Here is a 72089-nt window from a genome sequence, read left to right on the forward strand (position 1 = left end):
TCCAGGAACCCAAGGAGCTATGGAAAAATGAATTAACCACTTGATCTCCAGAAGATTTACCCTTCCTTCATGACCATGCCACTTTTTGCAATATGGCATTGCGTTACTTTAACTGACAATTGCGCGGTCATGCGACAATTACCCAAAAAAAATTAATGTAATTTTTTTACCCACAAATAGAGCTTTCTTTTGGTCCTATTTAATCACCACTGTGTTTTTTATTTTTTGCGCTATAAACAAAAAAACCCGACAATTTTGGGGAAAAAAATCTTCATAATTACACGTTTTTGGTAAACTAAAAATCCCAATAAGCTTATATTGATTAGTTTACGCGAACGTTTTAGCGTCTACAAGCTATGGGATATTTTTATGCAATTTGTATTTATTTCTTTACCAGTAATGGTGGCGATCAGTGACTTATAGCAGGACTGCGATATTGCTGCGGTCTATCCGACACTAATTGACACTTTGCAGGAACCAGTGACCATAATACAGTGATCAGTGCTAAAAATATGCACTGTCACTGTACTAATGACACTGGCTGGGAAGGGGTTAAACATCTAGGGCAATCTAAGGGTTAACTGTGTTACCAGCCAGTGTTTTTGTGTACACTGTGTGTTGATTTTACTAGTGGAAGAAACCGATTCTAATCTCTACTTTGCAGTGAAACAGGATCACCCCTTCCCCCCTGTCAGAACTGAGATTTGCCTTGTTTGCATATTTCAGTTCCCTGTGTTTTACTAACAATCGGCGAGTGACAGAGGACATCCCGGGGACTCGCAGCTCAGCTTCTGCTGTGAATTATCACAGCAGATCTTTTTCTGTTGTGTATTTGCACATAACACACAAGAGCTGCTTTTGTCAGGTATTTTAACCTACCCACCAGTACCACACCTCTGGCGCTTTTCCACTGCATGAAACCGTAACGGTTCGGCACGCTTTTGTGCTTTTCCACTGCTGGTACCGCATGGTATAGGGTCGGAACGGTTCGGTACGGTACAGTATAGGTTTGCTTTTCCACTGCATGGAACCGAACGGTACGGTACGGTACGGCTCTGAAAAAACAGTACCTACTCGATTGTGGTTCCAACAGGTACCAAACTGGTACCATATCCCACAATCCTTTGCATGCAGTCACTACTAGCCACTGATTGGTCAGAGAATCCCACCCACCCCGTTGTTATCCCACCCACTTAACTTTAGTACTACTTTAGTGGAAAAGCAAACCTATACCGTACCGTACCGAACCGTTCCGACACTATACCATGCGGTACGAGCAGTGGAAAAGCAAACCGGCCAAGCAGGGCCGAGTAGAGCCGAGCCAGTACTAGCCGGTACTTGCAGTGGAAAAGTGCCAGGGCAATAAGGTCCTGGACCTCCTGGAGCATAGAGCAAGACCAAAATCAGTTACAGAAAATTCTGAATGGAAATAGGAATATTCTCCATAGGCCTTATTTAGGTTGCAAACAAAACATTTGGATTCTAGCAATGTCCCTGAGCTTCATGTCTAATATGACTAAGAGCTAGGGTTGCCACCTTTTCTTCAAGTCAAACGCGAGCACTTTAGTGGTGCACAACTATTTTATTTATTTTTTATAGTATAAACTATCCATATATTTTGCAATTAAATAACATTTCTAATCATATGAAGTTAATCACAAGAGTCCCCCTTTACATCAGATTCCACAGAGTTCCCCTTTTTTTTTTTTTTTTTTTTCTGGTTCAAACATTTTATTGGAGAACAAAGTAAACAGGTAACAACAATTGGTAAACAGAGTGACAAGATAAATACAAGCCAGATGCGCTTAACAAAATAACGGCTACAATAACCATGGGTCAAACTTAGGAGTAGGTGGAGAAGAGGCAACCAGGGGGGGCGTGGCCAGGACTCTGCGACCAGCGTAGCCAACCCATAGGCACCCCATAAAGGGAAAACTCTGTGCCCAGGTGGGAAGGCGCGGTCAAGCAGCAGACAAAGCAAGGGTGAACAAAGCCCAGTAGCTCAGTAGCATGTGAGAAGAAATAAATGGGTGCGATAATCCACATGGTAATGCAACAGAGTTCCCCTTTTACATCTGAACCCGCAGAGTTCCCTTTTTACATCTGAAATCAGAGTTCCCTTACATTGTAGGGGGGACTCTGAAGACTCTGATGTAAGGGAGAACTCTGGGGACTATAACATAAGAGATGCTCTGGGAACCCTGATTTAAGGGGAACACTGAGAACTCTGATGTACAGAGAGGACACTGATGTAAGGGGGAACACTGTGGCCTCTGGTGTAAAGGGGAACTCTGATGTAAGGGGTGCTCTGAGAACTCTAATTAACCTTAGTGTACTCATTCAGAGGCAGGAGAGAGAAGGGGGGAGACTTCAGTCACAGAAAGGGATGGATGGTTAGCCCACTCACCCCTTGGCAGTCAGCACCTCTCATCCAGATGTATCTGAGACTGCTGGACTTCTAATGTTCCCGGTCCCCACTTTCCTTTTCTGAGGCACAGCGCCGGGGATTAGAGTGTGAGCAGACACAGAGGGGTAGGGGCGGGAGGAATAGGAGTATATCTCCTCTCCCATCTGTGTGTGTGTGTGTGTGTGGGGGGGGGGGGGGTTGTTAGTGCTGGCTTTGGGCAGTGTGGTGGAAGAGAGTGTAACAGACACTCTCAGCTTACACAACTGCAGCCAGCAACCCTTCTGGAAAGCCATAGTCTGGTCTGAATCATGTGTCTGAGTTTCAGGTGGTCTGAAACCCGGACACATGATTCCAAACCCAAACAGGGAATCCCAGACAGGTGGCAACCCTACAGGGAACCTCTATCTAATTTACGATCCTCCAAAGTGAATGGAATCACTATTCTATTTATCTAGTGTTCTCTTCTCTCCAATATTCTTGCTTTATCCAGAACCGATATGTATGAAAAATGCAAAGTAGCCCTCCCCTCGTTCTGGCACTTTTTGTTTACAAGTTTAAATCAGTATTTTTTGCTAGAAACATTATAAATGTTTTTTTAGCAGAGACACTAGAGAATAAAATGGTGATTGTTGCAATTTGTTTTTGTCACACAATATTTGCGCATCGGTTTTGCAAACACAATTTTTTTGCAAAAAATACATTTTAATGAATAAAAAAAACACAATCACCCCAATTTATTTGTATTATGTGAAAGATGGCGTTACGCCAAGTAAATAGATACCTAACATGTCATGCTTTAAAATTGCCACATGCTCGTGTGATGCCGACAAATTTCGGTAGCTAAAAATCTCCATAGGCAACGCTTTAAACACCTTTACAGGTTACCGGTTTAGAGTTACAGAGGAGGTCTAGTGCTAGAATTATTGCTCTCAGTCTAACGTTTGTGGGCGATAACTCACATGCGTGGTTTGAATGCTGTTTACATATACGTGTGCGACATACGTATGCGTTCCCTTCTGTGTACGAGCTCGGAGGGATAGGTTGCTTTACTTTTTTTTTTCTTCTTTATTTTACTTTTTTTTTCACACTGTCCATTAAATTTTTTTTTTCTATCACTTTTATTCCTATTACAAGGAATGTAAACATTCTTTATAATAGAAATAATGATGACAGGTCCTCTTTATGAAGAGATCTGGGGTCAAAAAGACCCCAAATCTCTTCTTTACCTTTTTTTTCAACAAAATAATAAACAAGTCATACTTACTTGCTCTGTGAAGGGGTTTTGCACAGAGTGGCCTGGATCCTCCTCTTTTTGGGTCCCACGCCGGCGCTCCTGGCTATTCCCTCCTGTCGGGTGCCCCCACAGCAAGCAGCTTGCTATAGGGTCCCCTGAGCCGAGCCACTGCTCTGTGTGTCCATTCACACACGGAGCCCCGCCCCCTCTGTCTCCTAAATTGGCTCCCTGGCTGTGATTGAACGCAGTGGGAGCCAATGGCTCCCGCTGCTACCAATAAAATCAGGAGTGCGAGTCCTCAGAGAAGCAAGGCTCTCGTGGACATCGCTGGATCGTGAGGGGGCTCATGTAAGTATTAGGGGGGCTGCTGCACACAGAAGGTTTTTTTTACTTTTCTGCATAGAATGCATGAATGTAAAACACCTTGTGCCTTTATAGCCACTTTAAGAGAAAAAGGCCATAGAGTCCATCAAAGAGTGTTAACTCTTTGATCGCCTATGGGAGCAGACGGCTTTCCCATCAGATCATTGTGAACCGGCGGTAACAGTAAGCCCGAGAAGCACCGGCGAGCGGCTCAGACCGGTTTCATGAGAACGCCGACAGCCTGCAGAAAAAAAACAATACCAGTTATGTTCAGCCATAATCCCAGTAAACCACTTACAAACCACAAAGTATATATACATATTGCAATTGGCAAGTAGTTAAAATTACATCCTAGCCTGCTATTTGAATGGATTCCCAGACAAATTAAATAGGTTTCATTACAATTTGTATCATTTTTTCATAAACGAATGTGATTTATTCAAGAAGAAATTCAAACAAAATTCTACTGGCATGGCCAGCTTAGCTCTCGGCAGATGTTACTATGCCTGAATGCACAACACATAGGAATTGATTTACTAAAGGCAAATAGACTGTACTCTTTGCAAAGTGCAGTTACATTCTGCAAGTACACTTGCTCCAGAGCTTAGTAAATGAGGTATAGCTTCACTTCAAAGAATACCCAATCCCATGCACGGAAGATGGATAAAAAATACAGCATTTTTGCTTGCACATGATTGGATGATGGCAGTCAGCAGAGCTTTTACTCATTTACTAAGTCCCTGGAGTGACTGCTCTTGCAGAGTGCAACTGCATTTCGCAAAGTGCAGAGTCTATTTGCCTTTAGTAAATCAACCCCATAGTATCACCTCTCACATTTTGGAAGTGCTCCTGGGCATTTTTCTTCTTGGCCAAGTGCACTACTGAATTTCCTTTGTCTGCTAAACTCCTAAAAGTCATAGAATTCAATCTACCATACACAAAAAGTAGGATTTTTGGTATATTTAGTCAGAACTGAAAACCAGAGATCTTTATTTCATTTTTAAAAACCAGATCCTGCCTGAGAATTAGGTTATTCTAATTAGTATGCGCTACATTGAGCACTGTGGTTTCCCAGCACGCCTCTGTGACCTTATACTCCGTCTCTCTGCAATGACTGCTCTGTGCTATCATCACTCTTGTTGCTGTTTGTCAGCATGACTAAGCTATTTCATACTTCTATCTCGAAAAACGATCTTCCCCATTTTCTCCGCTTCCTTTCACAGTGAACATAATGACTACTGTTGGTAAACAATAAAGCGTCAGTAATTCTAAGCATACTGAATGTCAAAAATGTGACCGTAGGAAGGGGTTTGTTTGTATAACGCCAATATGACATCTGAGATGTATTTGCAAATATTTTAAAATAAAGTCCAAGGTCACCTGCTACTGAGCAGCACAACCTGAGTATGCAAGCTTGTAACATATGATATACATACCCAAAATGTGTTTAACCACTTCAATACCGGGCACTTTCACCCCCTTCCTACCCAGGCCAATTTTCAGCTTTCAGCGCTCTCACACTTTGAATGACAAAAGTGTAAGGTACTACACCTGGGGACTAAAAACAAAAACACACAATACACTTTAGGGGGTGAACCTCTGGGGGAATCATAAATGGAGAAAGACCTGGGAGTTTTGGTACAAGATAGACTTCGCAGTAGCATGCAATGTCAGGCTGCAGCTCCCAAAGCCGGCAGAATATTTGCATGCATAAGGAAGGGGATGTATTCCAGAGATAAAACTATAATCCTTCCACTTTATAAAACTCTGGTCCGACCACATCTAGAGTATTCTGTCCAGTTCTGGTCACGAGTCCTCAGAAGGGATCTGTTGGAGCTGGAGAAAGTCCAGAGAAGTGCAACTAAGCTAATTTGAGGATTGGAGAACCTTACTTATGATTATAAAGAGCGCTTACAAGCGATTGATTTATTTTCCCTGGAAAGAAGACGCCTGAAAGGGGACATGATAGCGATATACAAATACCCAGGGCCGGTGCTACTATTAGGCGAACTAGGCAGCCGCCTAGGGCGCACTGCTGCCTGGGGCGCAGCCACAGCCAGGGGGACTCTGGATACCCTAAAGTAAGTGGGGCTATGGGGACCCTGATGTAAGGGAAGATTTTAGGGATCCTAATCAAAGTGGGGTCTCTTTTGTAAGGGTAAACTCTGGGAACTCTGATGTAAGGGGGAGGGGATTTTGGGTACCCTAATGTAAGGAGTAAATGGGGTTTAGACCTAAAGCTGTGTAAGATGCCCCGAAATTTCAGCAAGTAGCTGGTCTTGCCTAGGGCGCAAAATAGTCTAGCACCGGCCCTGCAAATACCTCAACGTGATCTCAGCATAGAAAAAAAACTATTCAGTCGCAACGAATGCATGAGGACAAGAGGCCATACAATGCGATTAGAGGAGAAGAGATTTAACCTCAGGCTACGCAGGGGGTTTTTTACTGTAAGGGCTACAAGATTGTGGAACTCTCTACCACAAATGGTAGTAATTGCGGGGAGTATGGCTACTTTTAAAAGACTCTTGGACGTACATCTTAAAGATCAAAACATTAAGGGGTATGAGAGATGATTCAGCCTCAACTACTATGTAACTATGTAACTATGAATGACAATTGTGCAGTCATGCAATGCTGTACCCAAGCTAGATTTTTATCATTTTTTGAGACCGATAGAGCTTTCTTTTGGTGGTATTTAATCACCACTGGGTTTTTTTATTTTATGCTAAACAAATTAAAAAAGACCGAATATTAAAAAAAAGAAAAAGTTTTTCTTTGTTTCTGATATAAAATATTGTAAATGAGTAATATTTCTCCTTCACTGATGTGCCCTGATGAGGCTGCACTAACGGGCACTGATAAGGAGGCACTAATATGCAGCCCTGATGGGCACTGAAAGGCGGCACTGATGGGCAGCCTTTATGGGCACTGATAGGAGGCAATGATGTGCACTGATAGGTAACACTGATAGGCGGCACTGATAGCCACTGATAGGTAGCACTGATGAGGAGGCACTGACAGGCATCACTCATGGGCACTGAAAGGCAGCACTGATGGGCACTGGTGGACATCACTGGTGGGCTATTGTGGGCATTGCTACTGGGGCTGCACTGATAATTAGTGCAGATTTCCCCTGTTGGGAGAGCCCCTTATCGACTCTCCTCTACTCACGCGCTGCCAGCGTGAGTAGAAGAATGTTGATAACTGGCACTTCCTAGTTATACTGTAATCAGCTGTGATTGGACACAGCTGAACACGTGGTAAAGAGCCTACGTCATAGGCTCTTTACTGTAATTGGAGATGCGGTGTGTCCCTACAACACACCTCACCACCGATCACGGTGCTGCCCACCCCTGTTCTTGGGCGCATGTTCTGGAGGATTTCCTTTATTTTCACCTGGTAACCCCCATTATCTCTGAACATGGTATATAAGCCAATCTAGATTGAGGATGCTTAAAGTGGTTGTAAAGGAATTTTTTTTTTTTTTTTTTACAACAAACATGTCTATACTTACCTGCTCTGTGCAAGAGAATAGCATAGGGCGGCCCTGATCCTCCTCTTCTTGGGTCCCCTGCCATCACTCCTGGCTCCTCCTCTCTTGCTGGTGCCCCCAATACAAAACCAATTTCCATGGGGACACTCGGCCCGCCCCCTGCTCCCTCATCACTGGAGTTGATTGGTTCCCGCTGCTATTGCCCATCGGGAGGGACAAAACCAGAAGAGCCACAGCTCTCATGCACAGCGCTGAATCGCGATGGGGCTCAGGTAAGTATGGGGGAGGGGGTGAGGGGGGAGTCTGTGACACAGAAGAGTTTTTACGTTAATGTATAGAATGCATTAAGGTAAAAAAAAAACGTGAGGCTCTAATGGTTTGATACTGAACGATCCACAGAATATTAAAAGGAGATGTATGGATTACACCAACAATTTATTTAAAAAAAAAAAAAAAAACAGTTTGGATAACATTGTAGAAAGTGAGCCAGAAAGTGACACAGAAGACAAACCAGATACTGTATTCTAAAGGAAGAAGTCATAACAGCAATTAAAGCTTTAACGAAGAATAAGTCACCAGGTATCAATGGTATTCCAACTGAGTTAATCAGAGACTCCGAAGATGCTGTCATGGTGGTTACTCAGCTGTGTCAACGGATCTGGAAGAAAAAACTTGGCCAACTGATTGAAGAAGATAACTGTTAACTCCTATATTAAAGAAGGGAGATGCCAATGATTGTAACAACTACATGTATAGAACAATTGTATTAATTCCACATGCCAGCATGCATTGTATTACGGAAAATAGTACAAAAAAGAATACAATCATATTTTGAGCGAGAACTACCTGAAGCTCAGGCTGGGATCAGAGAAGGCAGAGGAACAAAAGACATTATTGTCAATGTTAGTTGGATATTAGAAAACAGCAAAGAATATTAAAAGACCTTGTACTTTTGCTTCATTGACTACAGCAAAGCATTTGATTGTGGGGATCATGATAAATTATGGAGGACTTTGTTGCAAATGGGAATTCTTGAATAGGTAACACAGTTGATAAAGAGGAAAGCAAGATCGAAGGAACCAGCCAAAAAGAGGGAGACTGACTACTAGGTGGTTGAATAGATTGACTACAGCTGTGGGGATGGCTATTGTCACATAGATGGGAAGTCTAGAACTTTATGTGTTACCAAAGCAAGGAGTGAAGGTAATGACTGTCGTCAGAGAAGAATTGCCTTCTCTGTGTAGAGATTTCCTTTCACTATCTGCTACAGTACTGTGACAGAAAGTAAAGGAAATCCTCCCCAAAGGGACACAAACAACATAAAATGACATCCCACAAAACATTTTGCTATTGTAGCACCCACCTAGGTAGGTGCTAGAGAGAGAGTATAGTTTGAATCCTTTCTGCTTAGCAAAGGGATTGCAGGTAGATCTATATTGTTCTCTGCCTACCAGAGAGCAGGATCTGCTAGTGAGGTCTGCTCAATGTTCTCAGGTGCAACTCAGTCTGTCTGCAGAGTGTTTCACACTGGTCACTTGGGAGGCATATTGGACTGTAGGAGGAAACCTGACAAAAGAGTACACAGGCATTTAGTACAGCCCTGGTGATTTGACAGAGAAAAATGCACCGGTGCATGCTGGGATACTGTATCATTGCCAGAAGCACATGTGCTTGGGGTCTTTCGTCTGGATAGCGGAGTCTGGGAGGGAGCGGGCGGCTGCCTCCTCCTCTGTAGAGGTGCCATGCGGCCTCAGGTAGTCAACCTGAGGGCCTAGAGGGCTAGAGAGGAACTGAACCCAGAGTGTCCAGAAAAGCTGACTGGAAGGGGAGACACTGAAGGATCTGATTCTGCAGTACAGTGAGTACAGATTTGTGTCAAGAGGCCTGACACGAGGGAGGGCCACATCTGCAGCTAGAAGATTTAAGGGACGGGCAGCAAGCATCCTGAAGAGAATGTAGATTACCAAGTCTATTGCTGGAGAAAGAGCAAGGAGACTTAACCCTTTCCATACACGTGGCAGTATGGTTTAAGCAGTGTGACTTCTTCCACAAGCAACCAGGTGAGACCAAGTGAGAGTTGTTCTTATCCAATGTACATAGTTACAGTCAGTGGCGGCTGGTGCTCAAAATGTTTGGGGGGGGGGGGTGCAAAAAGAAAAATTTGCGGCAAAAAACGCGGTAAATAATTGCGTGACTTTGACGTCACACAAGTGTTAAAGGGGCCTTCAGTAATCAAGGAACATTGCCTTGAAAAAGTATTCATAGTTACCCCTTGAAATAATCCACATTTTGTCATGTTATTTACCACCAAAAATGTAAATGTATTTCATCTTATACCAGGCGGCTGTGTGCCACTTACTATTAATAAATATATAGTGCCAGGCTGGCAGCCTGCTTAGCAGTGAGTGTACACAATATAAGACAGTGCAGGCCAGGCCAATTACATTGTACACTGGTAAAGTGCTATGCTAAGTTAGCATAGCACTTTACCTGATGTACAATGTAATTGGCCTGGCCTGCACTGTCTTATATTGTGTACACTCACTGCTAAGCAGGCTGCTGGCCTGGCACTATATATTTATTAATAGTAAATGGCACACAGTAGCCTGGTATAAGATGGTATAAAACTCAGTAAAATTATTAAAACAGAAAGTTAATATTCTGAAGAGGAGTAATTGTCCTATGAAAAGCAATGCCATTTAAAAAGTAAAATAATTTAGAGCCTGCACACTGAATTCTCATAAATTAGTAAAGGTCTGCACATGAAGTAACTCTAACGCAGATATATACTGTACACAGGCTGTTAATATTTATAGGCCACAGATACCCTGTGTATGTAGGCCTTAGACATGACCAGCTTGCCGTGCCCCCATCATCAATGCAGTGACCAGCTTGCCGTGCCCCCATCATCAATGCAGTGACCAGCTTGCCGTGCCCCCATCATCAATGCAGTGACCAGCTTGCCGTGCCCCCATCATCAATGCAGTGACCAGCTTGCCGTGCCCCCATCATCAGTGACCAGCTTGCCGTGCCCCCATGCCCCATGAATGCAGTGACCAGCTTGTCTGCCGTGCCCCCATCAATGCAGTGACCAGCTTGCCGTGCCCCCATCATCAATGCAGTGACCAGCTTGCCTTGCTGTGCCCCCATCATCAATGCAGTGACCAGCTTGCCGTGCCCCCATCATCTATGCAGTGCCAGTGACCAGCTTGCCGTGCCCCCATCATCAATGCAGTGACCGTCAGCTTGCCGTGCCCCCATCATCAATGCAGTGCCAGTGACCAGCTTGCCATGCGTGCCTCCATCATCAATGCAGTGACCACCAGCTTGCCGTGCCCCCATCATCAATGGCAATGCAGTGACCAGCTTGTCTGCCGTGCCCCCCCCCCCTCATCAATGCAGACTTGAGCTGCCACCCTCACATGCCTCTAAATCCCCAGAAGTAAAACAGATAAAAATGGCAGCCTGCTTTAAATCACTTCTGGACCACAATACAGTGATTTCAATGATCAGGGATAATGCCTTGTTTCGGAAAAATTTTACTATTTTCAACAGCAACTAGTAGAGACCAGCGTGCGTGCGTGCCCCCTTCAAAGCAGTCAGTGACACTGTGTGGGCCGGGCCCCCCCCTGAGGCATCACTTGAACTTACCTCACTCACGGTCGGACACGGTGACCTGTGTGCTGCTGCTGAGTCAGCCGGGGTGCCGGGACTACTCACACACTACGACGAGACGAACTCTTCTTCTTCCTTAAGCGCCGGCTCTCCTCTCTGGTCTGATGGCGCCGGCAGGCGGGAAGGTGATGACGTGACGCCGGGATGGTGAGTGACTGATGCACGCACCGCCCCCACGCGTCACGTTACCCGGGATGTCCTCCTGTGTGATTGTTATGTGCCAATGGGGCAAAATCAAATGTTGGAAGATTATTTCTTCTACAGCTTGAATGTTAGTAATTCATAAAAACGTGGTTTGGATAAATCCTGCCTTATGTCCACTATGTCATCCAGTGGCTATAATAAGGTATTTCTCTGAACCCCCGTAAAGAAAATAGCCCGAGAACATCTGATTTTGCCCCATTTGCCCAACAATAAAATTCACAATACTAACAACAACTTACAAAACCATCCACAACTCTGGCCCCAACTACAAGAGATGGGCCAAACGACCCCCTGTTCGGTTCACTGCAGAACTTTATAACATCGTAAAAATTCGGAACCGAATAATGAACCCCATTAAAGTCTATGGGACCCAAACTGGAAAAATCAAAAGTGACTATTTTGAGGCTTATATACAAGTAATTGGGCATACAATGGTTAAGAGGGTTCAGGTACTGCCCTGAGGGACATGTATCAATGAAAAAAAGTTTGTAAAAAACATAATTTTTAAATGAGCAGTGATTTACTGATGCTTAAAGTGAAACCATTAAAATGAGAAGTAACAATAAAATTGAAAAATTAATTTAAATATAGTGCCTGGGGGGGGGTTCCCTTAGTCTGCATGTAATGTGGCACATCTGTACCATGTATAGAGCCTGCTGCAGCCATAATGACATTTATAAAGCCAAAAAAATTACATTTTCCATTCAAGCTTCCTCTATTTTTATAAACAACGGCTTGGGTAACCAGTCTCTATGATAATGTGTAAACTTATATAGTGATATATAATATACTGCGCTCAACCAGCTGAACGCATAATTTTGGTGCAATGAAACTAGTGACTAAATTAAACTTAACTAGTGACAATAATGAATTTCAGATATTGCAAATCAGCTTAACACATGCCTTATGGTGCAATGTGGGCTAGTAACAAACAAATTGAAAAATATAAATAATGAACAATTTTTAGAGGATTGATTTGTGATAAGCAAAGTCTCTTAGAGCCACACACGATGTTTAAGCTCCAGAACCAGTTGTTAAAAATCTTCACACCTTCACCAAGCTGCAGACACTCAGTGTGCACAAACTGCTTACTGGAACTAACAGACCCCTTAATTACATGGGGACAGTTACAGCCGTATTCTCAGAGGGTTGTCGACAGATTGCAAACCGATAACAGGCAAACCAAGGCAATGTATGTGTTCTAGTAAACCGGCACCATCCACCTTCTATATCCTCATGCCCATATACATATCCGTCCTCTCATGATCCAACATTTAGCAGGAATAGGTGGGGAGATAAAGGAAGGCTCTCATGGTGAATTATGAAGTAGTAAGGTTTATTAAGACAATACAATATGCACTTACATAAAATCTTCTTGCTTAATTCAGTTAGCAACAATCGCGGTTCCTGAGTGACAAAAACGCGGCTTCCACGTTCCAGCTGCATTCCACGAGAAACCCGAAGCAGCGTAATTACGATCCCACGTCCCAACGCGTTTCGTCAGCCCATAGCCAACGTCATCAGGGGTCATGTCTCTATGATAAGGCCATAATTGAGTGCACTTGGAACAAGATTAGAGATTTTTTGGATAAATTCTGGTGTCTCTTTCACAGACTTTAGATATGTAGAAGTAACAGGTGTGGAAAAATTTGGGTGTTGGTGGTGCCTTCACACCCTAACCCTTTAGAGGTACTCTTGATGAAAGCAAGAATTTTCCCCGTTGTCAAAAATTGCAATGATATGAACCTGTCAAACAGGTACGGAAAAATTGGTCTTTGGGTGTCGGTGGTGCCTTCACACCATAATCCTATTGAGGTACTCTTGATGAAAGCAAGATTTGGCTCTGCTGTCCAAAAATTTTAATTTCATGCCCCGCTCAAACAGTTGCGGAAAAATTGGTCTTGGACATCGATCGTGCCTTCACACTGTATCCCTATAGAGGTACTCTTAATGAAAGCAAGAATTGGCCTTGCTGTCAAAAATAACAATGATATGCACCCGTCAAACAGGTGCATAAAAATTGGTCCTTGGGTGTTAATTGTGCCCATGAAACCTGCACCAAAATATTCCTTCCAGATGAAATCAACACCTACAAAGCTAGGCAGTCTAGACAGTCTTTCAGAGATTCAATATCCAGAAAGCACTTAATCAGCGACATCGGCATCAGGGGCTTGATAGCTGCTGGTAATCCAGGACTGATTAATTTTGATAAATGTCAGCCAGTCCACGGAGTCTGTAGACAGACGCGCTCTCTTATCTGTCACAAAACCTCCGGCAGCACTAAATGCCAGTTCGGAAAGCACACTGGATGCAGGGCAGCCCAGCAGCTCTATTGCATTCTGGGCAAGTCCTCACCAGTGGCCTATTCTCATAACCCAGCAACCCAGTGAATCATCCACTGGAAAGCTCTCCATATCTTTTTTCGCCCTTAGATAACGTCCCACCATATGATGAAGATGCTGCCATGGGGATGTGGAAGCTGACAGCCCTGGGTGCCAAGGACTAAAAAAATTTTGAAAGGCATCACTGAGGCAGCCCCTTCTCCACCGCTTATCTCTTGACCAACTGAAGCTTTAAAACAATGTTTTCCACCAGACTGTAACCTACCAAAGTTGGGAAAGGCATTATATAAACTCCTCTTTAAGGTGTCTTCAAGAGACTTCATCTTCTACTCCCTCTTCTACTCCCTCTTACGAGATTTTCCACTTGTAACAGTGGTCAAGGAGGGTTGCGAACCAATAGTGATCCTTCTCCTTAATGCCACGTATTCTCTGGTCTTTTGGCAGGCTTTGAAGAATAAGGGAGACCATGCACCCCAAGTTTGTGGAGGCATGAGAAGCAGACTCCTTGGGGTCACTGAGGATTACAATATCTGGAACTGCCTCCTCCCAGCCATGTAATACTCCCAAGAGTTTGGGGATGGAAAACCATCTGTTAAGGGTTGATGTATGTATTGCTCTGCTTCAATGCCTCCAAAGCTGTCAGAATCCTCCTCCTCCCTCTCCTCTTGTGTGTTCTGTGGCATAGGAAGAATGGTGTCTGCATTAAGTGGGCCTTGAGATGAAAGGAAGTCCTCCTCTTCCTCCCGCTGCTCTGCCTCGAGTGCCCTATCCATAATGCCACGCAGAGCCTGCTCCAGCAGGAACACAACAGGGATTGTGTCATGGATGCATGCATTGTCACGGCTCACCATCCTTGTGGCCTCCTTAAATGGTGACAGTACAGTGCATGCATTCTTTATCAGCAGCCATTGGCGTGGGGAAAAAAAGCCGAGCTGGTCTGAGCCTGTCGTTGTGCCATACTTAAACAGGTACTCGTTGATGGCCATCTGCTGCATGTGCAGCCGCTGCAGCATTGCCAAAGTTCAAGTTCAAATCAGGTGGTTTACAGGCAGGTGGAATTCCCGCTGAATTTCAGCCAACAGAGCACTGGCTGTGTATGATTGTCTGACATGGCCACAGACTCTTCTAGGCTGCTTCAGAAGTTCTTCCAACCCTGGGTTACTATTTAAATAACGCTGCACCAACGAATTGAGGACATGTGCCAGGCATGCCACTTGTGTCAACTTTCCCTGTCTAAGGGCGGACAGGAGGATTGTGGCATTATCGCACACCACCATTCCTGGCTCCAGCTGGCATGAACCACCTCTGAAGCACTGCATGGCACCTTTTAGCCTGACTCATAAAATAGCCCTTTGAACGCTTAGGGCAGGGGTTGGCAACCTACGGCCCGCACCTGGCCTGCCGCCACTAAATGTCCGGCCAATTGGTGCACATGATGAATTCACATGCACCTGGCCTGTGGACATTTTAAGTAAGAGCAGAGCAGAGCAGAGAGCAGGGAGCTGAATGAGAACACGGGAGAGACACAGCAGCGCTGATAGGACAGCGGGAGCTTCCGGAGTTAACTTTCCAGGTGATTGGTTGCTAGGTGGTCTTAGCAACCAATCACCAGCTTGTTAATATGGAAAATTAACTCGGGAAGCTCCTGCTGTCTTATCAGCGCTGCTGTGTGTCTCTCCTGTGTTCTCATTCAACTTCCTGCTCCCTGCTGCGCTCTGTCTCCCTATCTGCATGGGGCCAGGTAGGAAAGGGCAGAGCTGCGGGGGGGCTATGTACTGTAATATGCAGGGTGTGTGTGTAGAGGAGGGCTGTGTAATATGCAGGGGGGCTGGGTAGGGGGCTGTGTGATGTACAAGGTGGGCTGTGTAATATGCAGGGGGGGCTGTGTAATGTTGGGAGACTTTCTAGTAGCAAACAGCATCAAGTCTCACACCAATTCCTTTGTCTAAAATTTAAAAAGCAAACATTTTCCAAAGTTTCTTGTGTTTGTTTTCATTATAACTGTTATAATTACTGTTCTGGTAATAATGTTTAAAAGTAAGTTCCGGTTCATGCTGGTGTAATGCGGGAAACCCTGTGAATCAGTGTCGGTTCCCCCATCGCACCAAAATCGCACGGTGGTTCACACTGATATCTGCAAATCGCTGGGGGTGTCAGTGTAAAGTTAATGACACCCCCAGATTGATTCGCAGATCTGTGCGAACTGTTAAATGGTGCAGGAATCAGATCGCATAGGTGTGAGCATCCATGCGATCCGATTCCAGTGCGGACCAAAAAAGGGTCCTGCACCATTTCGGTGCAAATACGATTTCAGCCATACATTATGTATGGTTGAAATTGCATCGCACAGACATCGCATGTGATCTGCACAGCAAAGCGGTGCGAATCACATGCAATGTCAGGCTTCACACTAGTGTGAACCACCACTAACTGTTATTCAAAGTTTCTTGTATTTTGTTGATTAATATTATCATACAGTGGAATAGGGATCAGGGCACTACTATAAAGTATATAAAGTAAAAACCATCCTAATGTGCAGCAAGGCAGTTTTCACTTTATAATGCCGGCTCAACAAGCTGCAGCACTGAGCCCTGTCCTGCATCCTTCCGAGCTGCAGAGTTGCTCAGTGTGCTGTAAACTAAATGAATTGTCCCTGACCATGCTTGCTGGACCACATGTCAGCAGTAAAAAAAAACAACAATGTAGGAGCGCTAACAAAACCTCCAGCCCATGAAGGGTAAATGGGTTAGAACGGGTGGGGGAGGGGAAGGAAAGAGAACATGGGGAATAGAAACTGCTGAGTCCAATTATCCTTTATTGTGCACCATATATACCCTGGAATAAACACGGCTCCACAGCACCTGAAGAAAGAGCGTGCAGGGCCGTACGTGACCCGGCGCATGCTCAGAAACACGTCGTGCATACCGTGCATATTCCACATACCTAACATTCCCTGGTGACGTGGCCGCGCTCCAGCTTCCACCGCACATCGCAGCCGCTGCCTTAGACGCTGACCGCCGACTGCTGGAGGAGGTAGCCGGCTTCCTTCTCTCCTCTGATCAGCGATCAAGCTTCTGAACTGCTGCACACGAGTGGATGGCACCTCCCAGAGGAATTCCTGATGTCCATGACTTGACACAGCTCGATGACTTTGGTTTCCAGTGAGTTTATATTACCTATGCCTTGTTATTAATAAAGACTGTCTGTACTTAGAGCGCTCTCTCTCTTTTTCTTTTGTACATGTCAGCAGTAATGTGGACCTTGCAGCTGACTGCCTTGCCCAATGATGCCACAACATTGCCTTCCAGTTGATAGTAGAGAGCTGGAATAGCCTTATGTGAAAAGAAATAGCAACTATGAACCTGCCATTGGGGTACAGCAAATTCACGGAAGGGGGCAGAATCCACCAGATGGAAAGGCAGAAGTTGTAAAGCCAACAGCTTTGACAAGCTTGAGTTTAGACGCAGGGCATGTGGGTGGCAGTGACTATTTTCTTTTCCGCTGCAGCGGATGGGGCAGAGAAATTTGCCTGCTGTAGTCTACAGCTGGTAGTGTGTTCCTGGCAGACGTGCTGCAAGGACCTGGGACAGCTTGCGTTATACCCTCATCCCTGTCAATGGAGGCTGCTTAGAGGTCATGGCCCATGAGGTATTGCCGGGGTATACCAGAAAGGTAAGGAGTGAGGAGGAGCAGATTTGCATTCATTTAGTGTGGCTTTCAGGGGCTCTTGCCAACGGGCTGAGTGGTGGAAGGTTAAATTCCTTGTCAAGCATGTGGCACCCAAATGGTTGGTGTTTTTGCCACGCTTGTTTGCAAATTGCAACAATGCGATCAGCTGCACATGTGTTAAAAAAGACCCAGACAGCTAAGCTGTGGGAGGTGGGCCTGGAGATAACAGAATCTCCAGAATCTGGCATAATAGGGTGGCTGCTCTCTATTATTCTTCCATGGTGGCTGCCTCTTTGGGGTTGTGCCTCACCCTCACTTTCCTCCTCTGGTCTATCTGGCACCCAAGTGGCCTCATCATCATCATCCCCACCATCCTCATTATCACTGGAGGCAACTTGGCAATACCCTGTGGCTGGGGAACATGACTGCCAATTTTTTGTTTACCAGTGTTCTCCCCTCTCTGTCGGCTCATGTTCTTATGTTCCTCAACCTCAGAACCAAGATCTGAATCAAAAAATGGCTGTGCATCGTCAAGGAGAAAGTTGCTGACGCTATGTTCAAATAACTCAGCTGACTCCTCAATGCCTCCTGATGGGGCTATTGCAAGAGTAGCTGTGGACAAGGAGGCAGAATAAGCCACTCTGGCAGCTGCAGTGGACTGCGCACTAGTCTCTGCTTGGGTGGCAGAGGATGAGGAGGTTGATGATGGTTTAGTAAGCCAGTCCACCACCTCCTTTGCATGCTGTGGCTGGAGGCTGGATGGCATGGGCAATATCACTAAACAGACGAAATGATGCCCTGCCTTAAGACAGAGCATGTTCCCCTTTGCCTGTGGACCCATACACTGCTGGCCCCCCTCACAGTGCCATGGGAACGCCTACCTCTCCTTGTTGGCCTCCCAGACATGATGTGGTTGGGCGCTTTTTAACAAAATGTAATAAAGATGGGGACATGTGTAAGTGCATGCACTTTAATCAATGGAAAGTGGTGTTTGGTGCACTTTAACTTGAGTACTCACTACACAGACACACTCCACTGACACACTTCAATATACTGCTGTAAAACTGCACTAACACACTGCACTGTGGTAAACGTGCACTAACGCATTGAAATATACTGTGTTAAACATGCAGTAACGCACTCAAATATACTGCATTAAATGTGCAGTAATGCACTGATAAGTACTGCATTAAACGTGCAGTAATTCACTGATATATACTGCGCTAAATGTACAGTAACGCACGGATATATACTGCGTTGAGTGTGCAGTAACGCACTGATAAATACTGCGTTAACTGTACAGTAATACACTGATATATAGGGTACTGCGTTAAACATCCAGTAACTTACGGATATATACTACGTTAAATGGGCAGTAATGTACTGGGTTAAACGTACAGAAACACACTGATATATACTGCATTAAACGTACAGTAGATGGTGTAGTAATGGTGGCAATCAGAGATTTTTAGCGGGACTGTGACATTGCGGCAGACAGATCGGACACCTAACTGACATTTTTGACACTTTGGGCGGACCAGTGACATTACTACAGTAATCAGTGCTAAAAATATGCACTGTTACTGTACTAATGACACTAGCAGGGAAGGGATTAACCAGGGGCGATCAATGGGTTTGATTTGTCCCTAGGGGGTGCTTTCTAACTGTGCAGGGGATGGGCTTTCTGCATGAACACAGAGACCTGTGTTCCTAAATAAGAGTAACTCAGGATCCCTGTGTTCATAACAGACAGAACAGCGGTCTGCCGTGTTTACAACACCAGACCGCCGCTCTTTCTCCATGAAGAGCGATCGCGGGTGCCCAGTGGCGATCACGGCCGCCGGACTGGCTGCTCGGCTTCCTCCATGGCTAATGGGCGTGCACGCCAACATACAGTTACGTCGTTTCGCGGGACAGAACCGACCTACCGCAGCAAAACTGTGGCGGGCAGTCGTTAAGCGGTTAATGTCTACTTTAATAAATATTTGACTTTTTACCGGTATTAGTGTCCAATATATTTATATTTTTGGGTATCACAAGATCCCTTCCCTATTCCCCACCTCTTCCTTTGTGAAGTTTTTTTCATTCTAATCTGGGACTGATACCAAAGTAGCTTCAATTACAGCTATTTAATTGATGGATTAACATTACACCTGCAGTTACATGCAGATGTTGTAATGTATTCAAGGAGCCACTTTACTTTATAGTTTATAGTAGAAAAAGTTATCTTTAATGGATAAAGAAAAGCTAATGATGCATTTACATTTATTTTCTTAAAATATGTGAATTTTGTTTTAGATACGTTGACGTGTGTTTGGCATATATTTATTTTTACATCCAATAGGAAAAAGAAAACAGATTGAAGAGTATTTTCTGCAAATTTGTGCAGTATTTATTAAAATGCCTGTAAAATGCTCTGCATATATTACATCTGCGGCCTTTCTTATACCATAAAATGGTCAGAACACACACTATGATCAATATTTTTTGCAGATAAAAAAGGTTTAATCAATTTTCCCCAGATTACTATGTTCCACAATGTCACAAAGTAGAGGCTATGTGGAAGACACTACCCATGTCATCTTCTAACCTCCTCTAAACAGTTATGGCTGGAACCCAACAACTAATTAATATTAATAAGTCCCATCACACTGTTAAATCAAGTTACTCTGAAATTGTCCGTCATTGTCACCATGTTACAATTTTCTTCTCGCTGACCAGCTCCCCATATGGTGAAGCTGAATCAGGTGGTAGCAGAGCAAGATAAGTTGGGGTCTCGGCTCCTTCATCTGGAGACTTGGGGGCTTTGGGACCAGCCATATCAGTCCTCACCCAACCTGGACAGCAGGCATTTAGGACGATGCCCTCGCCTTTCCGAGTCTCCTTTAGCTGTCGAGCTTGGATCCTGGATAATACAGTCACTCCAATTTTGGATGTCCCGTAAGCACTGTCCGACCATCCTTGGTCTTTGTGGATTCCCTTCTTGGCATCTTCCACAAACTTCTCCATTAGTTTCACCAACTCTTCCTCAGTGATGGTGTTACTGCGGAATTTTTCCTGCAGTTCAGGGCTGCATTTTACAAGAGACATAGAGCTCATCATGCTGGACACATTGACAACTCACCCTAAAAGAGAACAAAAGTCTTTGATAATGAAAACTTGGAGCTACGTTTTTAGATAACACAAACAATTTTAAAGCTTAACTCCAGCTGGAAAAAAACACCCTTGCAATTGTGAACCCCCACTACAAGGGTTAAATTCTTGTCAAGGGGGTACAGGAATAAGGAGTAATATTTACTTTATTCCGGTCTCCAGCAGGCTTTCTCCATCCAGTACTGCTGCCTCTCTAATGCACTCTTTGCCATGGTCGCATGCTCGCCTTCTTCGCATACAAGCAGGGTTAAAAGCCCTGCACTATACGTGATTGGTAAAAGAAAACCCCAAAGTAATTGGAATTGATATAGCGCTTGCTGTTAATATTCAAGGGTAAAACAATTGCTTGTTAATAACCCGGATAAAAATGTGTGGGACAAGTATAGATGTAATATAAGTGGAACTAATTTTTAACTCAATAAATAGCATATACTATATCACACAAATAAATCATCATATATCAGGTGATAAATCAATCAATTGCCAAGTGCCTTATAGTGCAAATACGTGCAAAAATTTTGCAAAACAGTCCAAATAAAGTTCATATGTGGTTTATATAAATAACTTCAGTGCCAAAAGGAAAGAAAGTGCAAATGCTTGTGCCGGATCCTCCAGTGGTCCAGCTGTTGATACTTATAATGTGGCTTTAAGAAATAATGGGGGTTGTGCACTCACCAGAGGTTGTAGGTCTTAATTGCCGTATGGCAAAAAGACCATAAGAGCCTTATGGCCTTCCTGGCCAGAGGGATGGCGACTGCTGGGCTTTGTAGTCCCCTATGGTCCGGATCTCCTTCCACAGTAGACTGAATCCTCAGTAGACTGAGTACCGGCTTGCGTACTCACCGCTCTCCACGCACAGGCTTAGCACAGCAGGCGCGATTTTTTAAATTTTAAAAACCTTCTTGTATTGCACTATTAATTATACCTATTAAAGCATTTTAATGGTACTGCACTATTGGGAGCATTTTTTCATTCCAATCGGACCCTGAGGATCCAGTCTACTGCGGAAGGAGATCTGGACCATAGGGGACTACAAAGCCCAGCAGTCGCCATGGCTCTGGTCAGGAAGGCCATAAGGCTCTGATGGTCTTTTTGCCATACGGCAATTAAGACCTACAACCTCTGGTGAGTGCACAACCCCCATTATTTCTTAAAGCCACATTATAAGTATCAACAGCTGGACCACTGGAGGATCCGGCACAAGCATTTGCACTTTCTTTCCTTTTGGCACTGAAGTTATTTATATAAACCACATATGAACTTTATTTGGACTTTTTTGCACAATTTTGGCAATTGATTGATTGCTTATCACCTGATATATGATGATTTATTTGTGTGATATAGTATATGCTATTTATTGAGTTTAAAATTAGTTCCACTTATATTACATTTATACTTGTCCCACACATTTTTATCCGGGTTATTAACAAGCAATTGTTTTACCCCTGGATATTAACAGCAAGCGCTATATCAATTACAATTACTTTGGGGTTTTCTTTAACCAGATATTTTTAACTTATAGCAGCTGCTACCACTATTCTCCCCCCCCCCCCCTATATATTAAATCACCTTCACATTCCCCTCATAGATTAGGCTATCCATAGGCGCGAAGAATATACACCTTTGGGAGTATATACCTCTATCACTATACGTGACTATAATAACAGCCCGGGGCACCAGAAAGAAGAGGACAGTGCCAAAGTTGACAGCAAGGTAGGTAATACAGCTTCTTCTGATACCCCTACAAATAGCAAAAATCTAATCCTTGCAGTTTGGGGGGACCCCACTGCAAGGGTATTGCTTTTACAATCCCAGAGTTCAGCTTTAATCTACAGAAGGTGAAATGAATGTACAATTTTGAAACCATCTATTCCAAACCAGGCTGCATCACACATACTAAAGGAGCTATTGGAAATTATTTTCTATTGTTATCATTGAAGAAAGCCAGCTGCAGTATTTTAAAAACTATCTGCAACTTGATATGCCAGTCTTGTGCTTTGTGTTAGTTTTCCAGATTGCTCTCCACAATGCCGTGAAACTATACTTGACTATATATGTTGAAATTACACTCCCTCAGCCAAAACTACATACCACACCCTGGTATTCAATTGTCACATCCTAGAACCCTAAATGACAGTAGAGGTTCTAGCATTTCACAGTTAAATAATATGGGGTAGGGTTGGACACCAGCAGTATTTCTGGGAAAAACTACCAGCCTTATGGTCTCCTTCTGTTTAAGAACCTTGGCAACAAATCCCATTTGTACCCATTCTCTAAATACCATCAGTTGGCAAACCCAACCAGCAGTGGTGGTCTAATCTTAACTTGGAGGGAAGTCATTGTTTCTACCTTGAGCTTAGGACTCAAGGGTCACAGGAACACAGAGATTGATTTGAACACTAAGACAGGTACTTGGAGGCTCAGCTTGTTGTAGATCAGTACTGTTGATACATTGGGCACATTTAAGGCCAGATCAGGTTCACTTTCACTTGGGTCATTTCTCGCAAGACATACAGCAATCATGTCACAACCCAACGGTTCTCTTTAACTTGCTGATGACACTATGCTTCAGCGATGGGTAGATTGCGGTTCCAGTGGCCACTAGCAGATGATTACCCACAGCATTCGCACATCTGATATCCACCTGCATAAAATCCTACCATTGTGGGACAGTGTGGTTTCTGGTTCTCTCTGTGATTCTGTACAAAGCCTTTTCTACTCTTAGCCCTGCCAGTCTGGTTCCTGCCCAGCATCCTATTTTATGCCCTGTATACCTTGTATATTGTTTGTGTATTCTTATTTGCTTTTGTATTTTCTGTATTGTGGTTACTGTGGATAGTTTCATTGCTTATCTGGTTTAAATCTCATTTGCTCAACATTACTGCTACTTTGGCTATATTTGCACTGTTTTGAAATAAACACTTTTACATTGTGTCTGAAAGGCCACTTTCACATTGGACGCACTCCGCCAGGAGACCATCTGCTGAGCAGGAAATCTGTCTACTGATCCCTGCTGAGCAGGTGAATGGCTGATCCGTGTCTGCTTAGCTTATGCAGAGCAGGTACAGACACATTTCGTTCTCCTCCATGGGCGGTTGGGTGTAAATGGTCCACCTGTCCGTTTACACCCGACTGCCATCCGATCCGGTCTGATACGCTGGATGGATGGGGAAAGGATCCCCAAATGTCTGTTTTTAGCAGATCTGATTGGATGTTGGCAGGTGTAAACGGACAAATGTCTGTTTACATCTGCCAGTTTAGAGAGGACAACGGAGGGTCTGATCAGGTCCACCTGAAAAACTGACACGCGGATCCGATCGGTCCGCCCATCTGAAAGGTGCCTTAAGGTTCTCATTTATTCAAGTCATAGTTTCATCTAAAATATCTACCAGACCTCTTCGCACCACACAAGACCTCCTGCTCTCTAGCTCCCTTGTCACATCCTCCATGTTTGTCTCCAGGACTTCTCCAGAGCCTCTCCCACCCTCTGAAACTCCCTACATTAGTCCATCTGGCTATCTTCTACTTTGTCTGCCTTCAGCCAATCCTTGAAAACTCATCTCTTTAAGGAAGCCTATCCCGCCTTTACCTAAATTTCTCCATCAACCAATTAAACCCTCTAGTATTGAATTTTAACTACGCTGTCAACCTTTCTTTTGTAAAGCATTGCACAAACTGTAGTCACTATAAAAAATCCTGTATAATAATCTTAATAATAATGGTATGGCTAGTTAACTTGCTATATAAAGTTTTGTTACTCCTTGTAGCCAGTTTTGATAATTGCCACTATTTATAATTACATGGAAAATGCAAACACCTAAATCAAAATTACTATAAAATGTGTCATGGCAAATATTGCATAAGATTGGGAGGTGTGGAAGCAACATTATATGTGGGCTACCTTAACCTGGAGTCTGCATACTGCTTTGCTAGATAACATTTCTGGTCACATTGATTGCACAAAATTCGGACACACATTTTTCTGACATCTACGCATCGCTACAACCTGAGGAGATAGCATATAAGATAAACCCCAACTTACCGTTTGGTTTAATAAGTGGCAACAGCTCATGGCAAACATCTCTTGTGGCAAAGAAGTTGGTTTTCAGTGTCACTTCAGCTTGTGTGCCAAACGGGGTTGTGTCTGCAGCTGGAAATTTAAGAATGAGAAGTGTATTAGAAAATAGAGCTAGCAGTACTAAGCACTTATAGAAAATGTTCACCTTTATAACATCCATGTAACACTTTTTGTTCCATTCTTATTTTCTCCTTTATAGTTGGGTGCCTACAGTATATTTCCATTCCACATCTACACACTTTGCTCTGTCTTTACACTAGGGATGCACCGAAATGAAATTCTTGGCCGAAGCCGAATAATAATAAAATGTTTGGCCGAAGGCCGAATACCGAACGCGGTGTTTCACATTTTTTCCATTTATTTTGCCAATTTTTTGTCCTCTCTCTTGTCCTCTCGCGTCTCTCTCTCTCTCTTGTCCTCTCACTCTCTCTCTCTCTTGTCCTCTCATGTCTCTCTCTCTCTCTCTCTCTTGTCCTCTCATGTCTCTCTCTCTCCCTAAATGTTACTGTAGGGAATGGGATTTAGTGCACACTGCAGCCTTGTACCATAGGGTTAATGTTAGTGACACTGTAGGGATTGGGAAGGATGCTGGGAATGAAAATCAGGAAGCATGCAGACAGCCTTGTAAATTTTAATTGCAGATACTGGGCAGGTCAGGGTTAATGTGGTAACATCAATTACTCAGTGACAGTCAGTCAGTGTCAGTGTGGACTCGATCAGATTATACCGTGACAGACAGTCTCTCATAGTGGTGGTAGTAGGAGGCTGGAGGTGGACTAGTAGTAGCCTGGAAAGGAGCACAGCCGCATACATACATTACTCACTCGTGCACTGCAGCCCGCCCCACACATTCAGTGAGTCTTACTCTCCTCCCTAGTTTTTTCAATGGCACATTCAGGAAGCCAATCACGCCGTGAGTAGCGGCACAGCGGAACCAATCAGGTGTGCAGGCACGCGTGATTGGTTCGCTGTGCAGCTAATCACGGCGTGATTGGCTTCCTGAATGTGCCATTGAAAAAACTAGGGAGGAGAGTAAGACTCACTGAATGTGTGGGGCAGGCTGCAGTGCACGAGTGAGTAATGTATGTATGCTCACTGCTGAAGTGTCCCGGCTTCACGGAAGTCTGTGAGTCCTCCTGTCCTCCTCCGAGTCCCTTCCCCCTATAAATATCGTGACCTCGGCGATATGAATATCGCCTACAGCCACAGAACGATAGTCGATATCATATCGACTATCGTTCAGCCCTATTATTCGGCACAAAATTATTCGGCCTTTTGACTTATTCGGCCGAACACCGAAAGTGCTATTTTTTCTATTTTCGGCCGAATAATGTTCGGCCGCCGAACATTCGGTGCATCCCTACTTTACACACTGTCCATTTATCCCACTTTTTCGAGTTGAGTGATCCAGTGGCGGCTGGTGCTCAAAATATTTGGGGGGGCGCAAACAGAAAAATGTAATAGGCATTGCTTTGTGGCAAAAAACGCAGCAAAAAATAGTGTGAAAGGGGCCTTCAGTGATCAAAATATAGTGTGCTCCCTTAAATGCAGAGTGACCACAGCGTGCCCCCTTCAATGCAGAGTGACCATAGCGTGCCCCCAATCAATGCAGAGTGACCACAGCGTGCCCCCAATCAATGCAGAGTGACCACAGTATGCCCCCTTCAATGCAGAGTGACCACAGCGTGCCCCCATCAATGTAGAGTGACCACAGCGTGCCCCCATCAATGTAGAGTGACCACAGCATGCCCCCATCAATGTAGAGTGACCACAGCGTGCCCCCATCAATGTACAGTGACCACAGCGTGCCTCCTTCAATGCAGAGTGACCACAGCGTGCCCCCATCAATGTAGAGTGACCACAGCGTGCCCCCATCAATGTAGAGTGACCACAGCATGTCCCCTTCAATGCAGAGTGACCACAGCGTGCCCCCATCAATGTAGAGGGAACACAGCGTGCCCCCATCAATGTAGAGTGACCACAGTATGCCCCCATCAATGTAGAGTGACCACAGCGTGCCCCCTTCAATGCAGAGTGACCACAGCGTGCCCCCATCAATGTAGAGGGACTACAGCATGCCCCCATCAATGTAGAGTGACCACAGTATGCCCCCATCAATGTAGAGTGACCACAGCATGCCCCCATCAATGTAGAGTGACCACAGCGTGCCCCCATCAATGTAGAGTGACCACAGCGTCCCTTGGGTGGTCCTCAATCTCTCAATCAATCTCCCTCATTACACTGTGAGTACAGGGTGCAGTGGTGAGGCCTCTCCAGAGGGACGGTCCATGACATCCTGCACTAGAAAATGAGTTATAGCAGGGGACACCAACAGAGAGGTATTGGGTATTGCAGCCAGCTTTTTACATTGCCTACCATTACAAAAAAAAGTTGAACTTTGAGGTTTCTACAGACCTGTTGCAATCGGTTGGGTAGATGAAGATCCCGCACAGGACGGACACGGTGAGGGCAGAGGTGCCCAGCAGGCAGAGGCTCCAAGGGCATTTCCAGCACAGCATCGTCCTTCGCATGGCCGGAGCCAGGGGTCCCCATCGCCCTAACAGTGTGCTGCCGGCTCTGCAGCTTCTCCATCCTCCGAGTGTCCGCCTCCTCCCGCTGCAGCGCCGCCTCCCAGCTTGTCTGTTCGACCGTCCGGCTGTCAGCTCCCTATTGTGCTGAATGAGGGGGGGGGGGGGTTAGAGAGGAGTATCCCTGACCGATCACCCCCGGGATACCCTCATTATTACCACCACGGCGCCACTGATTACAGACCCCTCCCAATCAGCGGCGTCCTCAGTCCTCCCCAGCCAATGGCATGGGGTTTGCCTTTCGGCCAATCAGGAAGCACGTATCTGCCGCGCTTCCTGATTGGCCAGGAGGAGGATCCGTCTGACAATAGCGAATTTTCATTCGCTATTGTCACACAATGGGTGGGCTCAGCAGGGCCAGATTAACATAGGGGCTATTGGAGCTGCAGCTCCAGGCCCCTACCTTAATATAGGCCCCGGGTTGGCCATATTCACTGTTACCGCTCTTCTGTCACTTGTAAACACAGAAGTCTGGCTTCTATGCTCGCTTCCCCAGGCAGCTCCCTCAGAACCTCCCCACACAGCAAGAAGGCCGGACAAGGAGGGACAGTTGCCAATGCATGGATGTGTTTATGGGCTTCAGAGACAGCATCCCATGTTGAATTAGGCATGCATGGCTGCACCCTTCCTCCTCTGGGTGCATGCCAAGGCACGGCCCTTAAGGCCCTTCAAAATCCTCAGCACCAAGCCCATGATGCTCTTAATCCGGCCCTGGGGCTCAGGGCGCACTGCTCTGCTCCCTGGGTCCACCCTTTGCATCACCCTATCAGAGCCTCTGGCTCTAATCAGGTGACTAAAAAAAAAAAATGTCCCTTTAAACTCCATGCGTCCGGCGCCCCGCATGTAGATTAGGGGGCCGGATGCATGAATAGGGGGGCGGTGCCCCTGCGCCCCCAACACACCGGCCGCCACTGGAGTGATCTACTGTATATGTATTGATAATGACATCTGACAAACCTGGTCCTGTACACCTGTGTGCTTGTTTGACTTTGGCGGAGACAATAGACTGTGAGATGTCTTCAGGGAAAGGCCTGACACTAATGGTTCCAAGTACACCATGTGAAGTTACTGTGTTACATGCTGGTACCTTATAAACACAGAAATAAAAATAATTTCTAATGTGCATTCCCCTTGATCCAGAGCTCCGTACCAAATTCCTTTTATATTCTCCTGTTTTTGAGAAAACTGCAACTCTATGTATACCTATCACAAACCAGGGCAATTCAAAGCATATGTGCCCTGAAGAAGTCAATTGACACAATGCACAGGACTAAGTCTCGATTATATCATTGGTCACTCTGACAGAGCTCCAGCGTTTTTCTGTGAAGAGAGGAGAACCTTCCAGAAGAACAACCATCTCTGCAGCACTCCACCAATCAGGCCTGTATGGTAGAGCGGCCAGAGAGAAGCCACTCCACAGTAAAAGGCACATGACAGCCCGCTTAAAGTTTGCCAAAAGGCACCTGAAAGACTCTAAGACCGTGAGAAACAAAATTATCTGGTCTGATGAAACAAAGATTGAACTCTTTGGTCTGAATGGCAAGAGTCATGGCTGGATGAAACCAGGCACCGCTCATCACCTGGCCAACACTATCCCTATAGTGAAGCATGGTTGTGGCAGCATCATGCTGTGGGTGGGTTTTTCAGCGGCAGGAACTGGGAGACTAGTCATGATCAAGGGAAACAGGAATGCAGTAATGTAAAGTGATTGGCACGAAGGTTCATCTTCCAACAGGACAATAACCCTAAGCACACAGCCAAGATAACAAAAGAGTGGCTACGACACAACTCTGTGATCGTCCTTAACTGGACCAGCCAGAGCCCAGACTTGAACCTGATTGAACATCTCTGGTGGGGCTTGAGAATTACCGCAAAGAAGAATGGGAGAAACTCACCAAAAATAAGTGTGCCAAGCTAGTAGCATCTTACTCCTAAAGACTTGAGGCTTTAATTGGTGCCAAAGGTGCTTCAACAAAGTATTCAGCAAAGGCGGTGAATACTTATGTACATGAGATTTTTTTGTTTTTTATTTTTAAAAAATTAGCAAAATTTTAAAGAACAAACTTCTTTCACGTTGTCATTATGGGGTATTGTTTGTAGACTTTTGAAGAAAATAATTAATTTAATCCATTTTGGAATAAGGCTTGTAACATAACAAAATGTGTAAAAAGTGGAGCACTGTGAATACTTTCCGGATGCACTATATATATATATATATGATGTCCATAGCTGTTTCAAATGCCACTTTATGCATTTAAATACCTCCATAGACCCAGTTTGTCCAGACACTATGATCACCTGCTGATTTGGCACTATCCATAGACAGCTTAACTCTTTCATAAGACACAGAAGTTTAATTCAATGCAATTTTACTTTAGGTAATTACAGTACAAAAGATGTTTTCCAGTCGTTGGAATGTTTAAGGCAGGTCATAGATTATATGATTTTCCCATAGTTGCAGGAAAGAGAATTGCTTAATTCTCCCAGCAACAGCTAGTGTTCATGGGGGATCACGGGTGCAATGCCAGGCTTCTATAGCCTCTCAGTATAAAAAGATAAATCAGGAAGATTAATGAACTATGAGAGTGCTCACCAGCGCCCTCATAGTTCATTGAGAACTATAAGCCATCAACCACGATGTCTGACAGTATTTGTAGTCTATTCATTCACAGGAATGAATGATGCGGCCGTCTGACCGCGCTGGTTTCAAATTGTGACAGCGGGAGCAGGGAGAGGATCCACCACCCGCTGTCACAAAGAGGGGGGATTGGGGGAAAAAGTTGTAGATGCTGGAACATGTTACATGTTACACCCTAAAAACAACTGGAACATTTACCATGTTCCAAAGGTGTACTTATCCTTTATTGCAGTTCAACATAACACAGAAAATATACAATACATATTAGTAGGACGGGACAATCACCAAAGGTGACCATCTGTCCACTGAGGGGAGAAGTGGAGGTAGTGCACTAAGGTTGTCACATTATAAGAAGATCTGAAGTAAAATTGGCGTTTGAGGAAATTACAATTGCACAGATCTAGGAATGGCGATTCAACTGTGAACTGTTTGGCATGGATTACCTTGTATTTACTACTGCACTTTGCACATTGACTGTGGAATGTAATTAACAGCATATTTTTGATAATCAGCAAATTTGGCACGTGTGTCTTTTAATGATATTGCACATGATTGAAGGCACTATTATCTATTGGGTATAGTCTAGTGCTGCAATTAATTTACTTCATTTTGGTTGTGTTTTCAATAGTTTTATTGGTATTATACCATAGGAAAGTATATTATAGGGCATATCCATATATCTGCAAAGATTATATAAACAGATGTTTGTTGTATAATTGTGTTATGGTACCAACATCCCTAATAATGATGCAAAAAAACAAGGAGTTAAGTGAAAGCCCTGGTGTGAGGGTCTAACACAAACACCATGTTTAAAGTGAGGGAGATCTAGAAAGAGTGAAGGAAAGGAACGAAAGATGTTGAGTTTAGCAGAAAAAAGGGAAATAGGGAAAAATTAAAAGGAAAAGCAAGAGGGCTGAAAGAAAAATGGTGGAGAGGGAAGAAGGGAAGAAAGGGAGGGAGTAAAGGGGAAGAGAGAAATGAAAAGAAAGAGAAAAAGAGGAGGGGGAGGGGGGGGGGGAAGAAGGGGGAAGAGAGGGAAAAAAGAAAGAGAAAAAGAAAGGGTTGGATGGAGAAAAAAAGGGGGAGATAAGAAGGAAAAATAGTTGAGGGCTAATGGGATTTTAACGGTACTTAAATCAACGATGGAAAAACCACCATGTATAAAAATATATAAATTTTATTATTCCATTAAAAATTACATACAGAATAAAGAGAAAAAAAATTATTATAAAATAAAAGATTGTACAGAACAGATTACCATCATAGTCATATCAATTACATACAGTTCTGAACATTGCAGGCAGTATCGATGTTATGCAAGCTCCGATAGCCCCAAACCAGGGTATCGGGCATTAACCCAACATGTTTCGCGGGTTTCAACACTCCGCTTCTTCAGGGGTGTAAGATTAAACATGGTGTTTGTGTTAGACCCTCACACCAGGGCTTTCACTTAACTCCTTGTTTTTTTGCATCATTATTAGGGATGTTGGTACCATAACACAATTATACAACAAACATCTGTTTATATAATCCCAAGAATATTGCTGAACTGAAACAGTTCTGTAAAAAAGGAATGGTCAAGAATTACTCCTGACCGTGCACGTCTGATCTGCAACTACAGGAAACGTTTGGTTGAAGTTATTGCTGCCAAAGGAGGTTCAATCAGTTATTAAATACAAGGGTTCACATACTTTTTCCACCTGCACTGTGAATGTTTACATGGTGTGTTCAATAAAAACATGGCAACATTTCATTCTTTGTGTGTTATTAGTTTAAGCAGACTGTGATTGTCTATTGTTGTGACTTAGATGATGATCAGATCACATTTTATGACCAATTTGTGCTGAAATCCATATCATTCAAAGGGGTTCAGATACTTTTTCTCGCAGCTGTATGTTAGGAATAGAATGACATCTAGTGCTCAAATAGGGAATAGCATTCCTTATTGGAAACAATACATTGGAACTACTGTTTTGCAAGCATGATTATTAAAGAAGACCATCACCCTAAAAAAAACTTGTATTTCCTACCTCCTTTTTTTTTTTTTTTTTTTTTAACATGTTTTGTGTTCTTGTGCTCCCCATGGCACATCTGTGAATGTATGGGTTTCCTGTACATGCACGAAGACAGTGCTGGTAAATGAACTCCAGATAGATGTGACATACCAAGTGACAGCATCCTCACCTAGGCAATCACATGTAAAATCAGATTGCAAATATTTATTTTCTCATTTCCACAATGTTTTATATTTTTTTCAGGTTTAAATTTCCATTTTTTTTTATTCGGGGTCCGGGGGCTAGCAAAGTAAGCAGCTTTAATTTTCATTTTCTCGAGAGGTACTACAGATAGTAGGAGAGCCGTATGAGTACGAAAAGATCCTTTCATGCTCTGCCCATAATTTCAAACAGTTTTCTGACAGGTGGCAGTTATGGGAAGCTTACCAAACTTCTAGAGCTTAACCCTTTCCTTTTTTATTTCTCCTTTAACACAGCGCATGGGCTTGGGTGGCCCCAGGGGGTGGAAATGTTCCCATTTGGGTGCTTCCTGGGGACCACACATGCCCTGCGGTGCATATAACAAATTTACTGCGATGTGAGTGGGATGGGCGTCTATCCCATCGTGCTCCATATCTTTCCTTTGTATCTCCTCTTTCGTGTATGCTTTATCTGTGAATTATTCTGAATGCTTGGCTGTTTTAGCCGTGTTATAGATGGTCATGATTGAGAACATTCTTTATTCTTTCACACAACTCATATGTTCAAATGTTCAAATGCATAAGACAAGTTGTCTACGTTATGATTACTACGTGTTTTGTATTTTCTTGAAAAACCCAATAAAAACTATTTAAAAAAAAAAAAAATTTTTTCCTTTTCTATCCAACATTTGACACTCAGTGTAAATCTAGTAGCAGAAGTGAAGAATGAATGGAAGATTTGCTGAGAGGATTTAGAAAGCTCTCAGCAGCTCAGGTGGCACCCAGACATCTCATCTTTCGCTGCATGTTCTTGAATGGCTTGTATGTGATAGTGATCGTTCTGCAGGTACAGTACACAACCACTGATGGAAAACCCTGATCTTCATTTTTAGAAAAGTAATTAGATTGCCTGACTGAGAGAGGTGGTGTCCTATGTATAAACTGTGCCTTGGGCAGCTCAAGTGCTAAATAAATAATATTCTACAGAGTACGTCTGGGTTCACACACACTGTAGAGCGGCTCACAGCAGGGGGTCTGGTGCATCCCTGTTCTCTGTTTCAGGGGCGAATTAGGTGCAGATTTTTGCCTGAATTTGGACCCGAAATGGAGCCAAAGACAAACAGGACCCTTCTGCAATTCGGACCACGGCCGACACAGAGCTTTGTGAACTGACTCCATTGAGAGCCGGTCACACTCTCCTGTCAAGCTAATTGAATGCGGGGAAAACAACATCCAATTCGCATCAGTGTGAACCCAGCCTCAAAAAGAAAATATAACCATAAAGGTTGGGGCATCATAAAGGAAAAGTATTATAATGTCTTCTAAATGGTTCTAAATGATGTGACAATAAACAATAAACAATATCCTTATTCTCCAAATGTAATCTTTACACATCTACATTTAAAAAAAATGACATTAGGCTTTGGTTAAAAAAAAAAACAAACTTAAATGAAGTATGTATTCTTGCCTTTTTTTTTTTAGGTAGGTTCCTGGTTTTGACACATCGCAGGTCCCATTCCCAAAGTGCAGTGTAGGGCTTTGAAGACGCAAGAAGTCACAGCCGGGTTCCAACAGTTAAGATGCTGGTGCCGGGGACCTGAAGACCAGCGAAGAACTGACTTAAGTGAGGATGGCGCTGGATCCCTGAACAGGTAAGTGTCCTTTTATTAGAAGTCAGCAAACAGAAGTGAGGATGAAAAGAAGAAGTTTGGGAGCACACAGAGGATGCAGCAATGAGGTAGAAAACATGGAAGTAAATGTTTTCATGACAAATAAACTACAGGGGAATTAAGCAGTGGTTGTGTATGAATAATTTTAGAAGATAGATATTGTTTCATTTTAAAGGCCCTGTGCTTTATATATAATTAGATAGTTTCATACTGTGTTTTTCTGCCTCCTTGTAATATCCTCCATGAGCTCCAGATCATCTCCTTTTCACCCTCACTACTATTTCTTGGAATAATTTTACAAGTCATGTGTCCACAGATAGCAGCCATCTTGGCCATGACGTATCCAATTTAGGGTGTGCCCCTATCCTCAATTGATCAATTGCATCTGGAAGGATTGGGAAACAGAGATTTCGGGCACAGGAGTTTTGTTAAAAAGATTTCTTTTATTCAACACAGAACTAAATATTTTAAAATCATAGAAAAATACAGGCAAATAATTGTGTATTAAGGACACAGTGAGACCACACAACAATGGTCTATGTTGTACAATATCTCAGTGTATAGAACTTATAAAAGTCGGTTTACATACAGTTCAAAGTACAAGATCATTAGTAGTCATATAATCCTTGGAAACGTATTGCTTGTTATCAGAAGAACCGCCGACGGACATCCAAGCAGTATGGTGCCGGTCAGCAGGGTCGACTGAAAATATAAGTTAACATTCACCATGTAATATATGACCTTTGCTCGACATGTTTCGCTTTCTTAGACAAAAAAGCTTCATCTGGAGCATATCATTTCTTTTGTCTGTGTGAGAAATAACAGTATTTAGATAGATTACATATATGTGTTACCTTATTTTCAGTATGTTATAATTACAATTGCATATCATTTATCTTTCCTTTTAATTACATATAATCGTCTTACACATCTCAGATAAGTCCTTCTATTTTTGCAATATCAACACAATATAACATTGGGTCTTAAGTTGCATTCAGACACTAGAGGAGTTTAGGGGAAAGAACGGAGGTTGCCAATAGTGAGTATATGTGGGGATCCATGCTGTAATTATAGTATAAGCATATATATCCTATTTATATACCTGGTAAATGGACAGAAAGATGTATACATACCTGTACATATAGTAATCAGGCACATATCTCAATTTCCATAGAGAATTCTTTAACGAGGAGGACTGTGCGTTTTGGGAAACTCAAAAAGGCAATGTATAGTGACATAGTAGTGAGGGTAGTCACTCCATGTCTCATATCTGGGTGGATGAGAGCAGAAAAACAATGTTTCTCAGAGTAGTAAGCGTTTTAATTCTATGATATCACTTTAAGGGAAAGCCCATAGGAATGCCAAACCATAAGCTCAAATGTTCTAAAGTGGTAAAATCTGTATGCCTCATGCTTGTTATAAGAGTGTGTAAGTACCCATAGAGCCCATAGAACATCTGCCCTAAAAGGGGGGGGGGGGGGGGGGGGGCAACAGAAAAGACACATAGTCATTCTGGACCGTAAGAGAAGACAGGTGCCATGCGTTTATAAACGATTACACACTAACATATAGAGTTTACCCATTCGTATATGGGCTACCCCTGTAGTAAAATATATATCATATATACTGATTTGCTTTCACACACATATGTGAAAATGTGTGTGTAATCAATTTCGTATCCGGCCCACCCTCCTCTATAATAGTAGGGGGGTGACCAGGGTTATATATAGATAAGCAGTTGCTACATGAGGTCCAAGATGAGTACATGCAAAGCGTACTTAGAATAAACATAAGTAATAAACATAGTAGTAAATATATATAGAGTGCCACCCAAGATGATAGATCGCTATGCAGTACAAAAGTTCCAAACATACACAGACACCTTAGCAATGCTCACCAAACTTAGGAAGGACCAGAGCCTAAATGTAGGGAGCATGTCTCCTCTGCTTGTATGTCGGCTGTTAAGCACAGTAAGATTAAGGTGAATTCCCGGATATCACAAAAGTGTAATGTTACAGTATTAATACTGGCCATATAAAGCTTACCCCTTGCCACGCTGTTCCCAGCTTCCGCACAGTCCTCACCGGATGGGGAACCTCCACCATACCAGGGCTTGTAAATGGCGCCCTTAAGTAGCATGGATCCCGGGTGGTTCGTCAAACGGACGTCACCGCCCCGGCCACTCCCACCGGACATCGCTCGAGAGCTAGCGCGGGGACACCCCGGCGAGGCTCTCGGCTTAGTCACAGGTGTATGCAGACTATACAGAGGCAGGAAGTGCCTCCGCAGTCCGCTCAGGTGCCACAGGAAGTTCCGCCCGGAAGGGGCGGGACTGACCTGCGGCCTATCTGGCCGCACATATCTCACTGATGAGGCCGACCTCCATGCTTACCCACACTGCCCCCACAGGATCGGTCCGCAATTACATCAGAATTCTAATTGCCTGAAATGAAAAAACAACACAACAAGGACAGAAATTATATATTTAAAAAATACAGATATAAAAGCAAATTTCACTAAGGTACAAAAATGTTCCTGGTGAAACCAGGAGATATATATCGGTAACATATTTGTTTATCAAAAATTATTCTATAACCATGTTTATTTTTTGACATTAACCACTAGTAAGGGCTTCAATAGTAACAGCCCTAATGAAAGAACAGGGGCTGAACTGCCCCCTACTAGAAACACTTCCATACTTCAAACCCCAAGAGAAAGTTGCATATTTTGACTTATTATAAATCCTCAAGATCATAGTATTGATGAGATAGGGATTATAGCACAAAAAACTGTTTGTTATACATAAGAAAGGAAGAGGGGTATATGTGCCATAAGACCTATTTAATGTGAAGAGGTGTCAGACTAATTGAATATATGTATATACGGGGGGAGGATGATCACGCCAAAACCAAGCCGACACCCTGACCCATATATCCCACAGAGGGCCATTATCGTAACCCGAGTATACTACTCGAGGTCAATTAGATCTGTTGGCATTAGGTAAGCAAGGAAACCTTCACAGAAAGGGTTTGTACGACTGTGTTTCGTTTAACCCAGGTCTATAAGTGGCATTGAGACGCTCTATCCAGAGAGTTTCTCTCTGGAGAATTTTTTTGTCCCAGTTGCCACCCCGAGGATCTTGAGGGATAACCTCAAGCACATAAAATCTTGCCTTTTTGGGATTGAACCTGTGGTATAGGTCAAGGTGTCTGCTCACGGGCGTGATCATCCTTCCCCCTGCTGATACGTACACATGGTCATTTATCCTTTGGCGGAGCTCTCTTATAGTTTTACCTATATAGAACATACCGCAGGTGCAATGCATCATGTATACCACTCCACGTGTGCTACAGTCGGCTCGAAATTTTGGAGCAAACGTCTCCCCATTAGGTAAAGTGTATTCAGTATTCTCCTCTATCCAAGGACATAAAGCGCATTTGCGACATTTATAAGTACCTCTACCTGTTGTTACTTTATTTCTAATGGGTTGATAGTGGCTTGTTGTTAGTTGATCTCTTAAAGATCTTGTTCTCCTGAAAACAATTTGGGGATGTTTGCCCACGTATTTGTTTATAACTGGATCATCACGAAGAAGATGCCAGTTCCGTTCAAGAATATCTCTCAATACTTTTTCATGAGCAGAGTATTTGGTTATTAGTTTAACTGTCGATTGCGTATTTGGAGGTTTGGCTCTAAAGATGAGGCTGTTTCTATTTTGAGAAAACGCTTTGTTAAAAGCTGTTCTCAACAGACGCTTACTGTATCCACGAGCCATTAGGCGTTCTCGTAAAAGGTTAGCCTGTATTTTGAAATCCTTATCAGATGTGCAATTGCACCGTAGGCGTATGTATTGGGCGTATGGAATACTGCGTATAAGCGCCCCTGGGTGGGCGCTAGACGCATGTAATATTACATTCCCTGACGTCTCCTTTCTGTATAGGTTAGTCGTCAGGTGTCCATCCACATGTTTGAGTACCGTTAGGTCAAGGAAATTAACACTCGAGTCACTGATGGTAGATGTTAACTTCAAGTTGAAGTCGTTTATATTTAGTTGGGCAATAAACTCATCTAGCATTGATTTTGAACCTGTCCAGACAGCAAAAATGTCGTCTATATAACGAAACCAGATTGCCACAGAGGAAAAAAAATGGGATAAATTTTCATCTGATGTGATTTGTCGCTCCCACCCCCCCAGGTACAGGTTGGCGTAGGCCGGGGCACAACAAGTGCCCATGGCCACGCCCTGCACCTGGAGGTAGTGGGACCCGTTGAAAGTAAACCAGTTGTGTTTCAAAATAAACAATAGAAGTTCCAAAATAAAATCACAAAATGGCCAAGTGTGATGATCTTGCTCATATAAGAACGTGCGTATCATCCCGACGCCCTGCTCGTGAGGGATACTGGAGTATAATGCCTCCACATCCAAAGTCACGAGCAGGGCGTCGGGAGGAACCACCATATCTTCAATCATTTTTAAAAACTCGAGTGTGTCCTTGACGTATGACGGTAACCGCACTACGTGTGGTAGTAAATAATAATCGATCAAACGACTCGCATTTTCAGTTAAACTTCCAATGCCCGATACAATAGGCCTCCCCGGTGGAGAAGTTAAATTTTTATGGGTTTTTGGGAGTGAATAGAATGTCGCCTGTCTCGGAAATTTGTTGTTAAGAAAATTATAACAGTCTTTGTCTATAAGAGCCAATTGATATGCACGTCCAATTATGTCCAAATACTCTGCTTTAAATTCTGTAGTAACCGATGGGGATATCTTTTTGTACCATGTACGATTTGAGAGGATATTAAGGCACATTTTTTCGTATCCCTCTCGAGTCATCAATACTAGGTTACCACCCTTATCTGAGGGTTTGATAACCAAGTCTGTATGGTTTCTTAGTTTGTTAAGCATCTGTAGTTGTTGTTTAGAAAGATTATTTTGTGTTGATTTTAGCTCACAATTTTTAATCTCACCTACCACTGTGGTCAGAAAAGCCAAAAGGTTAGGATTTGTAGTCAAGTCAGGGAAATTATTGGATTTTGGTTTGAAGGGGACCTGTCTTGGATTTACTGTCTTTGTTTGTATAGGTTGATCGGGGGACTGGGAATCCGGAAGACTGCCTTCCTCCAATAGTAAGATTAGATCCCGTAGAACACGGAATTCTTGCATTGTATAATGTTTTATTTTTTCTGAAATTTCTTTATCTTGTGTATTGCGTTGTCTTTCTGGGTCGTAGATATGTTTATACGTCAAGTTCCTTATGAACATATAGACGTCCTTTATGGTCTCATATCTATCCATAGGAGTAGATGGACAGAACGTGAGGCCAAGTTCAAGGACCTCTTGTTCTTGGGGGGAGAAGTGATAAGGGGTTAAGTTAATGATCGATAATTTTAAGTGGGAAGGCTTAGTGATGTGCTCAGGGGAAAATTTGAGGCCTGGGCCTGTGAAGCTGCAAAGTGGCCATCAATAGTGGTTTGTCTAAGAGAGGTAGTGCTGGGTATATTTAAAGGTAGTGTGTTAGAAAAAACCGGTGCCACAGCACCTAGTGAATGTGTTTGAGAATTAGATGTGAAATCTTGTGTGGATGGATTACTTGAATTAGTGTTAGTGGATAAGGGTTGCAACATTTGTATCGCTTGGAGAGCCAGGGGTCCCAAATAAGGGTCCTGTGCTTCCAAACCATCTTGTGTGAGTGCCTCGACAGATCGAACAGTCTGTCCAATTTGAGTCCCCCCAGTTCCTAATGGTTGAAATTTGGAAGTTTCATCGGGTCGCTTTTTGGAGCGTGGTGTGTAATTGGCTCCTTCCTGTTGTCCTCGTTTACGTGTCGCCATGTCTGTTTTTGGTCTAGTATCTTGATTAGATCTAATCGATGTTTTGGATCTATTAGATTGTGCGGAGATCGAAGACGAGTCTGATTCCCAGTCGGTTTCCCTTGGACCTGTATTCAACATCTGTTCACGGGGGCCTCGCGAATAGCGGGGTCGCCTTGAACTATTGGGTCCCGGCCATCGGTAAGCATAGCCTTCCGTGAAGGCCATCTTATCTTTTAAAAATTTAGTTTGTTTTTTACCAATGATATCCCTATTAAGTTTGATTCCATACTCCTTCACCTCCTTCCATCTTGCCTCGTAATGTATATGTTTTTTTAGATTCTCGTTCTTAGTATATAAAGATGATAACTCAGTATCCAAAGTAGCTAGGTCTAATTTGTATTGGGACACCAACAGCTGGCACAAGTCGGTACTGCATTTGGTTAGAATACGTTCCCACAAAGTTCTAAACTCGCTCGAAGCATTATCGAAGGAGGGGAATAGATGAATCCTCAGACCCATAGGGCATACATTTGCCTGTATATACTTCAAGAAAAATTCTATATGCCAATATAGATTTGACTTTTTTTTAATAAGTCTCTTTACTGTATTAATATATTGGTTTAGGCTTATATCGTCCTTGGCCGGGATGTTACAGGTAGATTCAATTTCAGTCATAAGACCCGTCCATGCATTTCCAACGAAATCCATGGTTGTCCTATGAGTTCTATCAGTTGTTGTTAGAATGATTTATGGTCTCTTCTATATAGGTTTCTATTTTTTGAAGAAATGTGTATAAATTATGGCTTGACTAAATAAACAAATACAAAATTATCTTCAAAGGCCAGATGCAGGCCAAAAATTGGCACTAGAAAATTATAGGCAACTTTTTACGGGGTTTTTTTGCATAAAAGATGTTTCACGATCCTTCCATATGATACTGCTCAAATATAATATGTATACAAGGTAATAAGTGATACTTAAACCTATATACTTTGCTGCTTGCCACTTCCCAAGATGGCTGGTGCTTCCACCTTTATATCAGAATTATTTTACAAGTCATGTGTCCACAGATAGCAGCCATCTTGGCCATGACGTATCCAATTTAGGGTGTGCCCCTATCCTCAATTGATCAATTGCATCTGGAAGGATTGGGAAACAGAGATTTCGGGCACAGGAGTTTTGTTAAAAAGATTTCTTTTATTCAACACAGAACTAAATATTTTAAAATCATAGAAAAATACAGGCAAATAATTGTGTATTAAGGACACAGTGAGACCACACAACAATGGTCTATGTTGTACAATATCTCAGTGTATAGAACTTATAAAAGTCGGTTTACATACAGTTCAAAGTACAAGATCATTAGTAGTCATATAATCCTTGGAAACGTATTGCTTGTTATCAGAAGAACCGCCGACGGACATCCAAGCAGTATGGTGCCGGTCAGCAGGGTCGACTGAAAATATAAGTTAACATTCACCATGTAATATATGACCTTTGCTCGACATGTTTCGCTTTCTTAGACAAAAAAGCTTCATCTGGAGCATATCATTTCTTTTGTCTGTGTGAGAAATAACAGTATTTAGATAGATTACATATATGTGTTACCTTATTTTCAGTATGTTATAATTACAATTGCATATCATTTATCTTTCCTTTTAATTACATATAATCGTCTTACACATCTCAGATAAGTCCTTCTATTTTTGCAATATCAACACAATATAACATTGGGTCTTAAGTTGCATTCAGACACTAGAGGAGTTTAGGGGAAAGAACGGAGGTTGCCAATAGTGAGTATATGTGGGGATCCATGCTGTAATTATAGTATAAGCATATATATCCTATTTATATACCTGGTAAATGGACAGAAAGATGTATACATACCTGTACATATAGTAATCAGGCACATATCTCAATTTCCATAGAGAATTCTTTAACGAGGAGGACTGTGCGTTTTGGGAAACTCAAAAAGGCAATGTATAGTGACATAGTAGTGAGGGTAGTCACTCCATGTCTCATATCTGGGTGGATGAGAGCAGAAAAACAATGTTTCTCAGAGTAGTAAGCGTTTTAATTCTATGATATCACTTTAAGGGAAAGCCCATAGGAATGCCAAACCATAAGCTCAAATGTTCTAAAGTGGTAAAATCTGTATGCCTCATGCTTGTTATAAGAGTGTGTAAGTACTTATAGAGCCCATAGAACATCTGCCCTAAAAGGGGGGGGGGGGGGGGGGGCAACAGAAAAGACACATAGTCATTCTGGACCGTAAGAGAAGACAGGTGCCATGCGTTTATAAACGATTACACACTAACATATAGAGTTTACCCATTCGTATATGGGCTACCCCTGTAGTAAAATATATATCATATATACTGATTTGCTTTCACACACATATGTGAAAATGTGTGTGTAATCAATTTCGTATCCGGCCCACCCTCCTCTATAATAGTAGGGGGGTGACCAGGGTTATATATAGATAAGCAGTTGCTACATGAGGTCCAAGATGAGTACATGCAAAGCGTACTTAGAATAAACATAAGTATACATTAATACTGTAACATTACACTTTTGTGATATCCGGGAATTCACCTTAATCTTACTGTGCTTAACAGCCGACATACAAGCAGAGGAGACATGCTCCCTACATTTAGGCTCTGGTCCTTCCTAAGTTTGGTGAGCATTGCTAAGGTGTCTGTGTATGTTTGGAACTTTTGTACTGCATAGCGATCTATCATCTTGGGTGGCACTCTATATATATTTACTACTATGTTTATTACTTATGTTTATTCTAAGTACGCTTTGCATGTACTCATCTTGGACCTCATGTAGCAACTGCTTATCTATATATAACCCTGGTCACCCCCCTACTATTATAGAGGAGGGTGGGCCGGATACGAAATTGATTACACACACATTTTCACATATGTGTGTGAAAGCAAATCAGTATATATGATATATATTTTACTACAGGGGTAGCCCATATACGAATGGGTAAACTCTATATGTTAGTGTGTAATCGTTTATAAACGCATGGCACCTGTCTTCTCTTACGGTCCAGAATGACTATGTGTCTTTTCTGTTGCCCCCCCCCCCCCCCCCCTTTTAGGGCAGATGTTCTATGGGCTCTATGGGTACTTACACACTCTTATAACAAGCATGAGGCATACAGATTTTACCACTTTAGAACATTTGAGCTTATGGTTTGGCATTCCTATGGGCTTTCCCTTAAAGTGATATCATAGAATTAAAACGCTTACTACTCTGAGAAACATTGTTTTTCTGCTCTCATCCACCCAGATATGAGACATGGAGTGACTACCCTCACTACTATGTCACTATACATTGCCTTTTTGAGTTTCCCAAAACGCACAGTCCTCCTCGTTAAAGAATTCTCTATGGAAATTGAGATATGTGCCTGATTACTATATGTACAGGTATGTATACATCTTTCTGTCCATTTACCAGGTATATAAATAGGATATATATGCTTATACTATAATTACAGCATGGATCCCCACATATACTCACTATTGGCAACCTCCGTTCTTTCCCCTAAACTCCTCTAGTGTCTGAATGCAACTTAAGACCCAATGTTATATTGTGTTGATATTGCAAAAATAGAAGGACTTATCTGAGATGTGTAAGACGATTATATGTAATTAAAAGGAAAGATAAATGATATGCAATTGTAATTATAACATACTGAAAATAAGGTAACACATATATGTAATCTATCTAAATACTGTTATTTCTCACACAGACAAAAGAAATGATATGCTCCAGATGAAGCTTTTTTGTCTAAGAAAGCGAAACATGTCGAGCAAAGGTCATATATTACATGGTGAATGTTAACTTATATTTTCAGTCGACCCTGCTGACCGGCACCATACTGCTTGGATGTCCGTCGGCGGTTCTTCTGATAACAAGCAATACGTTTCCAAGGATTATATGACTACTAATGATCTTGTACTTTGAACTGTATGTAAACCGACTTTTATAAGTTCTATACACTGAGATATTGTACAACATAGACCATTGTTGTGTGGTCTCACTGTGTCCTTAATACACAATTATTTGCCTGTATTTTTCTATGATTTTAAAATATTTAGTTCTGTGTTGAATAAAAGAAATCTTTTTAACAAAACTCCTGTGCCCGAAATCTCTGTTTCCCAATCCTTCCAGATGCATATTTCTTGGAATAAACAGTGCATGTTAACTGCGGTCATGTGCACTGCTCTATGCACAGTACACCTGCCATAGTCCATAACCCATAGTTTATAGTCCATCTAAGGAGCAAGAAAGGGAGGGTGGCTACATTCCTACATAAAAAGGGTGTAGCACTGGGTGCTAGGGTAAATAGGTTTGTTAGTGTAGGAAATTGTTGGCTTGGCTGAGAGCCATGTCTGGGTTGAATCTGGGTCAGAGCTGTGTGACTCAGGCTACATTCACACCTGAGCGTAGCGTTTTTCGCGCGTTTTTTACCGCGATTTTTGCGGCGTTTTTTACCGCGATTTTACCGCGATTTTTACCGCGATTTTTGTGCAGGCGTTTTTAGATTGAATAGAGATCAATGGAAAACGCCTGTAATCTGCCCAAAAAGAAGCTCATGTACTTTTTTGAGCGTTGGGCGTTTTGTATACAGCTTCAAAACGCTCAGATGTGAACAGGGGCCATTGAAATGAATAGGATTTGTCTTGTTGGGCGTTTTGAGAGCTGATCCTAGAGCAGAAAAACGCCCCAAAAACGCCCCAAAACGCCTAGATGTGAACGGAGCCTTAGGGAGGCTGGGTGATTCAACAAGCAGCTTCTCTGGTGCCTCCCCTGTTTTCTGGAACCTTGGAGAAGCTCCCAGAAGTAGTGGGTGGACGCTAGGAGGAGCTGCTTGACATATTTATGAGGACCCTATTCAATCCTTAGTAAAGGGGATGTAAGGGGGTAGCCCCCCTCATAAAAAGGCATGAATCATGACAGCAGGGGGCAATTGGGTGGAATTGAGGGAGCCCCCTAGTCTGGGGGGGGGCCTCAAACTTGTAACTCGGGTGCTGGAGGGACCCTCTACAACACACAGAGGACTCCTGGAGGCACGGGTGAAAGGAGAGGACACCGGGAGTAGGTCAGCATGTCCGGGAGATCTTCTAAGTATTAGTCTGGCGGGCTGGTGAGTGTCAGTCTGGAGGACTGGGGAGGGTCAGCCAGGATAATGTAGAAAAATAGCCAGGAGGACAGGCAGGGCCTGAAGAAGTGGAGCTGAGACCACTGACCAGGGGAGGAAGTGCAGTAAATGTGTTAGTGGTGGCACTCTATATTCCACAAGTATAGGCTGCAAGTCCCTGCCTGTAATGGGCTGTTGCTACAGATTATTTCAGAGTGACACTGCTGGAGATTCTGCAAGCAAGTGAAGTGCTGGAGGAAGGAAAGGAGCTGTAAATAGGACTGTACATACTCTGAGTTTGCTTTGAAGTCAAGCGGGCATCCCATAATACCCCTATCGCCATCCAAGTTCATTACCCTGAATAAAACAAATTACTGGACTGTTTTCTGACTCTGAATTGACTGTGAAAATTTGGTGTGCACGGCTGTGCAGAGTGGGGGATTCAAGTTCACTCGGGCCCTTAAGGGGTGCACTACAGAGGGACTATGGAGAACAAAGGTAGCCACCCTCTAACAGAAAGTTGGATCACAGCAGCAACCCACACCCCGGAGAGTTAGTCCCCATTTACATTGACTGCGGCTTTGAAATTGTGTGACTTCATCTAAAATCGCACAATTTCAAAGCCGCATCTCAGTGCGATTGGGTGTGCGACTTTGAAGACATATGTGTGGCTTCATGCACAGATGTCTATTCAAGTCGCACCCAGGAACATCAAAAGCAGTGCATATACTACTTTTTCAAATTGATGCAGCATCGCAAAGTCGGTGTTGCACTGATTTGAACAGTGCAATTGCCAGGAATAGGCTCCGAATTGTCATGCGATTTGACCCGCTCCAATGTGAAAGTCCTTTAAGCAGCTTTTTAGGGAAACTATAATTGTTTTATAATAATAATTTACCATTGCCAACTGATTAGGAGCATATAGGAAAATATTAAGATGTTGGCATACAGCTTTCTAGGGCCTGCTTCATACATGCGTTTAGCTGCATACACCAGATTCCTGGCTGGGTCCAGGATAAGACCCCCCTGCTCCTAACAGCAGGCAACCTCTTGGTGTGTGGCTACATGCAAACAGTGGCGGCTGCTGTCAGGCTGATCAGCCTGTTGCCAGTTTGCCTACAGATTTGTTAGTTCAGTTAGTGTCTGGCCCGGGCTCGGAGGAAAAAGTTAAAGGGGTTGTTAAGTCTCAAGGTTTTGCATCTTAATGCATTCTTTGAAAAACCTTTTCTACTTCAGTTGCCCCCCTCAGCCCCCCTTTTCCTTACCTGAACCCAAACGTTCCAGCGACAAGCACGAACCCAGCAGCCCCAGCCGCTGTCTTGGGTCCTCTTTGGATAGATTTATAACAGCAGGAGCCATTTGCTCCCGCTGCTGTCAATCAAATCCAGTGACATGGGAGCCGGGGGCAGGGCCAAGTCCCGCTGTCTATGTCAATGGACACAGCAGCAGGACTCGTAAGCGCACCTGCACGGGTGCCCCCATGGAAAGCGGCTCTCAGTGGGGGTGCCCAATGAAGAGAAAGTAGAAGAGGAAGAAATTGTGGACTTTATTGGCACCGGTATTAAAAAAATATATTTTATTGAAAAAATCACAAAAAAGTGTATTGAGACAGAGACATAAAAGAAATATACAAAAATTCACATACAATTTACATACAATAAAATCAGGCGGCAAAGCTTTCCCGCCTGATTTTTTTGTATGTAAATTGGATGTGAATTTTTGTATATTTCTTTTATGTCTCTGTCTCAATACACTTTTTTGTGATTTTTTCAATAAAATATATTTTTTTAATACCGGTGCCAATAAAGTCCAAAATTTCTTCCTCTTCTACTTTCCAATTCCATTATCAAGGATGTGGCACCTATAATTATCTTTTTGCGCCTAGGTATCCTGCGACCTAAGAGCGCATATACAAACTTTTCGATGCCCAATGAAGAGAAGCTAGAAGCGACGCCGGGCACCCCAGAAGAGGAGGTTCGGGGCTGCTCTTTGCAAAATTCTTGCACAGAGCAGGTAAGTAAAACATGTTTGTTATTTTGCACAAAAAAAAAAAAAACCCAAACCTTTACAATGACTTTAAGGGGATGTGCTACAGAGGGACTACGGAGAACAAATGTCGCCACTCTCTAACCGGAAGTTGGATCACAGCAGCAACCCAGTTTGTCTACAGAAATGTTAGTTCAGTTAGTGTATGGCCCGGACTGGGGGGAAAGAGTTTAGATCCAGCCTATCCACACAGTGACACAGCTCAACTCTAAATCGGGGAACTGTTTAATGTTTGCTTTCCTCATGACTGCAGTACCCTTCTGTTCCCAGGCATTGGTGCGCACTTTCATGATGAAAGGTACCCCCACGTGCAGGGCAAGTGGCCCCGCCCACAAGCAGCCACTATTCCCATACACCATTCATTCCAGCTGCAAGAATGAATGGAAAAGGGCAAGCATTTTATATGCCCCCTTTTCCACATGGGAGAAGTGGCAGGTTAAGATTATTATCTAGTCAGAATTAGTTGTGTGGGTTTTCCCGGTTTTTCTCCTCAGGGAGAAAGGGCGGGATGAGCTGCCTGAGGTGAGTGGAAGGTAGTAGCAGGTGATTGGTTAGCTTTGTGAGGAGATGCTAGGCGAGAAATTAAGGTATAAATAAGGGAGCCCAGCTGTGAGGGGCTCATTCACCTCAGGAGCAGCAGCAGAAGAGGTTCCTTGTGTCTGTCTGTGAGGAGGAATACTACCCTCATTGAAGAGAATGAGCCTCTTGAGACAACTAATTGAGAGGGCTGGAGAAGCCGGGGGTGAGGACTGGATCCGCACTTGCCTAAATATCCCGAGACCGTCCGGTCAGGAAGCGGCGGTGGACACCCCAACTGCTGTGTCAGTGAATTCCCCCCCTGTGCTTACCGGAGTATCTGAGGAGGAAGGAAGGTCGGTGCAGCGTGAAGTGGAGCCGGGTCATGATGAAGGCGGCAGCGTCATCTCCGGCGGAAGAGTGAAGAGGAAGAGGATGCCGGTACGGCGTCATTCTCCGTCGCCGGTGAGGTCGGGACCAGCAAGGGGCGAAGGTCGCGCCACAGCACGCAAGCGCATGGAGTCCAGGAGCTCGGCGGGCGACAAGAGAGATGGAAGAGACCGAGGGAGATGTTCCGAACGGCGGAGGAAGTCCCCGGTGGTGTCAGGAGGTGCAGCAAGTCGTCCGGTGTCCCGTCAGGAAGAAGAGGCAGCGGTGGAAGACTTCCAGGAGGAGAGTCGGGCCATACCAGTCATCGACACTGCAGGACCGTCCAGCGCACCGAGAGATGTGAGACAGGGTGAGTCAAATAGCATTGCTATCCTGTCTAATTTAGTTGAGGTAGTCGGTAGGTTAGCTAAGGAGGTGGACGTAATCAGTAATAGACAGATCAGTCAGGAAAGAACAGTAGCAGAGGTATGGGCGCCATCTTGTGGCCAAAATGTAGATAGCATGACAAATGTGAATTCTGTAATTAATGTTCCTGTTCTAGATAGTAACGTAGGTAACGTTCCAGAAACATGTGTTAAGGAGGTGATTTCTTGTGAAGTGTCTCCATTAGGTTTCCACCTCACATCAGCAGTGAAGGAGAGGATTTGGAAGGGGGAGTTCATTGATATTTTATCGTTGCTCCCCTCTTCTAAGGAATTCCTGTTCAAGGCTGATAAGAGGGAGGACAAGGGTGAGGAGGATAGGAGAAGACCAGTTGCTAAAAATTTTAACAATTGGCTTCAAGCCTTTTTAATTTATTCATCGGTTCTATGTGAACGTTACCCAGATAGAAGTGTAGGTCTTTTTAGACACTTAGACATCATACTAGAAGCATACAGGAACTTTGGTAGTTCCACATGGTTCTCGTATGACGAGTCTTTCAGACAGAAAGTTGCTATCCATAAGAGTTTAAAATGGGGTGAAAAGGATATTGGCCTATGGCTGAACCTTTTTGTTCCTCAGAGACAACCATTAGTTAGACAGACTGTTAATACTCAAAGCAATGCCGGTACTTTTCGTAAAGGCATATGCTTTAACTTCAATGAGAGCCAGTGTAGGTGGGCAGCAGCATGCAAATATAGACATGAGTGTGCATTTTGTTCAGGGGCCCACCCGGTGTCAAAATGCTTCCGGAAAATGGCTGGGGCCAACCAGCAACAGGTTAATGTTCAAAAGAGCACAGTCTCCAGTGAGGCTGGTAGAAATGCTCCCACACCTGCAAGCATACCCAGACAAGGTGAGTTCACAGTTGCTAATTGATGGTTTTAATGAGGGTTTTCATCTGCCTGAGTTTTTAGGTTTAGGATGTAAATGCTATAAGAATTTGAAGTCTGTTGATAGATATATGGAAGTTGTTATAAGCAAGGTGAACAAGGAAATTGCAGAAGGGAGAATAGCAGGACCGTTCTGGGAACCCCCTTTTAGGAATTTTAGAATTTCCCCTTTAGGAATTGTCCCCAAAAAGGAGCCTGGATCTTTTCGATTGATGCATCACTTATCATTTCCAAAAGGAGAGTCCCTTAATGACCAAATAGATGAGAATGTTGCTTCAGTTGAATACTCCTCTTTTGAGGATGCCTTAGGGATACTGAGAAAGCTTGGAATGGGTACACTACTAGCTAAAGCAGACATTAAATCTGCATTTAGGTTGTTACCGGTCCACCCGAATTGTTTTAGTTCCCTAGGTTTTTCATTAAATGGTCTTTATTATTTTGACATGTGTTTGCCAATGGGATGCTCAATTTCCAGCAGATATTTTGAGACATTTGCCTCCTTTATACAATGGGTTGTGGAGCAAGAGTCAGGTAAGGGGAATCTAATCCATTACTTGGACGATTTTTTATTTTTTGGACAGCAGGATACGGACGACTGTGCTTATCTGTAACACTGAGCGCTCCGGTCCCTGCTTCTGGACCGGAGCGCTCGCAGCATTCGTTCCAGATCCACTCACCTGTGCCCGCTCCGGCTCCCTCCTCCGCTCCCCGCTCACATGGTTCCCGGAGCGCGTGCCCCTGCACCATAGGGCGCGCGTGCGCAGGTCGTTTGAAATTTAAGGGGCCTGTGCACCAGTAATTGGTGCCTGGTCCAAACCTCCCTTCCTGTTTCCTGTGACCTGTTTCCTGTGACCTGTTTCCTGTGACCTGTTTCCTGTTTCCTATATAAGTGACCTGTCCCTTCCAGCCATTGCCGGATCTTTGTTGCCTTGTTGCCTTAGTGAAAGCGTTATTTGTGTAATCCTTTGCCTGTTGCCGAACCCTTTGCTAACGACTATCGCCTCTGAACCTGTGCTGCCTGCCCTGACCTTTGCTACGTCTGACTACGCCTCTGCCTGTCCCTTTTGTACTACGCCTATATCAGCAGTCGGTGAGGTTGAGCCGCTACCAGAGGACACGACCTGGTAGTTACCGCCGCAGCAAGCCCACCCCGCCTTGCGGCGGGCTCTGGTGAAAACCAGTAACTACTTAGAACCGATCCTCCGGTACGGTCCACGCCAATCCATCACTGACACAGCGGATCCACTCCCTGCACCGCTCCTGCTACCAGTCCGGACCCTGACAGTAAGATCCGGCCATGGATCCCGCTGATGTGCCTCTGCCTAGTATCGCGGACCTTACTACAGTTGTGGCCCAGCAGTCGCAGCAGATCGCTCAGCAAGGTCAACAGCTGGCACAGTTGACCGCCATGCTGCAGCAGCTTCTTCCAGCACAGCAGCAGCCGCCTCCACCGCCTGCATCTGCTTCACCACCGCAGCCTGTGGCCGCCGCCACTTCTAGAGTCCGTCTGTCCATGCCGGCCAAGTACGACGATGATCCCAAGTTGTGCCGCGGATTCTTATCCCAATGCTCCCTTCACCTGGAGATGTCGGCTGACCAGTTCCCCTCGGAGCGAGCCAAGGTGGCATTTGTCGTTAGCCTGCTTTCGGGGAAGGCCCTGGCCTGGGCTACACCACTTTGGGACCGCAACGATCCTGCCACTGCCAGTGTCCAGAGTTTCTTTGTGGAATTCCGGAGTGTTTTTGAGGAGCCAGCCCGGGCTGCCTCAGCAGAGACTGCGTTATTGAACTTGTCCCAGGGGAGTTCCTCTGTCGGAGACTATGCTATCCGTTTCCGCACCCTGGCTTTGGAACTCTCCTGGAATAACGAGGCGCTCTGTGCTACCTTTAAGAAAGGCTTGTCCAGCGCCATAAAGGACGTCCTGGCCGCACGAGAAGTCCCTACCAACCTGAGTGACCTCATCCATTTGGCCACCAGGATTGACCTGCGTTTTGCTGAGCGACGAGAGGAACTGCTACAGGAAAAGGGAAGTGCTCATCCCAGACGCTTTCCTCGTCTGGCGCCTATCTTCCAGCCTCCACTGCAACCCTCTTCTGGGCCTCCCGCCGAGGAAGCCATGCAGGTGGATCGGTCTCGCCTGACCACGCAAGAAAGGAACCGCCGTAGAGACGAGAACCTCTGTTTGTACTGTGCCAGTACTGAGCACTTTCTAAAGGACTGTCCTCTCCGTCCACCGCATCAGGGAAACGCTCGCACCTGTAACGTTCATGCGTTTTTGTTTGCGGATGGATTTACAGCTGCAGAATTATTACACTCAGTAGCCTTGTAGAGAATCTGTTGAACAACATATCCAACTCTCAGGACTTCATCACCGTGTACAGCCTGTTATACACTATATATATATATATATATTAATAGATGTTTAATGGAGGGATAGAGTATATGAGGATATATAGATGAGAGACAGGCTATTGTATGGTGAGCACTAGAAGTAGTATAGGAGAGTTGCAGGTGATGGTAAGCAGATAGGTTCTGATGTCAAGTATAGTGCAGATGGTAAGAGGACACAGATGGAGTATACTTTAGACAGAGTAACCTAGTGCAAGGATAGTTCAAGGTAGTCCCAAGAGCTAACAGTCTTATGCAGATGATAGTGAATAGATAGACACAGATAGTCTTGGTAATTGCAGTAGATGACAGTAGGAGATTGGTTAGTAAGAATCCCCTGCGGGGTACTTATCACTTAGATAGGTTAGGAAATACAATGTTCAGAGGAGAGGGGTGATCCCGTAGCGGGATACGGATCACCAGCGAGGTTTCCGGCTTAGTTCAGCAAGGAAGGTATGTCAGCAGCTCCGACTTCTCAGGCGTAGGTGCGATGAACATGTGGGTTTGAACGAGCGATGAGTGAGAGCAAACCGGCGATTGATATAGCCGCTCATAGCGGCGCTCGGCAGTGATGTCATCCGGTCTTAAAGGTGTATGCGTCCTTTGTATATACAAGATGGGACGCAAAGAGAGGAGAAATATAGGAACAAGGGTACCATAGGTACCGGAACATTACAGTACCCCCCCCCTTAAGACCGGCTCCGGAAGGCCTCTAGAACTGGTTTTTCCAGATATTTCGAGTGGAAATTGCGAATCAGTCTAGGGGCATGGATATCGGAGGTATCTAGCCAGGTGTCATCTTGGGGCCCATAATTCTTCCATCGTACAAGATACTGGAGTCTTCTTCTATTGAAACGGGAATCCAAAATTTCTTTTATCTCAAATTCTTCTCCACCCTCCACTTGTACAGGAGGTGGAGGTGAGATAGTAGGCCTTATTCCTTGGTTAGGAACATGGGGCTTCAGTAGAGACACATGGAAGACAGGATGTATCTTGAGGTCTACTGGCAATGTGAGTTGTACTGCAGCTTTTCCAATAAGCTTCTCTATTGGAAAAGGTCCCAGAAATAGAGGTCCAAGTTTTTTACTAGGGACCTTTAGTCTTAGATTTTTTGTAGAAAGCCAAACAAGATCCCCAATGGCATATTGGGGAGAGGGTTTCCTACGGAGGTCGTAGTATTTTTTTTGTTGCCTATGAGCATGAGATATTGTATTGTTGAGTAATCCCAGAGAATCCTTTATCTGGGCAAGATAATCAGATGCTACTGGATTACTTGATGGTAAGATACGTGGAGGAAGGAGTGTGGGATGAAACCCATAATTCAGGTAAAACGGACTTTGCTTAGTAGTGCTATGAGCAGGGCCGGCGCTACCACTAGGCGAGTTAGGCAATCGCCTAGAGCGCACTGCCTGTGGGGCGCCTTGCCGCTGATTTCCCCCTCTTAGTATGTCCCTCTCCTCTCCATTCGGCTCTGCAGACTGATCAGGGTCTCCCCTCCGAGTCCCTGACAGTCTGCGATGTGCGAGAAGAACAGAGGCGGCCTGTGCCGCGCTTCTATGATCATCAGTGAGTGAGAGAGAGAGGTGACAGTCTGTCACTCTCTGTGTATCTCTCACTGGCTGCAGCGTGCCCTGGGCTTCACACATCTCTTCTCCCCCCTCCCCCTCCTGTGTGCTGAGCTCCGTCTGTGAAGGAAGGTGGGCGGGAAGATTAAAAAGCCGAGCTGACACTTTACACTGAGAAACTGCTGAAAGAGCCCGAGGATCACTCCACATGAGGTAACACTTCACTGACCAGACCCTCCAGACCTTGCCCCCCCTTCTCCACCCCCCCTCTCTACCTGTCACCCTTCTCCCCCCCCCTTCTCCCCCCCCCCTTCTCCCCCCCCCTCTCTACCTGTCACCCTTCTCCCCCCCCCTTCTCTCCCCCCCCCTCTCTCTTCTCCACCCCCCCTCTCTACCTGTCACCCTTCTCCCCCCCCCCTTCTCTCCCCCCCCTCTCTCTTCTCCACCCCCCCTCTCTACCTGTCACCCTTCTCCCCCCCCCTTCTCCCCCCCCCCTTCTCTCCCCCCCCCTCTCTCTTCTCCACCCTCCCCCTCTCTACCTGTCACCCCTCTCCCCCCCCCTTCTCTCCCCCCCCCTCTCTCTTCTCCACCCTCCCCCTCTCTACCTGTCACCCTTCTCCCCCCCCTCTCTCTTCTCCACCCTCCCCCTCTCTACCTGTCACCCCTCTCCCCCCCCCTTCTCTCTCTGTCTTTGCCAGTACTGGAAATCCCTTTACCCCTTTCTGTTAATGTTAATAAACTCCTTCCCATCATCTCCCTATGTATAAGCCCTGGTTCACATTTGTGCGGATGCGCTGATCGCATGTAATTCGGAGCGCACTGCTCCTTCATTACATGCGATCTGATGTGCGGATGCGAATTCAGCCATGCACTTTGTATACACTTTGTATGGCTGAATTCGCAGCGGATCCGCAGCAAACTCGCACAGGAGGCATTTTTTGAGATGCCTCAGGATCGGATCGCACAGTGGTTCACAGTTGTGCGATCTGATCCTGTGTGAACTGTCAGATCATACTGCGATATGCGATCAAACTGGGGGTGTCCTTAACATTTAATTGACACCCCCTGCGTATCGCATATGGCAGTGTGAACTGCCAGAGGTGCAGATGCGATGCGGGAACAGGCTGCATATTCACAGCGTTCCCGCATCGCACAAATGTGAACCAGACCTTAGTCCCGATTCACACTGGTACAATGCAGGAAACCCTGCGATTCAGTGCCGGTTCCCACATCGCACCAGAATTGCACACTGGTTCACACTGAGATCTGTGAATCGCTGGGGATGTCAATGTAAGGTTAATGACACCCCCCAGATTGGTTCAAAGATCGCAGTGCAAACTGTGAAATGGTGCAGGAATCAGATCGCATAGGTGTGAACATCCATGCGATCCAATTCCAGTGTGGACCAAAAATTGAGACTTGCACCATTTTGGTGCAAATGTGATGCGATTTCAGCCTTACAGTTTGTATGGCTGAAATCACATCACACAGACATCGCATGTGACCTGGGCAGCAATGTGGTGTGAATCGCATGCGATGTCTGACATCACACAAGTGTGAACCAGCACTTAAAGTGATATTAACCACTTCTGGACAAGAAGGATTTGCCCCCTTAATGACCAGGCCATATTTTGCGATTTGGCACTGCATTATTTTAACTGACAATTGCGCAGTCATGCGACACTGTACCGAAATAAAATGAATGTCCTTTGTTTCCCACAAACAGAGCTTTCTTTTGGTGGTATTTGATCACCTGTGCGATTTTTTTTTTTTGTGCTATAAACAAAGAGCGACATTTCTGAAAAAAAAAACAATATTTTTCACATTCTGCTATATAACATTCCCAAAAAAAATGTAAAAATCTAAATTTTTGATCCTTTTAGGCCAATTTGTTTTCTGCTACATATTGTTGGTAAAAGAAAATCGCAATAAGCGAATTCTGATTGGTTTACGCAAAAGTTATCGCGTCTACAAACTAGGGGAAAGATTTATGTCATTTTTATTTATATATTTTTTACTACCAATGGCGGCGATCTGCGATTTTTAGCGGGACTGCAAGATTGCGGCGGACAGATCGGACCCCTAACTGACATTTTTGACACTTTTGGGGGTACCCGTGACATTACTACAGTAATCAGTGCTAAAAATATGCACTGTTACTGTAATAATTAGACTGGCAGGGAAGAGGTTAACCCAGGGTGATCAAAGGGTTAAATGTAAGCCTAGGGAAGTGATTCTAACTGTATGGGTGGTGGCTTCTGAAATTACCATAGAGACATGTGATCCTATATAGAAGGATCACAGGGGCTCTGTGATCATTCCAGAGAGAAGAACGGTCAGATGTGTTTACAACAGCCGACCGTTCTTCTCTCTCAGTGGGGAACAATTGCGGGTGCCCATCTGCATTCACGACCGCCTGTCCCGTGGATTGGCATCCATGCTGCCTAGTAGGGGAGTGCACCAACGGCAGTACGTGCTTGCCCCCAGCACCACACGCACGATTGACATAGAGCTATGTTGTTTTGCGCAGCCTAGCCAGCCTGTCGCAGTAAAACTGCGGCGGGTGGTCGGCAAGTGGTAAAGTAAAGCAAAATATTTATTGTACTGCAGCTTACTAGTTCTTAGATGGGTGCCTGCATTAGTTTTCTTTCTTGCTTTTAGGTTTTCTCGCTTTTGTTTTCACATACCGATCCTACTAGTAAGTCAATCGTTTTTTAAAAGAACAAGCCGTCTTGCAGATGTAGCAGTTAGAGGGTTAAATAAAACCATTTAACACTGACAAAGGGGTGGAGTCAGGGGCGGAGCCAATGGGGGCGGCAAAATTAAGTTTCGCCTAGGGTGTCAAAAATCCTTGCACCGGCCCTGGCTATGAGTAGCGTTGTTATAGGCGAATTCCGCCAGTGGGAGGAGATCTGCCCAATCGTCCTGTAGATACGAAGTATAGCAATGCAGGTACTGTTCAATGCACTGGTTAACTCTCTCTGTCTGTCCGTTGGTCTGAGGGTAGTAGGCAGAAGTAAGGTTACGCTCTATTCGCAGTATCTGACATAGAGCTAGCCAAAATTTTGAGATGAATTGTGAACCACGGTCAGACAGCAGTGTTTTTGGAATACCATGTAACTTAAAGACATGTTTCACAAGTAATTCTGCTGTTTGTTTGGATGAAGGTAGTTTTCGGATAGGGGTGAAATGTGCCATCTTGGTCAGATGGTCCACTGATACCAAGATGGTGTTGAATCCTTTGGAAGTTGGTAGTTCCACTATGAAATCCAAGGATACCACTTCCCACGGAACCTGGGGTATCGGTAAACTACAAAGTAATCCTGATGGTTTTGTGTTGTCAATTTTAGACCTTGCACAGATATCACAAGACGAAACAAACTTTTTTACGGTTGTCTTCATGTCTGGCCACCAAAATTGCCTAGTGAGTAGATTGAGAGTTTTAGTCATACCCATATGTCCTGCCATAGGTACATCATGCGACAATTCTAAGATCTTGGTTCGCATAGTAGGGGGTATGTATAATTTATCGTTGTAGTAGAGGAAGCCTTCTGCGTCAGTAGTTAGTTGTGGTGGAGGTGAATCCAACCCTATGCTGTGCAAAATCTCCTCCTTCAGTGAGCGAACGACTCCGATAATACGTTCAAGTGGTATTATAGGAACTGAGGGAACCTCAGTGCAATCTTTCTCGGCTAGTCGTGAGAGTGCATCCGCTTTTTTATTTTTGTCTGCGGGCGTGTAAGTTACTAAAAAATTAAATCTCAGAAAGAATAACGACCACCGTACCTGCCGGTGGGAAAGAGTTCTATTAGTCTGAAGGTATTGGAGGTTTTTGTGATCAGTATATATCAGAATTGGCAATTGAGTGCCCTCAAGTAGATGTCTCCAATTCTCTAATGCCAGTTTTATGGCTAAAAACTCCTTCTCACCTACTGGGTAGTTCACCTCGGGGCTACTTAATGACTTTGAAAAGAAAGCAACTGGGTGAAGAGGTGAGGTGTTTGTTGGTCGTTGTGAGAGAACTGCTCCTACTGCCATATTAGACGCATCTACCTCCAAGATGTATTGAAGGGATGGGTCTGGATGGCATAGTATGGGGGCAGTAGTAAAGCTTGATTTCAGCAGAGAGAATGCTCCATTTGCTTCCTTTGACCAATTAAATGGTCTCTTCGTGCTTGTAAGTTGTGTGAGAGGTTTCACAATCGCAGAGAAGTTTTTAATGAATTTCCTATAGTAATTAGAGAATCCTAGGAACCTTTGTAATGCTTTGCGAGTGGTTGGCACAGGCCAATCCAGAATGCAGGATATTTTGCTCATGTCCATTTTGATTCCACTTTTAGATATAATATATCCTAGGAATAGTACCTCCTCTTTATGAAAGAGACATTTCTTTGATTTAACATATAAGTTATGTGCAAATAGTCTTGACAACACAAGTCTCACATGTTTTATGTGCTCAGGTAAGGAATGAGAATAGATAAGTATATCGTCCAAATATACTACCACACAAACATCAAGCAAGTCTCGGAATATCTCGTTTATAAAACGTTGGAAGGCTGCGGGGGCATTACATAGCCCAAATGGCATTCTGAATGCCGTCTTCCATTCATCCCCTTTACGGATTCAAATTAAATTGTATGCCCCTTTTAGGTCCAATTTTGAAAAGAAAGAAGCCCCACGCACCTGTTCGATAAGTTCAGGAATAAGAGGTAAAGGATAACGATCCTTTATTGTGATGGCATTTAATTGTCTGAAATCAATGATAGGCCTAAGGCTAGAGTCCTTATTGCGGACAAAGAAAAGCCCAGCAGCAGTGGAGGAAGTAGAAGGTCGGATGAATCCTTTTGCCAAGTTTTCATCCAGATACTCTTTAAGGTGAGAGAGTTCATCCTGTGAGAGAGGATATACATGTCCGTAAGGCAACTTGCTATTAGGGAGCAGATCGATACAACAATCATAGTCCCTGTGAGGAGGTAACATTTGAGTGTTTTTCTCAAGGAAAACCTCCGATAAATCTTGATAACACTTAGGAATAATGTCATCTGGCAGTACAGACAGGATCCTATCATGTGTGGGGAGGTTACACGTCGTCTCGCAATAGTGAGAAGAGAAGGCTAACGTTCTTGTTTTCCAATCGATGATTGGTTGATGTATGTGTAACCAGGGAAGTCCCAAAATAATTGGAAAATGTGGCGAAGTTAATACATCAAAGGTGGTGGTCTCCACATGAGACTCGTCAGCAGTTACAAGAAGTGCCTGTGTCTGACTGGTGATAGGACCAGAGGATAAAGGTGTACCGTTAATAAAACTAACGGAGACAGGTTTGGGTTTTGAAACAATAGGTATTTTATTAAGGGAGACAAAACAAATGTCAATGTAGTTTCCACAAGATCCTGTGTCAATCATAGCCTTGGTGGTGATCCTAGTTTGGTCCCACTGCAATGTTAATTGAACAAAAAGATAAGGTTTAGGAAAGGAAGTTGTAAGTCCCCCTAGCAAGACATTTGAACACTCACCCTCTTTTCTGCGGACAAGAGGACAGTCGTTTACCAGATGATTCGGGGATGCGCAGTACATGCAAAGATGTTCGGTTTTCCTCCTGGCACGTTCAGAAAGGGTCAGAGGTGGACGTATCATTCCTACTTCCATAGGAGTAGGGTCAGCAGGCAACATCCGAGAAGGACTGGAAAATGGTGAGCCCATCTTCTCAGCCTTTCTTTCTCGTAGTCGTCTGTCAATATTGATACTGGTCTGGATCAGTCCCTCTAGAGTGCCAGGTAAATCCGCTCGGGCGAGCTCATCTTTAACCGTCTCAGATAGGCCGAGTCTAAACTGCGTTCGCAAAGATGTGTCGTTCCACCCTGAATCAGGGGACCATCTTTTAAAATTCGCCACGAAATCTTCAACAGGTCTCCTTCCTTGTTTTAGGGCCCGTAACTGGGTGTCAGCGGTACTCTGCTTGTTGGGGTCTTCATATAAAGTAGCAAGTTGTGCTAGAAATAAGGGATAAGAATTAAGGAGTGGATCATCCTTTTCAAAGAGAGCATCTGCCCAGGCCCGGGGTTCACCTGTTAAATAGGAGATGATGGTACAGACCTTAATTTGGTCAGTGGTGTAGGTTAGAGGTTTTAACAAAAAAAACAATTGACATGCGTTTTTAAATTCACGGAATTTGCTCCGATCACCAGAAAACACTATAGGAGGGTTTATCTTAGGCTCACGGGGCTGAGCAGCAGGAGGCTGTGTGAGACGGCCAAGCTGCTGTCTCAAGGTTTGATTGTCATTTTTTACCTCTGTAAGTGCATTGATCAATGCATCTACTTGTTGTTTTAATTGTAGTACATGAGTGGATAATTCTGCTGAATCCATATTTTTTTTAAAGGCTCGTTCAATCTGTAACGTTCATGCGTTTTTGTTTGCGGATGGATTTACAGCTGCAGAATTATTACACTCAGTAGCCTTGTAGAGAATCTGTTGAACAACATATCCAACTCTCAGGACTTCATCACCGTGTACAGCCTGTTATACACTATATATATATTAATAGATGTTTAATGGAGGGATAGAGTATATGAGGATATATAGATGAGAGACAGGCTATTGTATGGTGAGCACTAGAAGTAGTATAGGAGAGTTGCAGGTGATGGTAAGCAGATAGGTTCTGATGTCAAGTATAGTGCAGATGGTAAGAGGACACAGATGGAGTATACTTTAGACAGAGTAACCTAGTGCAAGGATAGTTCAAGGTAGTCCCAAGAGCTAACAGTCTTATGCAGATGATAGTGAATAGATAGACACAGATAGTCTTGGTAATTGCAGTAGATGACAGTAGGAGATTGGTTAGTAAGAATCCCCTGCGGGGTACTTATCACTTAGATAGGTTAGGAAATACAATGTTCAGAGGAGAGGGGTGATCCCGTAGCGGGATACGGATCACCAGCGAGGTTTCCGGCTTAGTTCAGCAAGGAAGGTATGTCAGCAGCTCCGACTTCTCAGGCGTAGGTGCGATGAACATGTGGGTTTGAACGAGCGATGAGTGAGAGCAAACCGGTATATATAGACCGGTATATATAGATATAGCCGCTCATAGCGGCGCTCGGCAGTGATGTCATCCGGTCTTAAAGGTGTATGCGTCCTTTGTATATACAAGATGGGACGCAAAGAGAGGAGAAATATAGGAACAAGGGTACCATAGGTACCGGAACATTACAGCACCTAGTCAACGTGGGAGAGGCGTTGCTAGGTGTGAATACCTCCTCTCCACGCATTACGGTACCCGTGCGGATTTCCATGTCCGCCAAGATCTCCTTTGCTGCCTCTGCCTTTCTGGATTCCGGTTCAGCCGGTAACTTCATCGACGCCTCGCTGGTGAACAAGTTCCACATCCCTGTGGTTCGTTTACTGAAGCCCATCTTCATCTCCACAGTTAATGGAGAGAGACTCGACGGTATGGTGCAGTTCCGTACAGAACCCCTCCAGATGGACATCGGAGTCCTGTATTCTGAGCGATTGGAGTTTTTTGTGTAACCCCCTTGCACCTCAGAACTCCTATTGGGTCTGCCCTGGCTCCAGCGCCATTGTCCCGTTCTGGATTGGACCTCCGGAGAGGTTCGAAGCTGGGGTTCGGCTTGTTTCGGCAGATGTCTCAAGTCGGTACGAGTCAAGTCTGCACCTGTTATTTCTCCTCCTCCCGGTCTGCCTGAACCATATGCGGATTTTCCAGACGTTTTTTGCAAGAAACAGGCGGAGGTGTTGCCTCCACATAGGCCATATGACTGCCCCATTGACTTGCAACCTGGCACTACGCCGCCTAGGGGAAGAATCTATCCTCTCTCCCCTCCAGAGACTCTAGCCATGTCAGAGTATATCCAGGAGAACCTGCAGAGAGGGTTTATCAGGAAATCCTCTTCTCCTGCCGGAGCAGGATTCTTCTTTGTTGCGAAGAAGGACGGTATCCTTAGGCCTTGCATAGACTTTCGGGGTCTCAACAGCATTACTGTAAAGAACCGTTACCCTCTTCCCCTGATTACGGAACTCTTTGACCGGTTACAAGGCGCCAAGTACTTCACCAAGTTGGATCTCAGAGGGGCCTATAACCTTATTCGCATCCGAGAGGGTGACGAGTGGAAGACGGCTTTTAACACCCGAGACGGGCATTTTGAGTACTTAGTCATGCCTTTCGGGCTCTGTAACGCTCCAGCGGTCTTCCAGGAGTTCGTTAATGACATTTTCCGAGACCTGCTCTATACCTGTGTCGTGGTCTATTTGGATGACATCCTCATCTTCTCTACTAACTTGGATCAACACCGTGCTCATGTCCGCTTAGTACTCTCCCGTCTCAGAAAGAACCGTCTCTACGCTAAATTTGAAAAGTGTTTGTTCGACCGTACCAGCCTTCCCTTCCTGGGCTACATCATTTCTGCCAAGGGACTACAAATGGATCCTGCCAAACTGTCTGCCATCCTGGACTGGCCTCGTCCCTCTGGCCTTAAGGCCATCCAGCGATTCCTCGGATTCGCAAACTATTATAGACAGTTCATCCCGCATTACTCCACCCTTGTGGCACCAATTGTAGCCCTAACCAAGAAGGGGGCTAACTCGAAATCTTGGCCGCCCCAGGCCGAGAAGGCCTTCAGCGTTCTTAAGTCTGCCTTTGCCACCGCCCCAGTTCTGTCCAGACCGGATCCTACTAAGCCGTTCTACCTGGAAGTAGACGCTTCCTCTGTTGGTGCTGGTGCTTTGCTCATGCAAAAGACTACGAGAGGCAAGTCGGTTACTTGCGGGTTTTTCTCTAAGACTTTCTCTCCCGCTGAAAGAAATTATTCTATTGGGGATAGAAAATTACTCGCCATCAAGCTGGCCTTGGAAGAGTGGCGGCATTTACTGGAAGGATCGGTACATCCCGTGAACATCTGCACGGATCATAAAAATTTATCTTACCTCCAGTCTGCTCAGAGACTAAATCCCCGCCAAGCTCGCTGGTCTATATTTTTTGCCAGATTTAACTTCCGGATCCACTTTCGTCCAGCGAGCAAGAACCTCAGGGCCGATGCCCTCTCTCGTTCGTCTGATGTCACAGGAGAGGAAGTCAAGCCACAGCACATTGTGCCCCCGGAATGTCTGGTCACCGTGGCACCTATAGACTTGCGTAACCTCCCTCCCGGAAAGACCTATGTTTCTCCCCGTCTTCGCCTAAAGGTTCTTAAGTGGAGACATTCTTCTCTTCTCGCAGGACATCCTGGCGTCCGAAAGACTCTACAACTTATCTCCAGGAGATATTGGTGGCCATCCTTGGAGAAGGACATCTCTGAATTTGTACAGTCCTGCTCTGTATGTGCCAGAGACAAAACCCCTCGCCAAAGACCCGCCGGCTTTCTCCAGCCACTTCCCATACCAGAGACCCCTTGGTCCAATATCGCGATGGACTTTGTTACGGACCTACCACCATCTCACGGGAAAACGATAATTTGGGTCGTCGTAGATCGCTTCTCGAAGATGGCGCACTTCATCCCGTTGCCAGCCTTACCATCCGCACCTCAGTTGGCCAAGCATTTCCTCCGACACATCTTCCGGTTACACGGCCTGCCTTCACATATTGTCTCCGATAGAGGAGTCCAGTTTGTGTCCAAGTTCTGGAGGGCTCTCTGTGGACGGCTTAAAATCAAGCTGGATTTCTCTTCTTCATACCACCCCCAAACCAACGGACAAGTAGAGCGGGTCAATCAAATCTTGGGCGACTACCTTCGCCACTTCGTTTCCTCCCGTCAAGACGATTGGGTCGACCTCCTCCCGTGGGCGGAGTTCTCCTATAACCACAAAGACTCTTCCGCCACCAACAAGTCTCCCTTCTTCGTGGTTTACGGTCGTCATCCTCTGCCTCCTCTGCCGTTATCCTCCTCCTCCGGTGTACCTGCAGTGGATGACCTGGTGCAAGACTTTTCTGCCATCTGGCGTGAGACGCGCCTGTCCCTCTTACAGGCCTCATCCCGCATGAAAATCCAAGCGGACAAGAAACGTTGGTCTCCTCCTGTCCTGGTTCCTGGGGACAGAGTTTGGCTCTCCTCCAAGTACGTCCGCTTCAGGGTTCCTAGTTACAAGCTTGGTCCTCATTATTTGGGACCCTACAAGGTCAAGAAGAGGATCAATCCTGTGTGTTACCAACTCCATCTCCCTCCCTCCCTTAAAATTCCCAACTGTTTTCATGTCTCCCTCCTCAAGCCTGCGGTCTTTAATCGCTTTTCCCCCAAGAATCTTCCTCCCACGCCTGTATCCGGTACCTCGGATGTCTCGCAGCGTTCGTTCCAGATCCACTCACCTGTGCCCGCTCCGGCTCCCTCCTCCGCTCCCCGCTCACATGGTTCCCGGAGCGCGTGCCCCTGCACCATAGGGCGCGTGCGCAGGTCGTTTGAAATTTAAGGGGCCTGTGCACCAGTAATTGGTGCCTGGTCCAAACCTCCCTTCCTGTTTCCTGTGACCTGTTTCCTGTGACCTGTTTCCTTTTTCCTGTGACCTGTTTCCTGTGACCTGTTTCCTGTGACCTGTTTCCTGTTTCCTGTTTCCTGTTCCCCATATAAGTGACCTGCCCCTTCCAGCCATTGCCGGATCTTTGTTGCCTTGTTGCCTTAGTGAAAGCGTTATTTGTGTAATCCTTTGCCTGTTGCCGAACCCTTTGCTAACGACTATCGCCTCTGAACCTGTGCTGCCTGCCCTGACCTTTGCTACGTCTGACTACGCCTCTGCCTGTCCCTTTTGTACTACGCCTATATCAGCAGTCGGTGAGGTTGAGCCGCTACCAGAGGACACGACCTGGTAGTTACCGCCGTAGCAAGCCCATCCCGCCTTGCGGCGGGCTCTGGTGAAAACCAGTAACTACTTAGAACCGATCCTCCGGTACGGTCCACGCCAATCCCTCACTGACACAGCGGATCCACTCCCTGCACCGCTCCTGCTACCAGTCCGGACCCTGACATTATCTTTTGGAAACATTTTTTAGGGTCTGCAGGATTTTTGGCATCCCATTGGCAACAGAGAAAACAATGGGTCCAAGTACTTGTTTGGACTTCCTGGGAATTACTATAGACACAGCTGAAATGGAGTTTAGGTTGCCACCTGAAAAGATAGAAAAGCTTAAGGATAGTATATTGAGGATGGTAAGGAAGAAGAAAGCTTGCTTACATGAAACGCAGTCTTTGTTAGGACTGCTTGCATTCGCTTCCAGGGTAATGCCAATCGGTAAGGCATTTTCTAGGAGACTATACATGTCTATTTCGGGCCTAAAATCCCCATTTTCACATGTAAGAGTGTCCAGTGACATGAAAGAAGACCTGCTGGTGTGGTGGCAGTTCCTATTACATTTCAATGGGAGAGCAGTTTGGCAGGAGGAGTTCGTGCTAGACAGTGAATTCTTGTTATTTACAGATGCTGCAGGTTCAGCTGGGTTTGCAGCCATTTGGCGCACACATTGGTGTGCTGGTGGTTGGGATCCCAGTTGGAAATCAAGGGGTTTAGTAAAGAACATAGTCTTACTGGAACTGTTCCCAATTGTTGTAGCATTGGAAATATGGGGGGAACATTTTAGGAATAAGAGGATCCTGGTCAGCACGGACAATAAGGGTGTATTATATGCCATCAACTGTCTTTCCTCTAGGTCTCCGCCTGTCATTGTCTTACTTAGGTATATGATTTTTAAGTGTTTATCATTGAATGTTTGGTTGAAGGCAAGGCATGTGGCAGGTAAAGACAATGACATGGCGGATGCCCTATCTCGTTTCCAGACAGAAAGATTCTTTCAGTTGCACCCGGAGGCGGATCTGATAGGCCGAGATTGTCCAAGAAAACTGTGGACCTTGGTTTAAAATTAGTACCTACAATGATTCAGGAGTCTGTGGCTCCTGCCACCTGGGTGGGATATAAATCTGCCTGGGGGATGTGGCGGTCTTTCTTGGATACTAAGCAGGATGCAGAGGGATTTTCTGAAGATCTGGTACTGGAATTTTTGGAGTTACTTTTTAGAAATGAATATTCTTATGCTCATATAATAAAAACTTTGGCTGGTGTATCTTTTTTCCTGAAGTTAAATAATTTACCATTGTGTACTTCCTTCTTTTCCATCAAGCAGGCCTTAAAAGGTTATAGAAAGAAAACGTTTAGGAAGGATGGGAGAAATCCAATAACTCCACAGATATTGGGTAATATTTGTGGAGTTACACAACAGGTATGTTTCTCCAATTTTGAATCTGCAATGTTTAAAGCTGTTTTTTCCCTGGCCTTCTTTGCAGCTCTCGGGGTTTCTGAGATAATTGATTTGAGTTTTGAGAATGTACAGGTTTTTTCCAATTCTTTGAAATTATTTATTAAAAGATCTAAGACTGATCAGTTGAATAGAGGTGCGTGGATAGATTTAAATTCATTACAGGGCTCCAGCATTTGTCCTGTATATTTGGTTAAAGAATTTTTGAAATTGAGACCTACTACTACGGATCTTTCTTCCTTTTTCTTGCATGCTTCTGGCTCCCCACTTACTAAGTACCAGTTTAACAAGGTCCTCAAATTGTGTGTGGATAAATTGGGTTTAGGAAATATAAGGTTAACTTCTCATTCTTTTAGAATTGGGGCTGCCACGGAGGCTTCAGCTTTGGGTTTTGAAGCTGGAGCGATTAAGAAGTCAGGTAAATGGAACTCCAATTGTTATAAGCTTTATGTTCGCCCCTAATTTTATCCTATAATTTGTTTTAGGTCCTGTCAGGGTGATTTGGATAGTCGGCCACTCGTTTATCCACTGGGCCCAGCAGAGAGCAAGATCCAGGAGCTATTCTGAAAATTTAGGACTGAATCCTGAGGAATTTCAGATTTATTGGTGTGGTAGGAGGGGAATGTTGTGGGAGGATCTGGGTTTGGAGCTCTGTAGGTTGCATCAGCTGTATCCCCCCCCTGATATTCTGCTTATCCATTTAGGCGGTAACGATATAGGTCAAACCAAATCTATAGAACTGATCTTTAGAATTAGGAATGACTTGTATAATTTTGCAATGTCATCTCCTAAAACTACTGTAATCTTTTCCGAAATCGTGCAGAGACTTAGGTGGCTTAACTCCCCCTCTCTGCGCCCTTTTGAAAAGATTAGGAAGAAAATTAACAGGACCTTGGCGAAACTCCTTAAACAAGTGGGAATTTTTAGTTTTAGACATTCAGAATTGGAAGGGGGAATAGAAGCTTTATATAGATTTGATGGAGTCCATTTATCAAATATTGGGCTCGATATTTTTAATGCAGACTTAGCTACTAGTATTGAGTTGGCCGCGGTTGTGGATGGTGACAGAAGGGCTTAGTTCCCCTTCTGTCCTGTGGATGTTTTTAATAAAATTTGCTGAATTTTCTGATTGATGAAGCCTGAGCCATAGTGGCTGGGCTGGCTTTAATTTATTGATATGGCCTGAGCTTTAGTGGCTAGGCTCAATTTTAATTCTATTTATTATATTTATTATATTTATTGAGTTAAAAGAGTTTAAAACCAGTAATAAACGGCTGCGGCCATAATTTTTCCACAACTATGTGTCTGCATCTTTATTTAATATTTTGTTCAAAAATTTATTGGTAAGAAATGGTTTATATAGAAGGAAAATACACTGCCTACTCTCCCATGAATGGAAAAGGGCAAGCATTTTATATGCCCCCTTTTCCACATGGGAGAAGTGGCAGGTTAAGATTATTATCTAGTCAGAATTAGTTGTGTGGGTTTTCCCGTTTTTTCTCCTCAGGGAGAAAGGGCGGGATGAGCTGCCTGAGGTGAGTGGAAGGTAGTAGCAGGTGATTGGTTAGCTTTGTGAGGAGATGCTAGGCAGGAAATTAAGGTATAAATAAGGGAGCCCAGCTGTGAGGGGCTCATTCACCTCAGGAGCAGCAGCAGAAGAGGTTCCCCAACCCCCCCTCCCTTGTCGCGGCTGTTGTTACGTGGTGGCGTCGCCTTTGTGTGACAAAGGTGGACAATTGTTTATTGCTGGATGTTTTTAATAAAATTTGCTGAATTTTCTGATTGATGAGGCCTGAGCCATAGTGGCTGGGCTGGCTTTAATTTATTGATATGGCCTGAACTTTAGTGGCTAGGCTCAATTTTAATTCTATTTATTATATTTATTGAGTAAAAAGAGTTTAAAACCAGTAATAAACGGCCGCGGCCATAATTTTTCCACAACTATGTGTCTGCATCTTTATTTAATATTTTGTTCAAAAATTTATTGGTAAGAAATGGTTTATATAGAAGGAAAATACACTGCCTACTCTCCCATACACTGATTCTTGGCACTGGAATCCAGCGTATGCAACTAAAGGCCCATGTAAACGAGGCCTAAAGATTGCTGTATATGTACGACAGCTCTTGTGTTACATCGTTCCTCTTCCTGTAACCAAAACCTCACAGGAAAAACTCCATATGTATGATTTAACCACATTCTCTCATAGCCCTCTGCATGTCTGTTTAACAACTTCCATATTTACAAGGACTAAAACTGGCTACACACTATCATGGGCGTCCGCAGAACTTTTTTCAGGGTGGGGCAACATTTTAAGGTCAACCATGCCCCGCCCCTTTTAAAAAATGTAATGAAGGGGAGGGGCTTAGTCATTATACTTATTTTGAGTATTTATTTTTAAAGAGTTAACAGCAGCATTTATTTTTAAAGCATTTGGTAACCCAAAAAAAAAATGTTTGATCCTGTTCCCGTAAAGCATGTTATACAGCACAGTGCTTTGCTGTGTAATTTGGCCCCTTCTACCACCTAAAATACTTGGCTGATCCTGCCTGGCTATGTCCTCCCCTCTGTAACTGACCACCATATACCATGGCAACTGAGCCCTGACACTGTGGTCAGTTTACGTGCCTCCGTCACCTGCAGCCCTCCTGTCCTCCTCTGTCCTCTCTTCCCCCCTTCCTCCCTGTCTGCTCCTGTTTCAGTGCCCGCCCCCCCCCCCCTTCCCTCCTGCCTGCTGCTATAGGTTTATTTAAAGTTTCATATCCTGTCTACAGTCTGTTTAATAATACTTTGTGCCCCTGTGTCTGTGTTTTATAAAAATAATACAAGTTTTCAGAGCGCCACTCGCCGCTCACGTGACCCGCCGCCTGTCTCCTCCTCTCTCTCCCCTCTTCCTCCCCTTCCAACTGATATCAGCGTGGAATCCTTGGCCCCGCCCGCTGCTGGCAGCTGTCAGACGGGGAAGGCAGAGAGCCGACGGGTCACGTGAGCGGCGCTCTGAGAACTGGTATAGAATGGTTAGATTTTTTAAAACACATACACACAGGCACACAGGATTATTAAACAGACCAGACAGGATGTTATAAAGTGGCTTAACAACCACTTGAAAGGGGAAGTTGAGATTCCAGGAGGGGGCATTTTCCCCCCCTTGCCCCTACCTGCGGATGCCCATGCACACTATTCATTTTTCATTAGATTTTTTTCCTTTAGATTTACCAAAACCATATAATATAAGATCAAACCTAAATACTTTCAATTTGTATGCAAACTTGCAGGCCCTTGCATTACATAGTTGAAGGGAAATCTAAAGGAAATCTAACAACAAAAGTTGTATAGTGTGTATTTGTAACGCTCATGCGTTTTTTGTTAGTGAATGGATTTGCAGCTGCAGAATTATTACACTCAGTAGTCATGTAGAGAATGTGTTGAACAACATATCCAACTCTCAGGACTTCATCACTGTGTACAGCCTGTTATGCAAATATACATACACTCAATATGATGTTCCTGGAGTGATAGAATGTATATGATAGAATGGAGGTGAGAGACAGGCAATAGAATGGTGAGCACTTAGTAGTAGTATTCAGGAGAGTGGTAGGTGATGATAGTATGCAGATAGGTTTTAGCAATCATGTATAGTAACAGGTGGTAGGGGACAGCAGATGAAGTATGCAAGAGAGAGTAACCTAGTGCAATGATAGGTGATGGTAGTCCCAAGAGCTAGCAATCTATGCAGATGATAGAAATAGCTTAGATAGTAATAGTCTCTTTAGTATGCAGTAGTAGATAGTGAAAGTTAGGTTGAGGAAGGAATCCCCTGCGGGGTACTTATCACTAGATGGGTTAGTAGTAGCAAGGTCCAAGAGTAATGGAGTAATCCGGTAGCGAGATACTGGATCGGTAGCAAGGTTCCGGTCTTGTTCAGGCAAGGGGAATAGCTTGAAGCTCGGGCAGCATTGGACAAGACAAGGCAACATGCGGTTTGAACGAGCAATGAGTGAGAGAAAGCCGGCGATTGAAATAGCCGCTCATAGCGGCGCCCGGCGATGACGTCATTGCCCTTAAAGGTGTATGCGTTCCATTTGGATAGCAAGATGGGACGCAATATTAAGAGAGAAATATGGAAATAAGGGTACCAGAGGTACCAGAACATTACAGTATCCAGCTTTTGATTTCAGGCACACGAGCTTATGAAAAAAAAAACAGTACTTTTTTCTGCCATAATTTGGCCAAAAAACTCTATAAAATTACAATATGTATGTGTGTATTTATGCACATATGGGATTGTAGACAGTAATTAATCCATATAATACCCTTCAATAATACAATTAATGATAATAAAAAACACTACACAAACCTTTAATGGATCAAAATTGGCCGCGGTCCTTTATTATTGGTGTAGCACCCTCCTAGGTAGGTGCTAGGACAAAACATTTATTTGGCCCTGTCTGCTTATTAGGGGGGGGGGGGTGATCATTCAGCTAGGCTGTCATGTGTTTCCAGGGGTGTCTGTTGAGTCTGGGGAGTCTCCTCACTCTCCAATAAGGGCTTTGTTGGGCAGTGGAGGAAACCTGGCCAATAGCGCCCTGGGGCTTTTATCTATCTCAGTGGGCAGAGTCTGTCGCAATGCATCCTGGGATGGGATATAAGTCTGAGGGGAGCAAATGACAGAGCGTCTTTGGCGGGAAGCAGAGTCCCAGGAGGAGGCTGAAGGCTGTCTCTCCTCCTGTCAGAGCTAGAAAAGGTGTCCTGGGCGGTCGGCCTAGAGGCCAAAGGTAGAGCTGGGCTGCAGAGAGGGATCCAGAATGCTGTGGACCGAGTGGAGCTTCTGGGCAGAAGTTTCGGGGAAAAACAGTGTCGTGAGTACTTGAAAACGCCCAGGGGTCTGCCTAGGAGAAAGGACCACTCCAGAAGGTCAGAGGGATCCGGGAGCCAGCTAACCAGTAGAGAAAGCTTAGAGAAAGGGGGTGCCAGTGTCTAAGCCCTGAAGATAAGAGAGTGAAAGAGGGTGCTGTTGTGGGCCCTGAAGTGTTCAGCAATGCAGCAGAGTATACAAGTAGCTACCTCAGCAAGGAGTGCTTAAGGGAGCTTAAAGAGGACTTCATTCAGGAAAGCAGTCAGAAGTCAGTTCAACATTAACGGGCAGCAGGCCAGCGTACACCAGTGTTAATTGGTGTTGACCGGCATCCAGCCAGCGTCAATTGCCATTTTTCATTTGTCCCTAGCAATTTGTGCATAGTTGAGCCAAAGGAGTATCCCACTCATCCCGTCTCCTATCCAAGTTACAAAACCAGAAGATACTGGACTGGTCATTGTCTCAGTGCTCACACTTGGAGAACATGCTTAAATGTGCTCTTGTTGCTAGCGGTAACCCAGGCGGACCCATATCCAGCAAAAAAATTGTGCTACATTGGCAATAAATTAAAGCGGAGTTCCACCCTGGATTTGTTTTTTTTTTTTTTAATACCCCCGGGACAGTCAGGGCTAGTGCATTCCACAATGGCTAGCCTCTGATCTGTCCCGGGTTGCACTTACCTGCAAGACGAAATACTTACCTTGCAAACGTCTTGTCCAGCGCTGCCATCTCAGATGTGGGCAGCTTGAAGCCAGCGCGTCCTCTTCGGCGTCTTCTTCCACCTTCTGTGGTCCCACGATGCTCTGCGCCGGCCCCGACGTCACTTCCGGGTCGCGCGCGTCACCCCTCCACAGCTTCTGGGCATGCCCAGAAGCTGTTTAGAAGGGGATGACGCGCGCGACCCGGAACTGACGTCGGGGCCGGTGCAGGCGCAATGATTCCTGGGAGCTATGACGTCCAGCTCCCAGGAATCATTGCAGAGCCAGGAAGTGACGACGGGCCGCGGCCGAGGAAGGAGGAAGAAGGAAGTAAGGTAAGTATATTTTCTTCGCTACGAGGTAAGTAAAAAAAAAAAAAATATGCGATTATCCATTTCTTTTTCAGGTGACCCGGAGCGAGAAGATGGAGGTAAGTATAAAAATAGGGTGGAACTCCACTTTAATTATTTGATCTTCTAATCCAATTTCATAATACACATTTACATTCTTATCTTATCAGCAAATATTTTCACACCAAATCAAAATATTATTTTAACATCTTACACACATATATCTGAAATCTATATCTGATAACCATTAAAGCTCGACTAATAACTATTTACACCAGAAACTGTCCCCTTTCATTTGCAGAAATGGACGGATGCCACACAATAAGGACCGTGACAAGGGAGGGAGGGTGGGAAGCTTCTTCTTCTACTGCTGACCGCCGACTGACAGCTGTTGCGCAGAACTTTTTTTAAAAATGTAAATAGTATAACCAGGCCATTTTTTGCGATACGGCACTGCGTTACTTTAACTGACAATTGCGCAGTCGTGCGACGCTGTACCGAAATAAAATTGATGTCCTTTTTTTCCACAAATAGAGCTTTCTTTTGGTGGTATTTGATCATTTTTTTTTGCGCTATAAACAAAAAAGGAGTGACAATTTTGAAAAAGAAAACCAATATTTTTTACTTTCTGCTATAAAACATTCCTATTAAAAAAAAAATAAAAAAATCAAATATTTTCATCAGTTTAGGCCAATATATATGTTGCCACATATTTTTGGTAAAAAAATCCCAATAAGCGTATATTGATTGGTTTGCACAAAAGTTATCACGTCTACAAACTAGGGGAAAGATTTGTAATTTTTATTTATTTATTTATTTTACTAGTAATGGCAGCGATCTGCAATTTTTAGCAAGACTGCGACATTGCGGTGGACAAATCAAACACCTAACTGACATTTTTGACACTTTTGGGGGGACCAGTGACATTACTACAGTAATCAGTGCTAAACAATTTGCACTGTCACTGGCAGGGAAAGGGTTAACCCAGGGAAAGGGTTAAGTGTGAGCCTAGGGGAGTGTTTTCTAACTGTGGGGGG

The 72089-nt window shown here is 44.4% G+C and overlaps 1 pseudogene across 1 annotated transcript; it reads right to left on the reverse strand.

The window, feature by feature from the left end:
* Window positions 1-19862: 19862 nt before the first annotated feature.
* LOC309547952 (carbonyl reductase [NADPH] 1-like) lies at window positions 19863-46042 on the reverse strand (annotated as a pseudogene). The gene is made up of 3 exons: window positions 45949-46042; window positions 24583-24690; window positions 19863-20512 (listed from the first exon to the last, which is right to left on the reverse strand). The product of its transcript is annotated as a carbonyl reductase [NADPH] 1-like (transcript).
* Between the last annotated feature and the right edge of the window lie 26047 nt (window positions 46043-72089).

This window comes from Pelophylax lessonae (assembly GCF_965119305.1).
Source record: "Pelophylax lessonae genome assembly, chromosome: 2".
NCBI classification, from domain to species: domain Eukaryota; kingdom Metazoa; phylum Chordata; class Amphibia; order Anura; family Ranidae; genus Pelophylax; species Pelophylax lessonae.